At 38.7% G+C, this 61,291-nt stretch overlaps 1 protein-coding gene across 1 annotated transcript; it reads right to left on the minus strand.

The window, feature by feature from the left end:
* Positions 1-27,221: 27,221 nt before the first annotated feature.
* On the minus strand, positions 27,222-60,729 carry FASTKD2 (FAST kinase domains 2). The gene is made up of 13 exons (XM_027873793.1): positions 60,645-60,729; positions 56,303-56,349; positions 55,211-56,051; positions 53,451-53,554; positions 52,706-52,814; positions 51,962-52,085; positions 51,584-51,723; positions 45,261-45,433; positions 42,666-42,829; positions 34,961-35,179; positions 33,840-33,927; positions 29,699-29,813; positions 27,222-27,965 (listed from the first exon to the last, which is right to left on the minus strand). The coding sequence occupies exons 3-13, from the start codon at positions 55,964-55,966 to the stop codon at positions 27,855-27,857; spliced, it is 2,103 nt and encodes a 700-aa protein (XP_027729594.1). The 5' UTR covers positions 55,967-56,051; positions 56,303-56,349; positions 60,645-60,729; the 3' UTR covers positions 27,222-27,854.
* Positions 60,730-61,291: the final 562 nt, after the last annotated feature.

Raw genomic sequence — 61,291 nt, forward strand, 5'->3', positions numbered from 1 at the left:
GTATCAGCCAACCTGCCCATTCTGTTACTCTCTATCAGAATCTCAATCACTCTTGATTTTCATGGGTGTGAGAGATTCTGCTGCTCATGACTCTAGGGTCTGTTGGGGATAGGGGGTGAGGCTGAGACAGGATTTTGTGCTTCTACTAATCAGATCACTGGTATCTCTGCCTTCTCCACCTTCTTAGCCTACCCTTTCCATTTCTTAAATCCCTACTTTTAAGCCTCATGTATTAACTTCTCATAATGTCATTAATTTATAAAGCATTTAATCACAGTACTAAAACAAAGCATGGGAATTAATATCAATATACCCAGAATCCTCATTCTCAGGTCATGATTCTTCTAGTTTGCTATTCCCTCAAGTCTCTAGCAAGGCAAAAGCATTGGTGGAGGATAGCATTCACCCTGAAGAAAGTTGTTGAAAGGTTCCAATGAGATAATATGTGTAGAGTGCTTTGCAAACCTGAAAGCTATTATTATTATTGTTATTATTATTATTATTATTATTATCGCAGTAAGACATTTCCTAATTAGAGAACCACCTGCCTCTTTAAATGTGGGGAAGAGGAAACTGGAAGCTTTAGGCTTTGGTAAAGAGGCCTGGGCTTCTCCTTCATTTCCATTGGGATTATAGGCTCCAACTGTCTCCTGCCCTTTAATGTAAAAGCCCCCACTCCAGCTGCTAGCTATTATTCAGGCCTGCGCTTAAACCTGGGGAGAGCTGTCTAGAGCCTCTGTCAGGGACCCACACAATTATGCCGTGACAAGTCCTGAGGAAAGGTGCCCCAGCACCCTGGAAAAGGAACAAAGCCCTATGCCATTTCATGCATTATATGTGAAATGCACCCACAGATCCCCTGGGTAAGCATAAGCTTTGGGGGGGGCAGGGGAGGGGAAAGGGCAATGTTAAAGGAGACATCTTTAAAATTCAAATACAATTTTCATACCTTCATGTTCTCAGTTAAACCAGGCAGAAATTTTTGTATTCTGTGTGACCATGGACATTATCTATTATTTGGTAGCAAATCTTAGCTGCCAAACTCCAGTGACAGCAATTCCGTTAAGAATGATTTTGGGAAGGTGAACATCAGCTCTGCAGCATACAAATAAACCTGGCCTTTCTAGTAAACTGGATGGTCAGCAGTGTGCACCTGCTTGTTGCAAGAGTTATTAATGCAACATCCTATTTCTCTCATAAACCAAAATGCATAAAGCAAATATATATTTTGTACCGCTATTCACATCTCCTGTGTTTTTCCATTATCCATTGAAAGTTCCGCTAAATACTCCTTGAAATGCATTTTTCCCATAAAGTGGAAGCTCTTAGCTGATAAGCCGGTACAAAACATTTCCATTTTTCCTGGAGAGTTAGAGTGGACTGTTCATGATAGGCCTAATAAACAACCATTCCTTTATTGCTTCATTGGCCATTATACAAAATATTCTCCTTGTTACCTATTGAGGCTTGCGGAAAATATTTCAATAGAGGAGAGGCTTAGCATCCTAGGAGAAATTCCCATTTAGGCTTTAAGTACCTTAGCTTCATTAAGAACTCATTTTCCATAAATGTCTGGGCTTGATTTGCTCCTGTTTTATCAGGAGATAAATATCATGTAATGGCCTTCTATAGCAGGGGTTATATCTTTATTACACTCAGTGAAATGGATGTCAACAAATCAGATTGCAGCCAGATGGCTTACCTGACTTATCAATAAAACTTGGTCTTTATGAAACCCACCACCAGCTAGCTAATTTTGAAATAAAAGCTGTAGCTGTTTGGGTTTCTGACATAGTGTGTGAACTATCCCAGTCCAGAAGTGTCAGCCTTGTGCTAATGACTCCCAATTGGATGCCATGTTTTAATAGCAATCCAGGCGGTCTAGAGTACCTCTCTGAAGAGGGCAGGACTTTGTCTCCCAGGAGACCGTGCAGGGCATCGAGCAAATGTCCAAATAGAAATGACCCATCTCATCTGTTAAAAAGGATTTGCTGCTTTGAGGCATAAAAATGGAAAACATTGATCATGGCAAACCACAAGTCCCCAGAGACAGGCGGCAAGAATGAATAACCTGAGGATGCAATTCTCTCCATCTTTCTTGGAAGCGCAGCTGGGACACAGATGAACTCTGTAAGAGAACACGTCGGACAGAGAGGTATTACATGCAAACGCATTATCATTCCCAAGTGGAACAGTCTGGTGTCACTTTCCACAAAAAAAAAAAATCCAACTGGTAGGAGAGTAAAGATAAAATTGCTATAATAGTTCAAGGTCTGTAATCAATGTAGGCAGTGCAATGGCCAAAATTTGGAACGGGTGTCAGGAAGTCCCAGATTCAAATGCTGCCTAAGACAATTACTAGCTGGATGACCCTAGACAAGTTGATTAATCTCCTGGTCTCAGTTTCTGTACCTTTAAAATGATAATAGTAATAGCTCCTACCTCATAGGATGTTATGATGACCAAGAGAATTAACAAACCTGAAAACACTGCAGAAATGCTAGGCATTATTGTTGGTCAGCTTGTTAGGCATCATTCTTATGCCATGGGGTTGCAGCTCTCACTCTTGAGCCTGGTTCCATCATGCAAATGGTGAGAACAGTACAGGTGCACCCCTAGATTAAGAACAATTAAATAAGCAATAACAACTATTATTCACATTTAGATAGGAATTTCTGTTTTACAGAGTTTGTTCCTCACAGCAACCATTGAAAGTAGATAAGTGCAAATATTTCTCCAAGAGAGAAACCTGAAGCCCAGAGAGGTTAGTTACTTGACTGAGGTCACACAGCAAATAAGTGGTGGGGCAAAGAGTTGAACCCAGTGCTCTTTCCACCATACTACACTACTTCTTCCGCAATAAGGGCTATCTGGGGAGGAAGCAGAAATTATACAAATTTCCCATTTTATCCTAGGTAGAAGTGATATAAATATTGGAAAAGACGAGAAAAAATGGATGAACTAACTGAGGTACTGTTTGGATAAATAATGGATAAGCTATCGAGGTATAGTTGATACTAACTACAACAATAAAGCATATAGCAATCACCTTTGTTGTTGTTCAGTTGTGCCTTACTCTTTGTGACCCCATTTTGGGTTTTCTTGGCAAAGATATGGGAGTGCTTTGCCATTTACTTATCAAGGTCATTTTACAGATGAGGAAACTGAGGCAAACAGGGTGAAGTGACTTGGGTGGGGTCACACAGCTAGCAGAGTCTGAGGCCAGATTTGAACTCTAAAGCTAATTATGAAGATATTTCCTAGTCATTTCTGGAACTACATGTGGTAGGTAATGCAGAATAATTGTTGGTATTCCATATATTTAAGCTGTATAACACATTTAAAAGATCTGGAGAAGAATCATAGAAACAGAAGGAAAATATAAATCACAAAATTAATAATTGATTTTACTGCATCTGGTAGTCACCTCTTGGTCAATCCTTTGTTTTGAAGAGAACCAAGGAAATCGCAGGGTGATGTCTTGACTTATACATGAATTGGATTGGCAGGGTTGCACAAAGTCTCAGCCTCACTCTCTCTTCTGGAGTCACTGAAGTCCAGTAGCAAGACAAAAGTCAGAACAACTGACAATGGCTGGAGAGGCAGTGGCATCTTTGATGTCTGACCAACTTCTAAGAATTCCACAGTGCCTACTTCAGCCGCCTTCAGGGCCACTGGAATAAATTTTTCTCGTCTATCCATTCTGCTGGGGGAAATTTTCACATGCTTGGGGTAGAAATCCCCCTAACTTGCCAATGGGTTCAAGACCTGTCAATTCCACTCAACTTTGTTTAGCCTGTCTGCCAAAATGGTTTTACTGGGGTATGGCCACTGTGTGTGCTACAGCTTCTTGGAGCCATGGGTTCAAGTTGAATGAAAGGTAGATATCCAAGGTGGATGAGCAGCTCTGAAAAGGCCTTCGCAGCCCTCACACCGGAGGTGCTAGCCCTCTCTGAACCTTCCAGATTTCTTGAGATGAGAGAGAACTATACAAATTCTTCTTTGGTAACTTTCAAGATGAGAATGAAAGTATAACCCCACTTTAAGTAAACCTAATGTAGTAGATACATGGAAATTCAGATTAGCTGCATGGGTATACAAGGAGTCAAAATAAGATTCTTTTAAGATTCTTTTTCCAGGTCATGCTAGATAATCATAGGTGTCCCCCAAAACTTTGTCTGGGACTATCTTCTCCTCTCCCTCTATACTATTTCGGTGTCCCTCCCAGCCCCCATCATTCTATCCTGAGAAATTTCTTTTGCTCTTCACTTGGTGATCTCATCAGCTCCCATAGATTCACAGATGATTCTCAGATAAATTGATTTTATTATATTATTATATATTTATAGTTTAAGATGTCCACTATGGACCTTCAGTTTGAGATGTCCACTAGGTAGGTGGAGATGCAAGACTGGAGGTCAGGAGAGAGGCTTGGGCTGGATAAATACATCTGGGCATGGAGGAGCAGAGTCTGTGCAAAGGGATAGAGATAGAAGATGGAATGTCATGTGTTTTTTACTAGGGAAAAACAAACAAAAATTATAAACTATAAAGATGCTTTGTCCTCCCCTTTTCACCCTCCTATACCCTTCTTAATTCAGTCCCCTGATACCTGGTCACTACACAGTCCTTTGCTTACAGCTTTAAAAAAAAAACAAAAAACAAAAAACAAAAATTCATTAGTCTAGATAGTTGCAATAACTTCCTAACAGCTTTCCTCACTTATTTTATACCACAGCCAGGGCCAGATTTATCTTATTAATAATAATATTAATAGCAAACATTTATGTAGCATGTGAAGTTTTACAAAGCTATATATATATATGTATATATATGTGTGTGCCTGTATGCATGTGTGTATATTTATATATTTACATATAAACTTTCAAACGTGTTGTCTCCGCCATCAGACTTCAGGCTCCTCGAGAGTCTGGACTGTCTTACTTTCTTTTTGCATGCCCAGCACTTATTTTTTTTTTTTTTTGGTTTTTGGTGAGGCAATCAGGGCTAAGTGACTTGCCCAAGATGACACACCTAGTAAGTATCAAGTGTCTGAGGCCGCATTTGAACTCAGGTCCTCCTGATTCCAAGGCCAGAACTCTATCCATTGCGAGCACAGTACTTTCCACAAAGCAAACATTTAATAAATATTTTACTCATTCACATCATCTCATATGAGCCTCACAACAATCCTATAATATAGGTGCTATTATTATATCTATTTTATAGATGAGGAAACTGAGGCCATGAGAGGTTAAGTGACTTGCCCAGGATCATACAGCTAGTACGTGATTTAGGCAGGATGTGAACTCAGATCTGTCTGGCTCTAACACTCTATATTTCATGCCACCTAGGACTGTGCTAGAGAGCTAATTACTAAATTTTCTTCATATGCATTTATACCTCAGAAATAAGCAACTGTTATAAAACAGGATTTGATTTATTGTTTTGTTGATAAGTATTAATAAGGCAGATTGTTAAAAGTAAATAATGCAGATTTTTAAAAGAATATATGTGCATACATTTTTTCCTAGAGAGCCTGGTTGTTAAACAATATATACCCAGTATACCCCTATATTGCTTTATAAATAGTACTTGAGCTTAGCAAAAAGTGCAGTAGAGTGGGCAGCTAGGTGGCACAGTGGATACAGCACCGGCCCTGAAGTCAGGAGGACCTGAGTTCAAATCCAGCCTCAGACTGAACACTTGACACTTACAAGTCACTTAAACCCAATTACCTAAAAATTTTTTTTAAAAAAGTGCAGTAGAAGGCTTAGGGAATGACATCATCACCAGACTGGAGGCCTGGTAACTGGAGGGTAGTAGTAATAATAACAATAGCGATAATAACTGACATTTATATAGTGCTTTACAAGTGCTTCACCTCCGTTACTTCATTTGAGCTGCCTAATACCACTGATACCACCTACTCTTTTAATATCCTTCTCCTGTTCAAAATTCTTCAGTATTTCCCATTATATAGTAAACAAAGTACAAACTCCTTAACCTGGCATTCAAGGCTCTCTGTGCTTTAGGCCACGCCCTGCCTGTCCAGCCTTATTTTCTACTTCTTATCCCCCACCTGCATCCTGTGATTCAGTCAAACTGAACTCTTTTCAGTGCCCTGAATATACACTGCTTCCCAGATAGAATGTCTTGGTCTTACTGTTCCCAATCTATTAGTCAGAAAGCATTTAGTAAGTACCAACCAAGCATTGGGTTAAGTACTAGAGAGACAGTGCCAGGCACTGGACCAATCTTTTTTTTTTCCCACCAAATCTCTAACTTCTGAAATCCTGCCCATGATCTATCATAGGGCAGTAAAATGACGCCAATCCTGGGGACAGAAGACCTGAGCACAGCTGTTTGCCTCCTAACCATCCTAACCATCATCTCTCAGCCTCCTTATCTGGAAAAGGCAACCTTGCTTTTTTTTTTTTTTTTAATTAATTTATTTTAATTTATCAACAATCACTTCTATAAGCTTTTGAGTTTTAAATTTTTCTCCCCATCCCTCCCTGTGTCCCCCCCCATGGCTCGCAATCTGATATAGGCTATACATATACATTCCTATTAAACATATTTTCACATTAGTGATATTGTAAGGAAGAATTAGAACCAGTAGGAGAAATCACAAGAGAGAGAAAACAATACAAAACAGAAGGAAAAAATTGCAAATAGTATGTTTTGATCTGCATTCAAACTCCATAGTTCTTTCTTTGGATGTGGATAGCATTTTCTATCATGAGACTTTTGGAGACGTCTTAGATCTTTGCATTGCTGAGAGGGTTAAGTCTATCTTAGCTGGGTAGGCTGCGCTAGTATAATAAAAATGACAATTCTACCTAAACTAATTTACTTATTCAGTGCCATACCAATCAAACTACCAAAAAATTATTTTACAGAGCTAGAAAAAAACAAAATTCATTTAGAATAACAAAAGGTCCAGAATATCAATGGAACTAATGAAAAGAAATGCAGGGGAAGATGGCCAGCCTTTCCAGATCTTAAATTGTATTATAAAGCAGCAATCATCAAAATTGCTTGATACTGGCTAAGAAATATAGTGGTGAATCAGTGAAATAGGTTAGGCATGCAAGACACAGTAGTCAATGACTATAATCTACTATTTGATAAACCCAAAGACCCCAGCTTCTGGGATAAGAACTCACTATTTGACAAAAACTTCTGGGAAAACTAGAAAAGAGTATGGCAAAAATTAAGTATAGACCAAAATCTCACACCATCTACCAAAATAAAGTCAAAATGAGTTCATGATTTGATATAAAGGCTGATACTATAAGCAAACTGGGAGAGCAAGGAATAGTTCACCTATCAGATTTATGGAGAACAGAAGAATTCATGACCAAACAGGAGATAGAGAACATTATGAAATGCAAAATGGACAATTTTGATTACATTAAATTTAAGAAGTTTTTGCACAAACAAAGCCAATGTAACCAAGATTAGAAGGAAAGTAGAAAATTGGGAAAGAATTTGTATAACCAGTGTCTCTGATGAGGGCCTCATTTCTAAAATTATATATTTTAGAATTTTTAAACAGTTAGAATTAAGTCAAATTTATAAGAATACAAGTCATTCCCCAATTGATAAATGGTCAAAGGATATGAACAGGCAGTTCTCAGATGAAGAAATTAAAGCCATCTATAGTCATATGTAAAAATGCTCTAAATCACTCTTGATTAGAGAAATGCAAATCAAAACAACCTTGCCTTTCAATCCAGGAATTCAACAGACATAAAGTAAGTGTCCCTTTTACCACCTCCTTCACACAGTTCCTGTAAGGAAAGCTCATTACAAACCTTAAAAGTATTCAATAAATGTGAATTACCCTAATTATCATTCAGGGCCCAATTCAAATGCCACCTCTCCCATGATCTCCTCACTTCCACCCCCAGAGGGAAGGAACCACCGTCGTCATCGTCATCTTCTTGTTCTTGTTCTTCTTCTTCTTCTCCTTCTCCTCCTTCTCCTTCTTCTCCTGCTTCTCCTTCTCCTTCTTCTCCTTCTCCTCCTTCGCCTTCTTCTCCTTCTTCTCCTTCTCCTCCTTCTCCTTCTTCTCCTCCTCCTTCTCCTCCTCCTTCTCCTCCTCCTTCTTCTCTTTCTTCTCCTTCTTCTTCTTCTCCTTCTTCTTCTTCTTCTTCTTCTTCTTCTTCTTCTTCTTCTTCTTCTTCTTCTCCTTCTCCTTCTCCTTCTCCTTCTTCTCCTTCTTCTCCTTCTCCTTCTTCTTCTTCTTTTTCCACAACATGATGTTTGTACTTCTCCTAGAACAGTTCTCATCTCCTGGTTCATATTAATGTGTCAGTCATTTTCATTTGTGTCTGACTCTTCATGACCCCATATGGGATTTTCTTGGCAAAGATGCTGGAGTGTTATTTCTCCAGTTCATTGTACAGATAAAGCAACTGAGGCAAACAGGGTTAAGGGACTTGCTCAGGGTCATGCACAGCTTGTAAGTGTCTGAAGCTGGATTTGAACTCAGGAAGATGAGTCTTCCTGACTCCAAGCCCAGGGATCTATCTCCTGTACCACCTAGCTGCCCCAAATTTCCTATCATCTCAACTAGATTATAAGTACCATGGGGTAGTAACACTGTCATCTTTATCATTCTAGCCCTCACCAGTGCCCAGTGTAGCTCATAATAGAACAGGAGTGCAATAAATACTAGATTTAAAACCATAGCATATATATGTATATATATGTGTGTGTGTGTATACACATATACATAGATACAGATATATGATGTTGAGCTGAAAGAGACCTCAGAGCTGTTCTAGTCTCACCCCATCATCTTACAGATAAGGGAATTAAGAGACAGTGTTGCACCAGGGGCAGGTCCCAGAGTTCAAATCCTATCTCTGTTGTTTACCACATGTGTGACCTTAAGTAAGTCACATAACCATCCTGGGTCTCAGTTTCTTCATCAGTAAAGTGAGGGAGTAGGACTAGATGGCCTTTGGGTGTCCTCCCATCTCTCAATCTCTGATCCTAGGAGTACAAGACAGTAAAATGACTCAAAAAGAAAGAAACCTGAGAAAATAATTAGAAATAGTATAACAACTTTAAGAAATTGCTCCTGTAAACTAATACATAACCATGAGATAAACCCTAAGATATCAGTATTTCACAAAATTGGCATTTTTTGTGAGATAGTGGTTGTAGTTTTCCTTAATCTGGTACCCTAGAGAAACTATCATATTAGGGATGATAACACAACCCAGGAAGAAATTGCTCTGAACCATGGGAAAGTTATGGATGCCAAGGAATAAAGGGAAGGGAAGAAGGGAGGAGGCAGCTGCTGAATCATGAGGCTAGAAGAGACCTTGGGAGGCCATTGAGTCCATCTGCCTACCATTAGGCAGAGCCCCACCTAAGCCTCCCCCAAACAGATGAAACAATTAAAAGACCTCTGGAGAAGGAACACTCATGACATCTCTTATTAATAACTTTCGACCTTTATTGCCTACTCAGAAATTCTTCCTCTTGTCTAATGTAACGTTCCCTAAAATCTTCCTCTCTCTAGCACTGCAGAATTGCCTAGAAGTGACCCCTGGTTCTTGAAGATGAGGTCAGCAGAATGAAGCTCTGTCAGATTTTGCCAAGCCTTAAGGCTTGGCACCTTAAGGATGGGCCTTACTAAAGACTAGAGATTGGTTGACTGAGGAGCAGCTAAGCTGAGTTTAGAGAGTGTCCCAATCAGAAGGCTGGTCACTAGGTGAAGGGTTTTAAGTGTGGTGCCTAAAGTCATGGTGGATGATGGAGTCACCGATTCTTTAGGTACTAATGAATCTGATCTGCAGCCTCATGGGCAAGTCACTTTCCTTCTGGAAACTTCATCTCTACATGAGAGGCTGGGCTGGATTAGAGGTTCTGTGTCCTGGACCCTTTTGACAGTCTAGTGAAGCTTATGGAGCACTTCTTTAAAATTATTTTAAGTATACAAAATAAAATACATAGGATTACAAATTATATTGAAATGCTATTATCTGTCCACTTATATCTATCTTAGAGATGTAGGTAGGAGAGAAAGACAGAGACAGACAGAAACAGATACAGAGACAGAGAGATTTCATTGACCTCTGGACTCAGTGATCTCCGTGTTCCCTTCCAGTTCTAACATTCAATGGGTCTTTGAATATAGTATGACAACATTCCCTTTCATTCCGTCTGTCCTCATTGCAGCTAGAAAGCAATCAGATCTCCTGCCTCTGGATCACAATCTTTTCAGAGATAAGCCACCAAACTGATGAACTAGTTTCTGGCATGATTGCTGGATATTCAAATGGCATGTACATGAAGTACATGGTATTAAAGTCAAGCAGACCCTCACCCCTTCCAGGCAAAATAACTCCAATCCCTTGAATCTTTCCAAAAATGTGCTTTGATAGGATTCAGGGTCCTTAGGGATTAAAATGGGAAAAATAAATGCTAATAAAAAAAATTCTGTTATTAAAAGTACACTCAGAAATAAACCTCTGTCCCAGCAGAGGCAATCCAAGATTAGAATCTCAGTTGAAGCATTCTTACCATTCAAGTCATCCAAATCATTTGGGGACAAAGAATTTAGGGCTATTGTCAGCAATCACTGGCCTGGAGGCAAGAAGGGATACTGCCCGAAGGTCAGCAATTGATAGATGGTGCTGACCTTTGTCCATGAAGAAAATGCTTTGTTGTCAGGATTCTGATAGTGGGAATAGATTTGTTCTGACCCATCTGGACTCCTGCCTGGTCCTCTTTTTAATCAATAGCAATTTAGGCAGGGTGAGCAATGTATTCGTGATTAGGAGACTGACCCAGACAGGAATCAAACCCTGGCTCTGTGAAAGCTGAGTTCCCCGCTGCCACCACCCTAGTTTCAGTTCTCATTATCTCTCACCTAGATTATTGCAAAAAAAAAAAAAAATTCCTAAATAATCTGCATAGATTCATCCTTTCCCCCTTCCAATCAGCCTACATAGCACTGTCAGATTAGTCTTGAAATGAGTACCCCTGATTAAATCACATCCCACCCTGATGAAAAACTTCCAGTCATTTCCCCATTGCCTACCATATAGAGTCCCAAATCCATGGCTTGTGGGAGCTAGGGGGCATGGTAGATTGCAACCTAGACTTAGAGTCAAGAAGACCTGAGTTCAAATCCTTCCCCATATTCTTACTAGCTATATGACCATAGGCAAATAATTTGACCTTTCTCATCTGCAAAGTGGGAATTATAGCACCTCGCCCACTGGGCTACTGTAAGGTATAAATGAGATAACATAAGCAAAGTGCTTTACAAACTTTGAAACATGATATAAATGTTAACTATTAGCCTGATAATCTGAGTCTTCTATGTTTTAGGATTGATGTAACTTTCAACTTTATCTCACAATGTACTCTTTTGAGTACTCTGGCTAAACTAAACTCATAATTATTTTAGAACATTTTATTGATTTTGTTAACATTGTCAAGACTTCCAAATGACATCCTCCTCCCAAAAGCACATCCCCTTGTTATTAAAAAAAAAGGATAGCTGAGGAAACCAAATCAATACATTGCCTATATCTGACAATGAATCCTCAATTAGTGTCTACATTCCATCACCTCTCTAATGAGAGGTAGGTGGCATGTTTCACCATCAGTCCTCTCGAGGCATAATCATCTGTTATTGTTCAGTCATTTTGTCATGTCTGACTCTTTGTGACCTCATTTGGGGTTTTCTTGGCAAAGATATTAGAGTGGTTTGCCATTTCCTTCTCCAGCCCATTTTACAGATGAGGAAAATGAGGCAAACAGTTTGAAGTGACTTGCCCAAGGTCACACAGCTATTAAGTGTCTGAGAACAGATTTGAACTCAGGAAGATGAGTCTTCCTGACTCCAGTCCTGGCACTCTATGTACCACACCACCAGCTGCACTCTCTACACCTTAAAGTCTTAGAAACAGAAAATGCTAGAAAATTAAGCTCCTATTTTGCAGCTGAAGAAACTGATACCCAGAAAGGACTGAACTGGTTTCCAGTTAATGTAGTGCATGCTATTAGACAAATCTTTTCAGATCCCACTTCTGTCATTTAATATTACTTATGCCTCCTTACCTTGTGACACATGCCAATTTGAGAAGCATGTTATCTATGACTTCATCCAAGCTACTGATAAACATTTTGAAAAGTATAAAACCAAGACAGATTGGTGGGGTGGATGGGTCCTCCACTACCAGTTGAGGTTTACCCACTAAGGGCTGTTGGAATACAACTGTGTGCTAGCATTTGGTCTGCATCACTCCATTTTGTTGTTAAGGATAATATAAAAGTTTTTCTCAAATGCTTTGCTCCTCTAGTGCTAAAGCTTTCTCTCATTTTCATCACTAATTATTAGACATTGATGTTCACCTACTGTACCTCTTCATACCTTGCTCAGACTTCCTAAGAAATAAATTGCTACTCTCTCCCACCTCTGAATACATGTTTCTGGGTTACTAAAACGCTAACAAAAAAGGCCACACTCTAATTCCACAGAAAGATTACACGTGAAGAGTTGTAATCCACTGCACCCTCCCCTTCAGAAAAAACACTTTTACAGAACCTAAGTGCAGTTACCATGGCAACCATAATGCAAAATCGGCACCATCTTTATGAATTGCAAATTCCTCTAAAGGGTGTTAACTCCCCCCACACACGCTATTTTTTAACTGTCTCATGTATATTATTCCAACAATATGCTTAAACAAGTGTTTGTTAGGTTTTTTTGGGAAACCATGCATCACTAAGAAACAAGCTTTGTTTTAGAACCCTTAAATCCCATTGTTCCAGCTGAATGGGACTAGATTTAGGAAACTAGCATTATTGTTTTTTTAGCCTAATCACTGAGTTTTCATACAGCTCTTATTTCATTTCAGGGACACATCTTCCCCTCACAAGGCACAAATGTAGTGAAATAAAACATGATAAGTATTTGTTATAGACAGCCTTGGATGGCAATGGACAACGGGGCAGGGCACAGCTAAAGCTTAGGGAAAGGGAATCACTGAATCTTTTGGTGGGGTTGATATGGGAAACAACAGTTTCAACTTCCTCTACCACTAAGCTTTTGATGAAAACAAGAGTCAGATGGAGGAATCTCATGGTTTTCTATTTCTTTTTTCGTCTTTGGCTAGACCTATTACTGAATAGCAAAGGAGGGGGAAAAAATCCCTGAATACTTTGCAGTATTCACTCATCATCAATTATTTGGTATTGGCTAGTTCACACAAAGATAGCTTACTCAGCATCATTGTCCTTTGTGGTCTTCAAAGCTCTGAAATTTAGAGCTGAAGAGGCTTTACAGATCTAGTCAGAGTAACACCAAATCGTAGGACTGGAAGGGAATTCAGAGGTCAGTCAGTCCTGCCCATAACTAAGAAAAGACTCCCCTCTACCATGCCCAACTTCTACTTGGAGACTTTCAACTGGGGCCATACTCAACCTCAGGAGGTGACCCATCCCATTTTTGGATAGCTCCAATTATAAAGAAGCTCTTCATTGCCTGAAGCCTAAATGTGTCTCATGGCAATATCCACCCATTGCTTTTAGTTACGCCCTCCTCAATCTCTTTTCCACATGACAGCCCTCCAAAATACTTGAAAACAGCTCTCATATCCCCTCTATGTCTACCTAGTGATGCCTTTCCTTTTTGGAACTGTGAAAATTGTTTTTTTTTAATCCAAGTATAGGATGTTACATTTATCCCTAATAGATTTCTTATTGTTATATTTGCCTCAATGTTCTAAACCAGTGATGTCAAACTCAAAGTAGAAATAGGGGACACTAAACTATACAATAATGATCCCAGTGACTTAGAAACCACCCCTCCCCCCGTGTCTCTCTCTCTCTCTCTCTCTCTCTTTCTCTCTCTCTCTTTTTCTCTGTACATATATAGTATATATGTACATATAATATACATTTTTATTAATACTTCTACACATTAAAATTCAATAGGAACTACATTTTAATCTGGTTTGGGTCATACTTGGGAGTGTAATGGGCAACATGATGCCTAGAGATCACATGTTTTATACTCTGTTCTAAACTGTCAAGATCTTTCAGAATCCTGACTCTGCCATCCAAAGTTAGTGATCCCTATCACCTTTGTTTTTTCTGCATATTCAACAAGTAGATCATCTATTTCTTTACCCAAATGGGGTCGTCAGGGGGTACAATGGATAGAGTGCCCAGGACTGAAGTCCTGCCTCAGACACTATCTGTGTGACTCTGGGCAAGTCACTTAACCTCTGCCTCAGTTTCCTCATCTGTAAAATGAGGATGATAATAATAGCACCTACATCCCAGGGTTGTTTTGAGGATCAAGTGAAATAATAATTGTAAAGTGCTTAACACAGTGTCTTGTACATACTACATGTTATTAATCAGGGCTTCTTAAACTTTTTCAACTCGGGATCCCTTTTTGCCTTTTGGCAGCAGCTGTTGGCTTTGAGTGGTCTGAGGGTCATGTGCAGTATAAAGTGCACATGCTTTTGTTCAGAGCCAAGGCTGCAGTGAGGTTGCACAATGCAACAGGCAAGCACAGCCTGAAACACCTCGGATTCATTCCCCACTTGATTTTCAATTAGTTTTTGGTCATTTTGTGTTTAGAAGCCTTTTACTGTTGCCAAATTTTTCACAACCCCATGCAAGGGTGGGGGAACCTGCAGCCTTGAGGACACACCCCTCTAGATCCTCAAGTGCCACCCTTTGACTGAATCCAAACTTCACAGAACAATTCCCCTTAATAAAAGGATCTGTTTTATAAAACTTGGACTCAGTCAAAAGGCTGCACCTGAGGACCTAGAAGGCCTCATGTGGCCTCAAGGCTGTGGTTCTCTACCCCGTGTGGGGTCACAACCCACAGTTTAAGATGCGCTGTGCTTTATAAATGTTTATTATTATTATTAATTAAAACGTTAACTACCACAGGGCCAATCACAGATCTGTAGGGGCACTACACTAGAAATCTCCTTCCAAGTTGATATAGAAGCATTAACAGTTAAGTACTTCATGGGTCCAAATATTCAACCAATTCTAAATTCATCTAACTATATATGGTCAAATACCCTGCTAAAATCTAGGTAAATATCTAGATAAATTATGTCAGTCTAGTAATCCCAGATTACTAATCCTCTCTGGACATCAGTTTCTACCACTGTAAAATGAAGATGAAAATGACTATTCCATCTTAAAATGTGTGATACAAAAAGGAAAGAAAAGTTGGACATTCATCCTAGCAAAATATAATTACTAAACTGGTAGGTAGATCTTAACTGATCTCCCAGGCTAGCAATCCTGCCCCCACCTCCCAAAAAAGAGAGATTAGTCTGACACTGTCTATTTATAATTAAGCCATGCTGGAACATCCCATCAAAAATGTGTTCTGGAATTTTGCCAGGAAACAATGTCAAGTTCACTGGCCTTTAGTTTGTAGATTCCTCTTTTATTCCCCCCACTTTTAATTTTTTTTTTTTACTTTTGTTCCTCTTCCCCCCGTGGTACCTTTCTCCTCAACAATTTCTTTTAAACCTCTCCCAGTACAATGTAGGTTTCTCAATGGTAGGGACTATTTTAGTTTTGTCTTTTTAAACTTAGCACCTTGCACAGTGCCTTCCACACAATAGGTACTCAATAAATACTTACTGAATTGAATTGAATTGAATTCAGCTGCCAAAGTGATTTTCCTAAAGCAGAAATCTGACTCTGTCTCTTCCATCCCCACTCCATAAAGTCCAATGGCTCCCTATTACCTCCATGATCAAATACAAAATCCTCTGGCATTTAAAGCTCTTCACAATCTGGCTCCTTCCTACCTTTCCAGTCTCCACATTCTAACACTTGACTTCCCTCCATGCACTGCACAATCCCAGCCTAAGGGTGTTCACTGTACACAACAGCTCACCTCCCAACTCCAGGCATTTGCACCTGCTGTCCCGCATGCCTAGATGCTCTCCCTTCTCATTTCTGCTTCTTGGTTCTCTTGGCTTCCTTCAAGATCCAGCTTAAATCTCACCTTGTGCAGGAAGCCTTTTCTACTGACACACCTTCCCCAGCCCACCCCTAGTTCCTTCTTTCTGAAAATACTTTCTCTTTACATTGCATATGTTTTGGATGTACCTTTTCCCCCCCAGTTATCTCTCCCAATAGAAAATAAGCTCCTTGAGGTCAGGGACCACATTCTTGCTTTTCTTTGTATCTCCAAAGCATAGCACAGTGCCTGGCATAAAGCAACGTCTTTCCAAGTGCTTATTAACTGACTTATTGACAAGTCATCTTGATTACCACCCTGGGCCTTTGAGCCACCGGCTCGTGTTGCCTGCCTTATTTTTATTAGTATTCAGATGTATGAGAAGATTCTGAGCAGTGGGCAAGAAGCCAAAATCTGGTGGACTCCACATACAGCATATGATTGCTATCAACTAACAAGTGAGGAAAAGTTGGTGGGGGAAGCGAAATCTTCTCTCTGGGGAAAAGCATGCAGAAAATAGAGCAGTTCTACCTTTCCAACCTTGGAGTTGTAACAAGAACTGGTACGTTCCCTTCACCGAGTAACTCACACCAGAGGTTAGCAGCTTCTCAGACCCACTCGAGGGCTATGGAACCAAGCAACTCATTTACTTACGGATGTCAAGCCTATGGAGCTCATTAGGCTCTTTGCTCCAAAATGTTAACTGGTTGGCATTCATTTGGGGGTGCAGTGGAAGGTGCTGAGCTGCAGGTTCAACACATTGCCCCATCCAGGACCAGGTAAGGCAGTTAAGGTCTCTATTAGCTTGGACAGCGGTTTGCAACAATGAAGCAACTCAGAAGTTGGCATGTCATGTCCCAGAAGTGAGAGTCAAACACTGTCCTTGCCATTCAAATGAGAGCTGGATTGTCTTTAACATGTAGTTCAGAGGTGGGAAATGGCTCTCTTCTGTCCATCTGGCTGTTTACTATGGCTCCACAGCCAAACTGAGAAATTAGAGCTATTCAGGGCCAGGCAATGTTATATGCCTGTAAGTAATGAGATTGATTTGGAAAAGGAATGGCAGAATGGACACATTCAAATGTATGCTGCCCCCCAACACCTGGGGAAGAGCAGGGAAGGGAGGAAAGAGGGAAGGGAATAAGCATTTATATAACACCTACTATGTGCCAGGCTCAGTGAGAAGGGTTTTTTGCAAATATTATCTCATTTCTATCCTCACCACAATCCTGGGAGGTAGCTGCTATTATTATCCACATTTTAAAGTCGAGGAAACTGAGGTAGACAGAGGTTAAGCAATTTGCCCAGGGTCATACAGATAGTAAGTGTCTGAGGTGGAATTTGAACCCAGGTCTTCCTGATTCCAGGCCCAGCACTCTGTGCACTGTGGCACCACCTAGCTGCTCAGGGATACTGTACTTTGATTCTGTTGCTCAAAACAGCTTTTAGTATTCCTCTTTTGCAATTGCCTTTAGGGACCAGGGTGTGAGTCACCCAAGAAAATATTTTTTGTATTTCATTTTGGTTTTTTGCCAATGAAGGCATCATGATATAGTGGAAAATCTTACACACAGTGGGTACTCAATAAATAGTTGTTGGTTGACTGACTTACTGAATGGACTTGTAATAAAAAAAAAAAATCTAGGTTTAAATCCTGGGTGACCTTGGGCAAAAAACTTAATCTCTCAGGTAATCAGTTTCCACATCTGTGAAATGGGGATGATGATTTAATTATACTTTCTGCCTCAAGTGAAAGAAAGTAAACTTTAAAGTGGTACCTGGATGTGACATTACTACAAATAAATGTTAAATGGGATGCTGCTATTGTGATTATCCAGCTCCCAGGTGTGCAGGAGGTAGGAGTATGTACGAGCTGATGATCAAATTCTCCTCTTGTCAGTCAGAGGCACAGACTCTTAAATGGTAAAGGACAGTGGTTCTTAAAAGCAATGGCAAATGGACTCTGGAAAACAGTGAGAAGAGACATCTGGCATTAGGGACCGACCCAGGCATCATATGAGGACGAGAAAGAAAAGGAGATCCTTCAGAAATGTCTTCCTTTGTCTCAGAATGCAACATGGTCCTCATGAAAGGAGTTAGAAGAGTAATAGTGACAGACAGACCTCCTACTCTCATCCCTACCTCCCACAGAATGCCACATGGCCCCTACCTTCAACCCTCACCACTCCACCATACTTCCCCCTGACCTTCTTTCTGTCTCCCTCAACCCCCACATCCCCCCAGATTGACAGCACAAAGTCCCCCCCCAAAAAAAGTCTTAGAAGTCTCAAAAGCTGCAAGGAGGCAAATCCCCCCCAACATACACACACACACACACACACACACACACACACACACACACTCTCAGATATCTTTTCCTCCAACATTACCATTCTGTTGTCATCACAGCCCTCTCCCTGCATGAGTGTTTAATCATGACCAAACTACTAAACAAAGGAAAATCCTCTCCCCAGTAAGTACAAATGATCACAAATGAAGACAGTGTATAACACAGCACCATGTAACATTATATGCTATTATGTGTCATATTAGAAGATGCTTTATTTCGACAGAGACTTTTGCTAATGAGAATGTTTACCCTCCTCAGATCCAAAACCCATCACACAAGTCTAACGAGGTTACCTGGGGGGTGGGGGAGACGGGAAAGGAGGAGAGCAGCAGCAGACTATTGCCCGTAATTTGTGAAAGAAAGGAGCCTCCCTTCCCTTCCTTCCCTTCTGGTAACCAAAAGGGATTCAATCTGGAGAAGGAACAATGCTAGAATTTAGAGGAGTCTGACCAGCTGGGGAGATAGCAAGAAGGAATGGAGGAAGGAAGGTGTGTCTGGAGCCTCAAGCCAAGGAAAGAGACTTCCCTTGTACCAGGCTTATTTGCATTCTGCATCACTCCTAGCACCTAGTAGGGCTGGCTGCAAGTTACAAGGACCCATATTTAAGAATATTTTGAAGGATCACTTTACACAGTGCATTTTTTTAATCTATAGGTAAAGAAAAGAGATCGTGGAGTGACAATTTTATTTCAAAATAAAATTATAATACTTACCTTGTAATTATTTGTATTTAAAATGCACAGATAGGGATAATTATACCAAAGTTATTTTTTTTTATTCGTGTCAATTGACACACCTGGTTTTTCTCATGTTAGTAAATATTTGGTTTTTGTGGAAACATTTCTTCTCTCCCTTTTTCTTGTGGGATGAGACATAAGTTCTCTTATTGTCAATTTTCAAAATAGCGTAGAGGTTAGGGTACTGGATTTGAAACCAACAAGACCTGGGTTCAAATCCTGACTTTAGTGTTTACCTCCTGTGTGACTATGAGCAAGTGACTTCACCTCTCTGAGAATCAGTTTCCTTAGCTGTAAAATAGATAAAATGATGCCTGTGGCACCTACAGTCTTTTGCTGAAATGAGAATAACAATACTCTTTCAGTTTCCCTAGAGAAAATTCAGAGGATTAATCAAGTTCTAATTTTTTTTTCCTCTAGAATATGGGGTTAAGTGACTTGCCCAGGGTCACACAGCTAGTATTATGTGTCTGAGGCCGGATTTGAACTCAGGTCCTCCTGAATCCAGAGCCCGTACACTATCCACTGCGCCACCTAGCTGCCCCTAAGTTCTAAATTTTTCAAATGAAAAGTGTTATAGCTTGTGAGGCAATGTAATGCAATGGAAAGTACCTTGGGCTTTGAGACAGAAGTCGTGGGTTCAAGGCCCAGTTCTTTCACTTACTAGCTGGGCAACCTTCAACAAGTCAATTCTGTTTCAGTCATATTCAGTCATGTCCAATTATTCGCGATCCCATTTGGCAGAGATATTGGAGTGGTTTGCCATTTCCTTCTCCAGTTCATTTTACAGATAAGGAAACTGAGGCAAAGAGGGTTAAGTGACTTGCCCAGGGTCACACAGCTAGTAAGTGTCTGAGGCCAGATTTGAAGTCAGGAAGATGAGACCTCTTGACTCCAAGCCTGGTACTCTAGCCACTGAAGCCACCTAGCCATTTCCTCATCTGTACAAAGGGATAGATGATGCAAGGAGTGCCTGCCTCACAGGACTGTTTTCAGGAAATTGTTTTATAAGCCATAAAGCCCCACAAAAAGCTTGGATATTAGTACTGGAGTAGGAGTACTGGATTTGGAGAGAACTTGGGTTCAAGCTTCAGCTCGAACACTTTCTACTGGTCTGACCTTGGGCAAGCCACTCTGGGCTTTGGTTTCCTGCTCTGTAAAATAAAGAGGTTGGCCTAAATGACTTCCAAGGACACTTCTCAATCAAAAATCTAGAAACCCATTGTCAGATTGTCTATCGTTTAGATCTTTGTCCATTCCAAATTGTTTCCAAATCTGTGAGACTCCATAAACATAAGGTGGAGAGAGAGGAGGGGAGGGCAATTTTTAAAGTCGCTGTGAGTCCCTGTGAAGCTTTCAGAGGCTTTTTCAAATAGAACCTTTCCTTTTGGAGACAAATGCCAAAACATTAAATGAAGTAAAAAATTTGAGTTTCAGTATTAGGTACACACTTGGCCCAATATCTTCTCCCTGTCCTGACTCCCAGTAACTCAAGGGCAGGCCTAGCTGGCCCTTCCCCAGCCCTGAGCTGGGAACTGCCCAATGGCACACTGAGGACCTAGCCTTCCTGCATGAGGTTTGTTTCCAGTTAGTATCTGGGCAGTATATTGAATTAATTCAGGAACTTTCTTTGGTAAATGGAGGATAGGGTGCATAACATTGCAAGCTGACAAGCCCTATGTCTTTGAGGAGAAATACAAGGCAACACAGGAAACAAAGAAGCCTGCTGCTACTTATAGTGTGAAAATTTGCAAATTCATTTGTACGGTGAGTGCTGGTGCTGTGTCCTTCAATGCTAGTGAGTGACTTTTAGTGTATCTGAACAAATCCAATAAAATCCATGATTTGGGGAGGGGGAGTATTGAGGACCACCACCACCAACAACAACAAATCTAGCTTGATAGAGCTACAGCCTTTCTAGCTGAACTGAACCAGATGGACTCCCCACAATCATGAACCCTACAGAGGCTTTGCTAGCAAATTGGATTCTCAATCCCAACTCAGGACACTCTTTCTTTCCCCTGGTCACTCCTTATAATTAGGGATCAATGCTGGATTATTTAGAATTCAAACAGATCCAGCAGAAGTAAAGCCCTCTCTTAAAATAGATTTCCCACATGCACTTTCGCAATGATTCAGCACCACCTAGGGGATATTTCAGCCCACTTCTTGGTTTGTTGGCACTTTTGTTGTTTTTTGGGGGGTTTTGGGGGGTTTTTTTTTTGTTTGTTTGGTTTGGTTTTCCCCAGGGCATAACCTCCCTTTAAAATAACACAAAAGAAATTAAGACATCCTCTGCCTTCTCTTCACCAATCCATATATCTCTCTTCAAAACCTCAGCTGACAAGAAGTGTCCAATTCACCCACTGATCCCTCACCTGCTCTGTGTTTAATATCAGCTGTCTACACCTTTGTAAGTACTTGTACTTTATGATATCAAAGGCTCACTGGTGTAGTGGACGGAGAACTGGTCTTGGATTTGGAAAGACCTCTATTCCAGCTCAGCTCTCCGCCTCACGTCTTTCCCTACTCTAATCTGCCCTTCATGCAGCTGCCAAAGTTATTTTACTAAATTATGGGTCTAACCATGTCAACCTCCCACTCATTAGACTCCAGTGGCTCCCAATTACATCTATGATCAAATAGAAACTCCCCTGTTGGGCATTTAAAGCTTTTTAGAACTTGGCCCTTTCCCACTTTTCAATCTTCTAATCTATTATTCACCTTGACATACTCTACCTTGCAACCATTCTGGCCAGTTTTGCTGTTCCTCCCACACAATGTTACATCTGGTTTCTGCGCCTTTGTACCAGCTTTCTCTTTTTCAGCCTGAACATGTTCAGTTGCTCCAAATGATACACATAGACCCTGAACCTCAAACCCTTGAGAATATAAGAGTACCCTCCAGAGCTCTGGTTCTATTTCCAGCCCATGCCCTGTAACCACCATCGGGGTGAAAAGTCACCATACAGGAGGAGTCCACCTTTCTTGACACCAACTGTTACCAATGGGCAGCTAAGCCCAAAAGCCCTGGGACTGGCATCACTACTCAGATTCCACTTTCAGCCCAGTCCACAACAGTCATCAGATGTGGCCTGGCAATTGCTTCTGTGGATGCTAAAGCCAGAGTTACTGAAGTCCTAGAAAAGAGAGTTCTTACCACTGAGTCCTTTGGACTATTAAACGGCTCAACATCAGAAATTAATTTTAGTATCTGCTTTACCATTGCATCTAAGAATATATATATGCATATATATATATATATATAAGACCTTCATTTATGTTTTCTCTTCCCTCTCCCTATTAGAATGAGAACTCCTCAAGAGCATAGGCATAGGCCATCATGCATGACTTGGTGGTGAACCCAGTGCTCAGTGTATCATGGTGGGGCCCTCAGGTCCTTAAGCATCTTCCTCATAGCTGAATGTGATCACCATAGTTTTTTGGGGGGGGGCGGGGGGAGTCCTTTAGTCCTCATTTTGTGATATGTGTGGAGCCCTAGATAAGGTCTAACACCAGGAAGGTCCATAAATCAGATGCCAACCTGCCTAGGATGCTTCCTAGGATGCTAATCCACCAGCCCCATGTCAGATGTTTGCTTACAGTCTCTTGATTTATTTTTTGTATGACAGGTAATGGTAAATGACCAATTTTGGACAGACATGCCAAAATTTACACAACGAAATGAACATTGCCCTTCAAGACACCTTGAAAGAGTAAATGTTTGCTCGGTCTATGCTGCCATTGCTCAATCTATTTTTGATTCTCCTCTTCTGAATTACCTTATTGGTAATTTTCCAAGCCACACAAGAAATTCAGCCTCAATTATATACTGCTTTTGACCAAAAATAGTATTTTACAGTTTAATTATCCACCTTTTTTTCCCCAGACTCAGCTCTGAATGATTTTCGGCTCTTATATAAATCAAAATCCCCCTCAGAAGACAAAGACTTGTCACCATTAAGAATATTCAGAATGTACCAGTGGCTCTGAAGGCAATTCTAAAATAAAATTAGGGTCCCTGCCCTCAAGGAGCTTAGAATCTAGGTGAGCAGAGAAAATGAACAGCTGAGGTATTATGCGATGACACTCTAAGGCTAGAAGTGATGTGACAGATTTTTATATAAAAATACTTGAATGGATACATCTAAATCTGAGTTCTTAATCCCTTAGGGTTCCATGGATAGATTCCTGGGTGGGGAAAAAAAGTGCATCTTTATTTTCACTAAGCTTTAACTGAAAATTTCCTTTAATTATTTAAAACTATTATTCTGAACAGTATTGAGGTTTCACCAGACTGCTAAAGTGGGTCCATGACACAAACAAGGTGCAGAACCCTTGATCCACATAAATGATTTCCTGTCCCCATCCAAATTGTCATCTAGGAAGACTCTATAATTAGTCCAACTTTGCTGCCATTGCTTAAAAAATTTCTAGAGCCCCCCTTTCAAAGCCTGTGACACATTCTTTGAAATATCCTTATCGAGAACAAATCTTTGTCATTAAAAGGTGGATTTGATTAACTAGATTATAAAACTCTTTCTATGTATCATCTACAATACCTAACATGGTATTGTGCATACATTTGGCACTTAATCAATGTTTATCGAATTATGTCAGAAACTTCTATAAATGGATTATCTGTCTTCCCAAGGAGAAGTTGGCCCATACTTTTTCTGAGTACTAAGAAACCATGAGGATGATGAGTTATTTGTAAGTGTCTTGAGGTCCTCAAACAAATAGTACCACTGGATAAGTACTGAGCGTTTCTTTTGTGCAAGACATTACTATAGGCATAGGAAAGCAGTATGTCAAAGTTAATAGAATCTTGGGCTTGGAATCAGGAAGACCTAGATTCAAATCTGAACACTCACTAGATATGTGAGCCCGGGTAAGTCTCTTAATTTCTGTTAACCTCAGTCTCCCCTAAAATGAGGATAAAAACCATATAACATTTATTGCTTACTTTGTTGTTGTGAGGATGATATAAGATATATAAAGTGCCTCGGGAACTTTAAAGTGCTATATGGCAGTTATTAGTACTATTAATGTTGTTATTGTTATTTATGCTATCACTGTTACAGAGATGGACAAAACATCTTTAATGAAAGCATCAAAGAAAAAGACAACTTGGGCACAATGCCAACTAGAACTCCTAGAGGAAATGAAGCAAGAAGTGTTATTCTTTTTAAAAGGGGAAACTTAAAAATTATTTTATTAACAAAATGAGATCACTAAAGGAAAGTATCAGAAGAGAATTAAGAGCTAGGTTAGAAAGACTTGGGAGGGAATTAATAGCTTACCATGAGATACAAAAACCTTACCCAAGCAACAAACACCCTGAAAATTAGAATGTGCCAAATAATCTATTTAGTGACTCCATGAGACAAGAAATATTTTAAAACAAAATCAGGACTGAACAATGGAAGAAAATGTAAGGTATCATATAAAAACAAATGACTTGAAAATAGAACAAGGCGGGATAATTTACACATCACTGAATTATCTGAAAGCCATGACCAAAAAAAGCTATACATCCTATTTCAAGAAATCATGGAAGACTGCTCATATTTCTCAGAAATAGAAGGTAAAGTGAAAATAAAAATAATCCACTAGCCACCTTCTGAAAGAAATCTCAAAATGAAAAATCCTAGGAATATCATAGCAAAAACCGAGAGATTCCAGGTTAAGGAAAAAAAACTGTAAGCAGACAGAAAGAAAGGTTTTAAGCATGAGGAGTCCCAGTCAATATTAAACAAGATCCAGCAGCCACCTATAAAGGAGTGGAAAGCTTAGAATATATGATATATATAGATATCTCTCTCTCTCTATATATATATATAGAATATATGATATTATGTGGCTATTTGTGTGTGTGTATACACCTGCTTATAAGCAAGAATCTCTTATTTGGCCATATAGTATAACCTTATACAGGGAAAAATGAATCATCAAAATAGAGGACTTCTAAGTATCCTTGTCAGAGCTAAGTAGATACTTTGAAATATAAACACAGTAGTTAAGAAAAACATAAAAAAAAATTTTAGCAAGTAATCATAAGACTACACAAGGATGAAGTGTTTACAAGCGAATACAAAGATACTATGTAAATAGGTCCACTGAATATTATAATCATCAGAGGTCACAGAAGGAGGAAAATAAGAAAGAGGGCCTGAGAATAGTTTTATGTTTTGGTGATCTTAAAAGATGAGAGGAAAAACAAGGGGGAAGGAACACCCTGAGGGGCAGGGAGGAGCAGAAGAGGATGGATAGGGGAAATTATTTTACATAATTGGAATGTGCAAGTGGCGGAAGAGGGGGGACACTTGAACCTCGCTTTCATCTTAACTCGTCAAAGGAGGGAACACACACACACACACACAAACTATGGGACAGCCCTTCCCTACAATATGGTCAGATAATATTTAATGTGGAAAAGACACTGGTAGGGACCACAGCTGAGCTCTGGGCCCTTTCAAGAGTGTAAGAAATTGGAAGCACTGGTTCTTTACTATCTAACTGTGATTTGAAACTTTTAACAGTTTTACTTTCTTGTCCCCTCCCCCTACCATGTTTACATAATTTTTTTTAATGTTGAAAACCTGTGTTATATTTTCCAGAACTGATAAATTCACAGCTCCAATAATGGCACATTAGGGCAAGACTCCAAACCTTTTTGATCATGCATCCACGATCAATTAAAAAAAAAATATGGGCATGTACCTTCTAATATGCACATATTTACTTATTTGTAAATACCTATGCAACATTCTACTAAAAAACACACATTATAAAACTTACAAAAATAGAAATTAAGGATAAAAATCACAATAGCTAACATTTATACAGTTTTAGTTAGGGCTTGCAAAGTGCCTGACATGTATTATCTCATTTCACCCTCACAAACGTCCTGCGAAAATAGGTATTATTCCCATTTTACAGAGGAGGAAACTGAGGCTGAGAGGTTAGGGGTCTTGTTTCTGGTTGTGTAGACTGAGATTGCCCAAGATAAGATTTGATGAGAAAAGATAAAATAACGATTGATCTTAAACCAGTAAGTCACTGCAATTTACTGAGGGTTAGTGACATGGTCAAATCTGTGTTAGGAAAATCATTTTGGTGGCTGCAGGTAGAGTGGAGAGGGGAGATTTAAGGAAGAACAATTATGAGGCTCTTGCAACAATCCAAGCAAAAGGCAGTCGGGGCTTGACCTTGGGAAGTGGCTGTGTGAGTAAGGAGATGGGGAAGATGGAAGAGAAATTGTTCAAGTTGAAGTGACGAGATTTAGCAAGTTTGGATATGTGGGTGAGAGACGGTAACGAGCTAAAGATGACAGTTGGGTTTGTGAACCGTGGTGGCTGAAATGATGATGGTGGTATGGACAAAACAGGGAAATTTAAAAGAGGGGGATCTTTTTTGGGGAAAGATATCAGATCGTTAATCTTCTGATTAAAAAAATAAATCCCAGCCTATTCATCCTGTGTGACTCACTGTGTCCCTACCAAATTGTCATTGCCCTGGGGTGCAGAGCCCACTTAACTCTAACATTTGGTGGTTGTGCTTCCATTTTTAGGCATATATTTTTCCGAGTCACAATGATGTAGGGGACAGGGTTGGACTTGAAGTCAGGAAAACTTCAGTTTAAATGCTGCTTTAGATGCTTACCTCATGACCCAGACAAGTCACTTAACCTTCTACCTCTTAAAAACTGTTTGTATTCATGATGTTTTTCTTCTTTTTTTACCCAAAAAACTGAGGCAAGAGTTGGCAACTCCTATTCCATCGACCTAGAAGCCATCAGGAAAATTCTTTAAAAAGCAGCCTAAATAATTTTTTTTTTATTATTTACTCTTGTTTTTAAGCTATACTGTGCATGCACAAATATAGATCATACTCAACTAGGCAAAGAATTTGTTTTCATCAGTGAGAGGCAGCCCTGGTGTCCCACTTCCTCCACTATAGCAGATTACAACCCTTTTGTGACTTAGTAGTGCAACGTTAAATACTTCATAGGGGAAAAAAACCAAGCAGGCAGCTAGGTGCTGTGGATAGAGCTAAGAACAGCCCCTCTGCCAGTGTTGTTGTGAGGCTCAAATGAGAGAATATTTGTTGTAAAGCACTTGGCACTGTGTTTGGCATATACTGGGTACTATATAAATGTTAGCTATTCTTGTTATCATCATCATCATCATCATCATCATCATCATCCTCATCCTCCATCGTTATTATTACTCCTCCTTAAAGCATATACTGGCAAGTTGAGCAGTAGCTTCCATTAGGAAGCAGACTGGGGAAAGCTCTGTTTTTAATGTGTTATACTCGTGGAGAAGAACAATGCAAGTAATAGATCAAATCTGAATTTTTATACAAAAACGCTATACAACCTTTAGACCAGGTCTAGTCATGCCCCACAATAGAGTAATTTAACATAACTGAAATAGAGCAAGGCATAACTATAACTTGCTGTATACATCTTAGCATTTTTATGGCACATTAAATATAAAACATTTTTAATGATGTTTTATCTGCTTTGAAATTTTTATTTCAATTAATTAAAAGAAAACTCCTTAAGTAAAATTCTTCCAGTCTGATCTGGTAATTTTTAGCAGTGCACAATTCTAATTACATCATCTGTTTCAATGAGCTACCCAGAAACCCCTCCTTTGGCAGTAGATTCAGGAACAGAAATCAGCCTTTAGTAAATACTACAATCCATCCATGTGTTCCTTCTCATAATGGAAACTCATTCCCCATGAAATCTTCCTTTTATTTTAACATCTTATGCTGCAAATTCAGGAGCAGTGGGGAAAGCTTCTGGTGAGAAGATTTTGTTCTTCAGAAATGTGACTGCAGAGTTCATATCCAATTTATTAATCTCCCAGGTATTGACCTTCAAGAAAAATGCGGCAAAAGTCAGTTTTTACCAAAAACAATAAGACAACACAAACCAGCTGGCTTAGAGAAAAAAGACACGCATGTGAGGACATGACTATAGACACAACTGCTGCTTTCTAAGAACTTATATTAGATCATCAAGAACAATATATTTTTAAAGTGACACAAGCTCACAGTGCCAGGTTTGTGGGAATATCCCTTCTACAAAACAGCAAATTCAAAGTATCTTTTAGGTAGCAAAAGTGGGAGAACATGAAGCATGAATAAAATCTAAAGCATAGACACCAAACCACAAACATTTCGATTCTTTCTGGCCATGCCTTCGTATCTTAACAACAGACTCGGGGTTCCTTCAGGCTCTCTCCAAACCTCAACAATGCTCAAGTGCACTGTAGCACGTGATGTGGATCATTTTTTAAATGTTCTCTAAGGCTACATTTTCAGGTTCAGTTTCATTCTAGGTGCATGACCAACAAAGAGGCTAGAATTCAATTGGGGACCAACATGAAACATAAACCTTCCTTACAAACTTTTTGGCAAATTAAAAGGAATCTAGAGAGTTAATGTAACTCTCATGCTCAGAATGAAGCAACTAAAGGGTAGCCTGTATAAAGAATATAAAGAAGGACCAGTTCAAGTGTGGATACCCTTCCCAAAATGTTTTGATGGCTATGATGGTGAAGGCAGAAGGGTGTCCTAAGAGAGGAGGAATGTGTACCAGACAAGTCACACCATCCTGATCACCATTCCCCCTCAATTTGTAAACTACTCAGCCCAATGACTGGCATATAGTAGGTGCTTAATAAATGTCTGTTCCCTTCCCTTCCCCTCAGACCTCAACGGAGACAGCTCAGGACCTTGAACACAAAAGCCTTAGGAAAGGCACAGCTTCCAGCCCAGTGTCCACAGCCATCGTTCTGTGGAGATGCTACCTGGTAAGTACCACTGCACCTACTACAACCACACCTCCTAAAGATGCAAAAAAGGAAGTTCCTGCCAGCAAGGTCCTTAGCGCTGTCAAGTGGCTCAACGTCAGAAACTGATACTATTTTATCAATGGAAATGACATGAAAGAAGAGGCATTACCACCAGTACCATTACCACTGTACCCTAAGGATCGTGAAACCTTCCCATGTGACTTACAGCTGAAACATTCCATGTGTGTTCTCTTTCCCAATAGAAGGCAAACCCCTCGAGAGCAAGGACTGCCTTGTTTTCTGTGTCTACCAAGCACTTTGCACAGGGTTCTGTAAGTACTAGGCACTCAATAAATGCTTCATTCATTCATAGCTATCACGCTTTCTCTAGAGAAATGTACTTATAACTGATGCCCATTTTGTCACATGAAACAAAACTTCAACATCATCAATGCCAGTAGTCGTACACTTGTTTATAATGTTTAACAAAATAAAAAAGGTATTCAGCTGAAGGGCTACTTTACTACTGTTAAAAATAGCACAGGAAGTCAATCCAATACAGGGATTCTTAACCTTTTCTGTTCTGGAGAACCCTTTGGTAGTCTAGTGAAGCCTATGGAGCCCTTCTCCAAATAATGTTTGCAAATACAGAAGAATCCAATTGTCCTGAAATACCATTATCAAGAAACAAGTTAACTCCAGATGCAACAGTCCCTACCCAAGCTCTCTACAATCCCAGTAACATTTTTTCTCTAGTTTTATTAGCAGTTGTTATTTTTAAGTAATGAGCATTTGCATTTTATCTTCTTACCAAGATCACATGAAAACCCAGGGCTTTTAAGTGACGTATCTTCATTCCCAGCCCTCCTCTGGGGTGAGTGGTGCCAAAACAGAAAGCCGATCGAGGAACACAGAGTAAAGCCACTCTGCAAACCAAATAAACAAAATGAGAAAACAGTCACTGTAAAGCCCCAAGGGTCACAGATGTAGAGCCTGAAGGAAACTCTGAGGTTATCTAGTCCAATCCCTCATAAAGGTGAAGAAACTGAGGCCCAGAAGGGAAGTGACTTGTCCAAGGTTATACAGCTAGTAATTATGAGGGGTGGGATTTGAACTCAGGTCCTTTGACTTCCAAGTCATTGGCCACTCAATTGTGCTCTACTGTCTCCAAAAGATAGTATCATTTTAACTGTCAACATAATAAAAACTATATTTTGACAACAACTTGAAAAACAAAATATCAGATTAGTAGTAGTAGAGTGGTACAGAAGAGGACTAGGAATCAAAAGATCACACACAGCCCTACTTCTAGTCTTGCTTCAAATATCAACTCACTGTGTAATCCTGAGCAAGTCACTTAAACTACCCAAGCCTCTGCTTCCTGAGATTTAAAATGATATAGGAACAGATGACTACTAAGATCTCTTCTGGGTGTAAAAAGTTACTCAGACACTGCTATTTTTTTCATATAAGAAGTTCACTTTAGAGTGTTCATAATACTACTATACATACAATAGTTACTCCATAAGCATTCCTGAGACATTATAGTTAAAAAGACAAAAAGCTGAGTATATCTATTCATAACTTTTAAAGACCTCACTTCCTTTGTTCTACTGTCTTTCCTCAAGTAGTCTTTTATTCTACAGATGTTTCCACCTTTAGAAACATACATATTTTATACACTGTTCCAAATGTTCAAAACAGAGAATTAAATCAGTTAAGTTAGGGGGTAGTTATTATAAAAAGGATTCTTCCATTTAGAAAAAGGATTCATGACCCCTCTGAAATATATATCATGCTTTCTTTTGTTAACTACATGAGAGGTCTGAAGAAACTACAAATAACTGCCAACTGAAGATGAATTAGAAATGAAAACAAAGCATCTCTGAAATTATAGTGTACATCATTAGGAAAATAGGATTAGATATAAAAACTCCCCTTACAACTTTGCAAAAGGTGTTCAACCAGTAAGAGGCAAACTTTCAAAGGAAGCTAAAAAGGTGGGGTGAGCATGGCTGTGCCAGTGTGTCACTGAAATCTGGCCTGAATACCAGCTTTGGCAAGTGCAGCAAATAAAGCCGAGTAATCCCCAAATAGACCACAATGATCTGCACCATGAGTGGGAAATATGAGCATGGACAACGCTGAACAGTCCTCAACGTCACCTCCTTTCTCCCCAGAAGGATCATCTGTGTCTCAAATACAAGGGGACAAAATGGTAAAAGCTTCGAGGAATATCCCAGGGGAAGGTCTAAATGATCCCCCTTTTAATTCCTTATCATGAACTAGCAGACAGCAGTGAAGAGTTTGGAAAAGGCACATTTGTTTGCTTGGCCAAGAAAAAAAAAACAAAAGATGGGCTCATTTGGCCTCGCTTTTCATCACTAATCTCCATGCAGTGCATTCTGAAACGTGCAGCTCAGTGACAAAATAAAAGCAGTCATCACTGCTCTCATCTGCTAGAACTGAATTGCAACTAACCTTGAAGATTATAGAAGGACTTTTTTTGCCCCCAAAGAAAGGTCAGCTCAATCCCAAATCTATCTCCTCTTCTGCCTAACCTTTATTGCTGACAGCTGATTTTTCTATTAATCCAGTAATTACCATATCACTATGGCAGCCAGGTGGCAAAGTGTACAGAGCACTGGACCTAGAGTCAGGAGGTCTGAGTTCAAACTTGACCTCAGACAGGTGCTCACTGTGTGAGCCTGGGAAAACCACTTTATCTCTGTCTGCCTTGGTTTCTTCAACTGTAAAATGGGGATAATAATAGCCTATACCTCCCAAGATTACTGTGAGGATAAAATAAAATAATATTTGTAAAGTGCTCTGCAAACCTCAAAGCACTATATAAATGCCAGTTTATTATCGTTAATAGTCCACAGTAACGCAGTGAAGAAAGCCAACAAATCTGTGTGAGAATGCAGGAAGAAAGATTTCCTTGAGAAAAGAGAAAGCCCATTCAAGGAAAAGAGGCAGTAACTGGAAAAAACAGCAAAACATCTTGCTAGGTTTTAATGTCTACATATGCCTCAAAGGGAAAAGTTGTCTGACAACTTTTCTCCCAAAACAAATGTCCTCTATGTTCTAGAAGGACGTTATAAATACCAAGGGACAAAGACCTAAGTTGTGGTTTCCCAACTCCCACAATTGATACAATGTTACTTCATTTATAAAAACTAAAGTCCATTTATCTTTCACTACTCCTCAGTAAAGTCAAATACATAGTGTACACATGACCAGACATTTCTGAAGATGCTTTAATTCTTTAAGGTCGATAAGAAATTATGGGTGCCACATATTAGAAGGGTTATGACAGATGGGACATGTACAGGATGGCAAACAGGAGAATGAGGGCTCTTGAAATCATATTATCCAAGGAGAAGTTGAAGAAAAGTTGGAATGTTTAAACTAGAACAAATTTTTAAAAAATACAAGGAGACATTTTAGCTCAATTTAAGGCAGAACTTGCTAACCATTAAAGTTATCCAAAAATGCAGCATGGGCTCCCTGAGGAGGCAGGCGTCTTCTCTGTACTGGTCTTAATATGGAGACTTCATGGTCACTTGTTGGGGAAGCCATACAGGAAATTCCTAACTCCAGTAAGGGCTGGCCTCCAAAGGTCCCTTTAGTCTGTGGATTTATTGTGTCAAAAGCTTTCTGAGCTAGTTTAAATTAATATTAAATTACTATGCTGCTTCACCCCAAAGCCTTGTAGAATAATATCATCTAATTTGGTGTTTTTTGAAATACAAAAAGCAGCTCAAATGCCACCACTTGGAGATAAAATGAAAAATCCTTCTCCTGACTGGGCATACTGTGCGAAGTTAAATTTCATAGTAACTGCAACAGTCCAAAAATGGGATGGGTTAGCGTGAGGAGTAGTTCCCTGGCACTAAAGGTCTTCAACCAGAGGCTAGATGACTTCACCTAGGATGCTCTAAATAGGATTCTTGTTGTGAGCAGGGCTTGGGCTAGAGGATCTCGAAGGTTCCTCTCAATTTTTCCCTGCTATGAATTCCACGGTGACGCAGTACCTCTCTTACGGTGCACTCATATTATATTTTGTGTTACAGTGGTTTGTCTATGGTTCAATTTTCCCATCTTGCAAAACTGAAAATGCTTCAGCACTCACATCTCATTAGTACTCTCTGCCTCCCTGACTGGACCTTCTGACTGCAGTGTCAGGCTACACTGCTTTCAGATCTCTTCATCCTACCCCTGTGCCAGGTACCTTCTCTCTCGTCTCTTTTTTTCTATACCAGCCCTTTCTTCAGCTTCCTTTTGTGCGCTGTCTTCCTCTAGGACAGGGGTGGGGAACCTGCAGTCTCGAGGCCACGTGGCCTTCTAGGTCCTTGGGTGCAGCCTTTTGACTGAATCCAAGTTTTACAGAACAAATCCTTTTATTAAGGGAATTTGTTCTGTGAAGTGTGGATTCAGTCAAAGGGCCGCACTTGAGGACCTAAGGGGCCATATGTGGCCTTGAGGCCACAGGTTCCCCACCTCTGCCCTAGGAGATTGTAAGTTCCTTGAGGGCAGCGACTTTGTTTTTATTTGTATCTTAAGCATGTAGCAAAGTGCCTGGCACAAAGTAGTGGCTTAATAAATGTTGACTAACTGGTTGACCTTGGCTATTTTACAAGCTCAAAGAGCTTAGAGTGTTTCTCACAGAAGTTAGCACAATTCCTATTCACAGCGGTCTCTCAATTACTATTTATGGAAAGAAATGGAAAGAACATTGGCAACCTGGGTTCTAGTCCTGGCTCTGCTATCAACCATATAACCTACCGGTATCTTGGTCAAATATGGAAACTGGGCTAGATCAAGCCCCTTTCTACTCTAAAATTCTACAAACTGATGAATTACCATTATTACTGCTAGTAACATGGAACATTCTGGAATTAGACTAAGAATACAGAGAGTATAGCAAATAAAGAGCATAATCCAGTGACCTAAGAATATCTGGTTCAGCCGTGAACACATCTGCTTCAGAAACCGGAAATACTTTGCTTCTCTTAGAATCCATTCTCAATTCAAAATCTGAAAGAAAAGCATTCACATATTAAATTGTCAAGCATTAACCAAAATGAAAACCTAATCTACTTCAAAAATCAATGTTAGAGAAAATCCATAAATCTGTTATTTGTGATCTGTCTCAGTTCTGAGAAGGTGGTAGTTGTTGGGATCTGGAGCCAGGATGGACAGAGGGATGTTAAATACAAAAGGAGAAAGAACGAAAACAGTAAAAACATGGGTAGCTTATTCTAAGCACTACATGAAAAGCTAACATGTTGCCCAACAGTGAAAATTAAGCACAGATTTGTTATGCTCCTATTTAACGTTAAGCTTTGGTAAAATAAATAAATAAATAAAAAGACTTTAAATAACAAATGAATCCCCACCTCACAGACTAGTTTTCAGATGTGTTTGAAAAACCTCAAGCAGAATGACCAAGAACAGAGCGTTTGATACTCCGTTTCCTACTTTGCCTCTCAGCATTTTCCAGTAACTGATACTGAATCAAGTACTTTTACACTATGGAGTGCTTTATTTCACATGAAAATTACAGGACAAGCCCTGTTAATACAGGCTACCATTTCACATGTGTATATATGTAGATGCTTTTAAAAAACTCATCACTGCTGCTACTTTAGATGTCAGTGACAGAAGGCAAGAATTCCTTTGTATTAGTGAGGTGTGAAAGCACTCCATTAAACTTTAAAGTACTAAGAGGCTGTAAAGATAAGTTATTGTTAGTCCACCATAAATTTGGTATGGGATTGTTTCATTTTCTTGCATTATAAGTATCCCTACCATTTTAAAGGCTAATTGTTTGTTACATTTTACATTGTTACATAATACATTTTAAATCCGAAGTGAAAGAGTAGGTGTGTATATCTTCTGCTATGTTGTGCCTTGTATAGCCAAGAAAAAATAAAATTCACTGAGTGAACAAAATTAATTAGGAAGATCGTAAGACCACTGACTAACAGAGGCTATTAGTTTAACAGTACAAGTTAACAAGCTCTTCTTTAACTGAGAAAAATATTAAAGAAGTAAATAATTCTCTTACCAACAAAATAATTATGTGCCAGCTGTACATTTTTTAAAAACAGTCTCTCATTTTCCAAAAGGTTTAACAACATGTTTTCAACCTCTACATTTGAACGAAATTGAGCTGAGGAGCATTCCTTCAACGTTACAGCTGTGGACTTGAGGACTGAGGTGTCTTCAAGTTCCAAGCAAGTATTCACCTGATGTAGCATATACTCAGTCTTTTCACTTTCACTGCCTAGAAAACATAGGGGAAATAATTTGAAAATATGAAAAGTCTAGAATTTCAAGGGAAATGTGAAAAAAAAAAAAGCAGGAACAAGAGAGAAAAACATTTATAGACCTCAAATTATACTAAATAGCAATAACCACTACAACTATTGGGTACTGGCTCCAAAACAGAATTAGAGATCAGTGAAACGAACCAGGTAATAAAGAATCAGATGCAACTGAACTCATCCGAAGAACAAATTATTTGGGAAAGAATTCCTTATTTGACGAGAACTACCAGGAAAACTGTATAGCAGCTGCCTTCCCTTTCTCAAACTCCTTGAAAATATGGTCTGTCCTCATGGCCTGAAATCTGGTTTCTGACTTCAACACTAAAAGCACCTTCTCTAAGATACTAAAAGAGGAAATAGTTCCAAATACATGAATTTGAAATTTTTTTGCGCAAACAAAATTGATTAATGAGAAGAAAAAGGAAAACTCTTGACTGGGAAAAAAATTTGCACCAAGCATCTGATACATCACCCAACCACTCTGGAAAGCAATTTGTAATCATGCTAAGAAAATATCTAAAAATTTCCAAGAGATATAATAAATATATACACCTCAGGGATGTCAAAGAGAGAAAGAAAGGTGGGGTCCACCCCAACTCTACATTCACCTATTTCGGGACCCTCGGACATAAATGGCCCACTCAGCTGGCCTCATCACTGTTCTCCTTGATTGTGATTCAAAATCAATGTCTGCTAAGGAGAAAAGGCTCATCCTTCTACGCCTCACTGCACTCTCATTCCCATCCACAACAGCCCTTCTTTAGTGCATTGTACCCTCTGGCCCTGTGCAGAATTTTCAAAAATTGCAATTTATCAATCTCTTTGCAATTTTTTCATCTTCCTAAACAGAAACCTGGCTCATCCTGGTGGACACCACATCCCTAGCCATTGTTTCTAGTAACGGCGCTCATTTTCTTATGCCCCTGGAAGCACCAGACCAGGTAGAAGAGGAGGCATATTCCCACTCTGGCTTATCCCCAGCACTTAACAACCTCTCCTCCTTTGAGGTTCATTCCATTCATCTTTATCATTCAGTTCAAATTCTTGGGGCAGTTATCTACCATCCTCAAAGTATTTTCTCCTCTTTTCTCAGAATTCTGTACTTAGTTCAGCCTTCCTTTCTACCTAACTCCCTGTTATCACACTCGGGGCCTTCAATATTCACACCAGTGTCCCCTCAGACACCCTGGCTTCCTAATTTATCAATGTTCCCAACTCCCATAACCTCCACCTTAATTTCACATCTGCCACAAAAACATATGGTCATAGCCTTGATGTAACCACTACCTAATAAAAGATTCATCCCCTTTATCCAGAACTCTGAAATTCCTCTCCAACCTCATCCTCCTATCTTTCAATCTCTTTCTCTGCCTCTGTGGTAGGAACATTGATCTTCTAAGGCCCTGCCACATAGGCTGGCCTAGCTTTTCCTCCATCCCTACCCCCATGCAACTAGGCTAGTTTTTCGTTACAAGGTACTGAAACTGTCTTCTAGACTTAACCAGCCCAGGGGCCTAATGCTTCCAAGTAGACAGTATATAAAGCCAGCTCATTAGGAGTCAGGTACTCCCTCAAGCTTCTGACTGCCTCCAGAATGATCAACACAGAGGCAAGGAAGCTGGGTCTAACTGAATCAATGCCATGTCCTTGCCAAGTATCTCTTCCATGCTATGATTAAATAAATTTCTGTTAACTGCCAGATAGTATACGAACATCACATCTTGTTCAAACCAAAAAACCAATCCATCAGACTGGCCTGGGCCACAATAACCTCAGCGCTTTTAAACCTATTCTTATGATCTTCACCTTGATCTACAATCTCTCCATTCATTGCAACTCTTCCATCTCACCACCACTGGGGCCTGGTCTTACCTCTCTCCCTTCATAATCTTGTCCATATTCAACCTATTCATTCAAATACTATCTATCAGCTACTCTTGAATCCCTTGCCCCCTTGTTCTATACCCAGTCACATAGTGCTAGTCCCAATTTGGGATATTTCCAACCTCCTCCTTCTCCACTCCTACACACATGCTCCCGAAAGCTATTAGAAAAAGAGATGCAACCATGCCAACCAGATTCACTACAAATCTACATGAATTTGTAATAATATTACCTGGGCCTCCAATACTACATAGTAATTTAGTTCCTCCCTAACTGACCACATACTCTCCACATAGGCTATTCCAAACCTTCTCCCAAACCTATTACTCTCCCCTCTTTTCAGCAGAGAGGATAACTTCCTACTTTACCTAAAAAAAATTCCATAAAGGGGAAGTCTAGGATGAATAGGTAACCCTTCTCCTTGGTGAGACCCTTTCACTTGTTTTCTTGATTCTATGCACTCTCCTCGCCTCTAGGAGCTTGCTTATCTAGAGCTCCTTATCCATTGGTTCCTTTATTTCTGCCAATAAATATGCCCATTCTCTGCCATTCACTAGAGCAAACCATCTCCTCAAACTATTGTCTATCCTTCTACCCTTTTATATTCCAACTCCTAGCACAGATTATCTGCAGTACTTTCCTGTACTACTTCATCTCTCTCGCTCTTCTCAATCTCTTCCAATCTGGGCTTCCAAAACAACTACCAGACTTAAATTGCTCTCTCCAAGATTACCAATGATCTCTTAACTTCCAGTCTGAAGTCTTTTCTCAGTCCTCATTCTACTTGACCTCTGTGTAGCTGTGGATACCACTGCTAACCTTGCTCCTAGATACTCTTCCCCCTTGCCCTCTGTTGTACTGCTCCATCTTGGTTTTCTTCCTACCTGTGTGACTGTTTCTTTTCAGTCTCAACTGATCCCACCAAAAGTGGGCATCTCATATAGCTCGTTCCTGGCCCTTTTCTTTCAATATTTTCCTCTCTCAGTGATCTTAACAGTTCCTATGCAATGAATTATCATCTATGTAAATGACTCTCAGATTTATATGTCTAGAACTAATCTTCCTCCCAAACTCCATTACCAAATGCTTTGTGGACAATGCCACCTGGATGTCCTACAGGTGTTTCAAACTCAACATGTCCAAAATGGAGTTTATTATCATCTCTTTCAAACTTCCCTACTTCTGTAGAGGGAAACACAATCCTTCCAGTCACTGACGTTCACCACATTGCTATCATCCTTGACTCTTTCCTTTTTCTTAGCCAATCACTAATGTCAATTCCACCTCTACCATAGCACATGTCCCTTCCCTTCATTCACACCACCTCTGCACTAATTTACACCCCTATCTCCTCATACTCTGAACTTATAAGGCACAAGCCTCCTAGGTTTCCGTTTCTTCTCTCTCCAAACCTTCCTTCACAACACTGTCCAAATGAAGTTCCTAAAACACAGTATTGACCATGTCACCCTCCTACTCAAAAATGCTCAATATCACTTCCTACTGACTCTCAGATAAAATACAAAATCGTCAGTTTGACCTATTTTTTATTCTGAACTTAAACACCAAAAAAAGAACATTTCTATATACTCAACAAAACAGAAAAAGAGAATGAAGCTGTGAATCTCCAGGTCATTTCATTGGAATAAAAAAGTATATATTAAATTCTACACGTTACTTTCAAAATGTTACAATGACTCCCCCTCCTCCCCTTTGGGCATCGCTATTGCAATACTCCTTCACCTAACTCCTTTCCTCATATGAAAAACTGAGAAAAAGAAAAAGTATGATAAGTATAGTCAAGCAAAATAATTCCAGTGGCTATATCTAAAAGTGCATGTCTCTATACCTTGTGTCTGTCATCTCTGTCAGGAGATGGCTTACACGCTTATCACAGGTCTTACAGAAACACAGTTGGTCACTGCATTGATCAGAGTTCTTATATCTTTCTAAGTTATTATTCTTTGCAATGTTGATGTTCTTGTGTTAATTTTTTTCCTGATTCTGTTCACTTCTCTTTCTCTCAGTTCATTCTACCCAGGATTCTGTGAAACTGTCTATTTTATTTTTAACTGAGCAATAATATCCCATTACATTCATATGCCACAGTTTGTTCAGTCAATCTCCAACTAAGAGCTATTCTAAGCCACCCCCTTAGAGTGTAGTTCTTTGCATTTCTTTTTCCTCCCTTTTGATCACCCCTTCAGGATTAGTGAATTTGCTTTCGTTTTTGACCATTCCTTCCTCAATATTATTATCCTCCACCTTATCCACTTCCTACCACCCATCCCTGAGTGATTCTCTGAGCTTGATGTGCCCCCACACTGCACTCTTGGTGTGTATGTGCTTATCTCTCCTTTGCCCGCTCCAGAGAAACGTGAGGTTCATCTGAGGAGCAATCCCCCTGGCCTCCTCCTTGCTTTTTATACTCTTCTCTGTACCTCGTGAGAAAAATGAAGTCCTACTTCCTTCTCCCTCTGTTCATCCTCCCTTCTCTTTCTCCTCTTCAAACCCTCAGAACAGAACCAACCCACCCCAGGCCAATTTTTCTTATTTAACCTCTCAATCCCCTCTGAAGATATGAAGGTTCTGAATTCTGACTTACTTTCCTCCTTATTAGAATGTTACCTTTCTAGGTTTCTCTGGACTGTTCTTTTGTTCGTATTTCAAATTTGTTACTCAGCGCTGGGCTTTTCATCAGAAATACTTCAAAGTTCTCTATTCTATTAAATCTCCATTTTCCTCATAGCATGATACTCAGCTTTACAGGATAAACGGTTCTTGATTGTAAGCCTCTATCTTCTGCCTTTTGGAATATTACATTCTAAGGATGTCCTCTGTGTCGAGCAGAACTGCCAGGCCTTGTGTGATCCTAACTGTAGTCCCTTTTGTAACTGCATTGTTGAACTATTTCTTTCTGGATTCTTTCAGAACTTTTTTCTTATGTGAAAGCTCTGAATTTTGGTTATGACATTCCTAGTTGGGGTTCCTTTTAGGATATGATTGATGAATTCTTTCCTTATTTATTTTGCCCTCAGGTTTCAACAGAACTGGGAATTTTTGCTTATGACTTCCTGAAATGTAGTGTCCCAGGTTTTTTGCTATCATTGCTTTCAGGGAATCCAATCATTCTTAATTATCTTTCCTTGAGCTGATTTCCATGTTAAATGTTTTGATATTAGTCACTGTTTTTTTTTTACTTTCTAGTCTTTTAATTGTTTTAATATTTCTTGCTCTTTCATTGAATCACTCATTTCTTTTTCTGTTGGCTTTAGTTCTCTGGGATTCCATTTCTGGGTAAGGTCTGCCACTTTTTTTTTTCTTTTCTGGTGAGGCAATTGGGGTTAAGTGACTTGCCCAGGGTCACACAGCTAGTAACTGTCAAGTGTCTGAAGCCAAATTTGAATTCAGGTCCTCCTAACACCAAGGCTGGAGCTCTATCCACTGCACCAGCTACATGTCCCTGTCTGCCACTTTCTTAACTAAGCTACTTAATTTGTTTTTTCCAATTCTTTCCTCAAGCTATTATTTAATTTTTAATCTTTTACTTTATTTCTTCCAGGTATTCATATATTCCTTGTAGAAAATCTGTTTTTTCCTTTGTGTCTCTGCTTCACATTGTTATGGAGTTACAATTTTTTCTTACAGGGGAACTCTAGATTTGCAGTAACTTTTGACACTGGGTAACGTTCTTTATTTTTCTTTGATTTTACTTCGCAGCTTTAGTGCTCGCCTTGAGGCTTTGCTTCAGGGTACTTTTGGGTGCAGTGGTTGAGTCTTGCTAGGCTTCACCCTGGGTCCTCTGGGTTTGGGGGCAGACCTCTACTTCCTCAGGTTGGCCCTCTCTGGATCTTTGAGGTTCAAATCACTTAGTCCTCAGGACCCTCTCTGGACTTTGAGGACACAGTGTTAGGGACCACAAAGCCCCAGGCCTTGATTTTATCCCAGTCTGAGCATTGCAGCTCCACACTGGTTACTGCCAGCTGCCGCTCCCTGGCTTTTTCAAGGGAGCACTGCGCTCTCCCTGCCTCCAAATACAGAATCCTGCTCCGTCTCCAGACATGCTTTGTTGGAAGGACCCCTTTTACTATGTCTGTGGGCTCACACCACTTTGCATTTGCTGCCCTACCTGGTTTCAACTCCATGGAACAACACACCCTTCCGAGGAAAAGGTTGTCACTTCTAACACCTTACCACCATGCTTAGTCTCAAGTCTTGATTGACTCCACCTCCCCCAATCTCCTCTGCCCTCTGAGGGGAGGGCTGGAAGGTGGAATATCAAACTCCTCCCGATGTCCTCCTTTATACAGGGCAGAAACTGGTCTCAGCTGACTCCACTCTGCATGCACTGTCTTGTCTGGTTTCACACAGAACAAGATGCCCGCACACCTGGTACCTGGTGGTGCACTGTTCCTACCCAACCCCCACCACCTTTTCCTGCTTCCTGTCGTGTGTTGTCTCCCCTTTCAGATCATGAGCTTCTTGAAGGCAGGAACCGTTTGGTTTCTTTTTTTTTAACTATATTCTCAGGGCTTAGCACAATGCCAGGCACAACTATGCACTTACTAAATGTTTGTTGGATTGGATTGGATTGGCTTATGGTTGACTTTTCATACAGTTCTGGGGTAGAAGATGTCACTTACTGGTTCTCATGGGATTTCTTGATCATTACTTGGTCTAGCAGAAACTTCGTGATTTTGCTGGGGGTAGATATGTGGGAACTGTGTCATCTGTCTCCTGTTCAGGCAGTCCTTTTGGCATGATATCCCTCGGCTTCACTTTTAAAGCCCTTCATACTTATGGCTCCCTCCTACCTCTCCAGTCTTACATCACATTAGCAAAATTCTAAATTCCCAAAGTGGAAATCTAGTCAGCAAAACTCACAGTTTTGTAAATGATTAAATGAAGTTTCTGAGAGGTATCCAAATTTTTGATGTATAAATGGGAAACAAGAATTTTTTAAAGTTTTTTTTGCCCTTACTTTGTATACCAATAGAAGGCTTAAAAACCATGTGATTTAACCACTGTCAATTAGTCAATACCAAATTCATAACTGCTGTTTTATTTAAGATTAAAGATATGTGTTTGTTTTATTTTTCTAACTGGATGTATTTTAATAATACGCCATGAGAAGTCATTAATAAATGAATCTCTCTAATTTTTTAACTCTTACAATATGCATTACACAATTAAAAGCTTAAAGTCAACACTTTGATATAGAAACTTCTTGTACAAAATACACATAAATTAATGTTTAGTTTTTTGTAGTTTTAAGTATAAATAAAAGAATAAATGATGATTGTGCTCATAATACTCTGCTGGTGAAATCTTAACATAATTACCAAATTTATCATTAAAGGCTTTTCAGCAAGTTAGTAGTGAACTTACTGGTCAATACTTCAAGACCAACTCACGAATTTTATTAGCATCTCTGAATTAAACTAGCTTAACCATTCTGTAATGAAAATTGAGGATACTGAGAGAGTTATGATCCCTTTAGAGGTGTAAGTAGATTACTATTATGTGTACATCTTACAGTAACAAATAGTAATTTCATACCTGACATCAGCAACTCATTGATAATATTCTCTTGGAAAAGTTGATTAAAAGGCTCCTGGGGGAAATGTTTCAACACACAAAAGCAGTACACTGCCTTCAATAGGTTTAAAGATGAAATTTTTGGAAGATAAGTATTCAAAGCACTTGTGATGACCTCTAAGAACCTTTAAAGAAAGGAAAAACTATAATCAGAAATAAGAAGTAAAATCACCAAAACAAAGTCAAAGGTACTGCACAGTCACCATTTTTAAGTTCAAAGCAAAGGCAAAATAGAAATCATGAATGCAAGTAGGTATATCTCCCTCTCTCTCTCTGGGGTGGGTATACTGATGTGGCCAAGAACACCTGTGGTGTTTTAAAACACAACATACCCACCATTTCCCAGTTATTATCCTTCATATCCACTGGATCTACTTACAATGGCTGGTTCCTAATGTTGGACAGGGAATTACAGGCATGCTCCAGTCACCCAGAGATGGGAGTTATGCTCCTCCCTATAGGTATTTAAGTGAGCATAGAGGTGGTTAAGAGCTAGAGAAGGTGGTTGAATAGGAAGTGAGAGTGAAAGGCAAAGATGAAAATTGAGGTCTATTAAAAATCTGTGGGCAAGTGAAACTTTTATTTATGTAAGACTATTTTTTTTTTTTGATTTTCAGAAATGGCAAGGTGGACATCTGAATCTTTTATGGATTAAAACAAAAGAAGTAAAAACTTTGTGTGTGAGTGTGTGTGTGTGTTCAAAAATTATTGAGTATTACCTCTTCTCCTTCCCTATTTGTGCCATTTATTCCATCCAAATTATGATGTTCACAGTCCTTGAAAATAACCTGTGTTATACCACCTTGGTGTCGTTTGATTCAATTCAATTTAACAAGCATTTATTAAGTATTTACTTTCTGTGAGGCCTTGAAGTACTGGGCAAAAAGGAAACAAAGATAAAATGGAAAGCAGCCCCTGCCCTCAAGCTTGTTCTACCTAGCATTTACACAGGGACATATAAGGTAAGGAAGCAGTGAGCATCAACAATAGAGAGATTAGAAAAGGTTTTCCATAGTAAGGAGTGCCAGGGCTGAGCCCTGAAGGAAGCTAAGGATTCTAAGAAATGAAGGCAAGGAGAGAATGTATACCAAGAAAGCAGTACAGTCTGTGCAAGGCAGAGACAGAATACTGACTTTAAAGAACAGAACCTAGGCCAGTTTGGCTAAAATGTAGAGTATGTAAAAAAAGTATGGAAGAGTAGGGCTGAAAGTAAGGCTGAAAAGAGTTTAGATTTTAGTACTAGGGGCAATAAGGAACCACTGAAGCTTCTTAAGCAATTACATGATTTAAGGTAATACATTTAGAGATGGGAAGGACCTTGGAAATTGTTTAGTTCAACCCCTCTCATTTTACAGATGAGGAGAATGAGACCCAGAAAGGGTAAGTGATTTGCCCAAGGTCATACAGTAACACAGGTGAGATTCAAACACAGGTATTCTGATTCCAAATCCTAGGCCATTACTACTATACCATCCTGCCTTCCCTCATGGTCAGACCCGAATTTGAAGAAGTTTATTTTGACAGCAGTGTAGAGGATGACTCAAAGAAGGGACAAAACAGAAATGAGACCAATTAAGAGGCTATTATAATAGTCCAAGTAAGAGGTGATAAGGGCCTGGCAGCTGAGTGAGTGAAGAAAAGGGGACAGATGCTCAAATTGTTACTCCAGTCCAGAATTCCCATCAGGATGATTCTTTCACATCCTCACTCACTACTGCTATTCATCCTAGATGCCCAACTTACTAGATTGGTCTGTATCCAAACCATTAGGAACAGATTTGACTACTACCTTAATTCCCTTCTGTCATGAGCCGAACCAGCTCAATGACCGCACAGCTCCCATTTCACCTTCTGCTCTCTAGATATTAGGAAAGCCCACAGACCCGGCTGCCAAGTTTCAATCGGACCTGAAGTTAGGTAGGCAGGTAAAACAAAGCCAGCATGCAGCAGATATGCTGCTAAGCCTCATGGACTCGGGGCACAAGAACAGAATGCAAAAGGCAGAGAAGCAAAACTATGAATAGGAATGTAGAGGGAAATCAAGGTGTAGAGGCAAAGAGGGCTCATGTTTGCAGAATTCAACTACAGTGTGGGTCCAAGATCAGCAATTACAGTTAATACTCACCCTTTGAACTGAAAAGCATAATGAATCGGCTGGTATTACATGAATAAGAACTAAATGGCATTTAGATTGCACTTTACAATTTGTAATCCACTTTACCTAAATTATTTCATCTGAGCCTCAAAAGAACCCAATGAGGTATGTAATACTGGTTTTTTACAGATGAGGAAGATAAAGTTCAAAAAGGTTAAAACGTCCACAGTCACGCAACTAACAACCACCTGACACAGAATTAGAACCCTACTCGTCCTGACTTCAAGTGTAGCAACCCATTCACAATGTCATGGCACTTCTCATAATCCTGAAGATTCGAAAAAGTAAAAACCTACCTTCAAATTCAAAAGTATATTATTGGATACCACAAGTCAAAATAAAGAATATTGTAGAAATACCTAAATTAAATTCATTAAATTAAAAAAAAAAACAGTACTTACTGTTGATTCTCACATTCATGGAAGTGGTTAAGAGAGGAATATATATGAAGAATACGTAAAATTTCTTTCTGATTCAGAGACTGAGATTCGTCCAACACTCTCTTAAGAAACAAGTTCATCAAACCAATATGTCTAAATCTCAAGGACTCAAACACAAAGAGAAGAGCAAGAACCTAAGGAGAGATATGAGAAACACTGATAAAAATCTCAAAGGATTTAGTCAACAGGGTTTTGTTTTGTTTTTTGCTTTTTTAGTGAGGCAATTGGGATTAAGTGACTTGCCCAGGGTCACACGGGTGGTAAGTATCAAATGTCTGAAGCTGGATTTGAATTCAGGTCCTCCTGACTCCAAAGCCAGAACCCGATCCACTGTGATATGTGAACATTATAAAGGCAAACTTGGAAAGACCTGAGAACTCTGATCAATGCAATGACTATCCACAATCTCAAAAGATAAGTGATGATAAGGACGATTAAGAGGCTAAAATGAAATATACATTTTTGGACACAACAAATGGGGTTCCTGATTATCTAAGGGTTTCATTACTCTTTCTTTCAATTGAAGAAAAGAAGAGGAGGATGTGTTATTAAAATGAAAAAACAAAGGTATATAAAGCATCTTTAGAAATGTCTGGAAGAAAACAGGACAGTCAGAAGGAATCACAAACAAGCAGGACTGCTCTGAAAGTTACAGTTTCATGGTTTCTAAATTAACAAATCATAAAAAAGAAAAAAAAATGCTTTTGTTATGTGTCCCCTTCTAGGCCTAAGCAATACTTTATTACCTTTGGCTTTGTCTTCTTTCCTTTTTTTCCCATTCTTTTTAAATACTTATAGTGCCTTATAGTTCTGCCTTTTCTGATTTCCCTCCATATTATCAGTTTTTTTTTTTCCTATTTCCTTTTATATTTTATAATAATTTTTTCAGGACCATAACATCCCATTATAATTCCACAATTTATTCAGCTATTCTCCAATTTTTTGGAGAAAAACTGGAAAACAGTATGGCAGAAACTAGGTATAGACCAATATCTCATACCATATACCAAGATAAGGTCAAAATGGGTACATGTTTTAGACATAAAGAGTGATACCACTAGCAAATTAGGAGTGTGTGGAATAGGTTAGCTGTCAAATCTATTTCTTTGCTTTTAATTGCTATTACAAATAGAACACCTAGAAATTTTTTTATAATTAGGTTCTCATTTCCTTTTTATGAAAATGTTTCTGGGGTGGTCTTAGCAATAGAATAATTAACATAATTTTCTGACTTGTAAATTGCCATATGGTTCTACAAAATGGTATTCTAGTGGGTAGAAGGTAATATAAGAAGGTAATTTTGATTTGCTCTTCTCTGATTATAAAGGAGTTTGAGCTTCTTTTCCATTGGTTACTGTTTATATTTCTTCCTTCATAAAACTGCCTGTGCACAATCTGTGACCTCAGGTCCACTGGAGGGTGTATACAAATATTATAGATGTGATTTATTTCCTTACACATTTTCTTTTAATGACTTAAGTTTGCAAATAATATGATGGTATACTTTGAGAATCCTAGAGAATCAACCAAAAAACTAGTTGAAATAATTAACAATTTCAGCAAATGCAGGATACAAAAATAAATCCACATTCATCATCAGCATTTTCAACATACTGCCAACAAAGTCCTGCAGCAAGAGATAGAAAGAGAAATTCCATTTAAAATAACTGTAGACAATACAAAATACTTGGGAATCTACCTTCCAAGACAAACCCAGGAATTATATGAATACAATTAGAAAACACTTTTCACACAAATAAAGTCAGATCTAAACTGGAAAAATATTAATTGCTCATAGGTAAGGCAAGCCAATATAATAAAACTGACAGTGCCATACCAATCAAACTACCAAAAAATTATTTTATAGAGCTAGAAAAAAAATCACAACAAAATTCATCTGGAAAAACAAAAAAGTCAAGAATATCAAGGGAATGGGTGAACAAAAAATGTGAAGGAAGGTCACCTTGCCTTACCAAATCTCACACTGTATTATAAAGTGGTAATTATCAAAACAATCTAGTACTGGCTAAGAAATAGAGTGGTGGATCAGTGGAATAGACTAGGTACACAATACAATCCAGTAAATGACCATAGTAATTTAGTGTTTGATAAACTCAAAGATCTGAGCTTTGGGGACAAAAACTCATAGTTTGAGAAAAACTGGGGGAAAAACTGGAAAACAGTATGGCAGAAACTAGGTATAGACCAACATCTCACACCATATACCAAGATAAGGTCAAAATGGGTACATGTTTTAGACATAAAGAGTGATACCACAAGCAAATTAGGAGTGTGTGGAATAGGTTAGCTGTCAGATCTATGGATAAGGGAAGAATTTAAGACAAAACAAGACACAGAGTATTACAAAATGTAAAATCGAGCATTTTGATTATATAAAAAGTTTCTGCACAAACAAAACCAATGCAACCAAAATTAGAAGGAGAGCAGAAAATCTAGAAAAAAAAATTTATAGCAAGTATCTGATAAAGGCCTCATTTCTCAAATATATATAGAAATGAGTCAAATTTGTAAGAATACAAGTCATTCCCCAACTGATACATGGTCAAAGAATATGAACAGGCAGTTTTCAGAGGAAGAAATCAAAGCTATCTACAGTCATATGAAAAAATGCTCTAAATCACTATTGATTAGAGAAATGCAAATTAAAACAACTCTGAGGTACCACCTCATACCTATCAGACTGACTAATATGACAGAAAAGGAAAATGACAAATGTTGGAGGGGATATGGGAAAACTAAGATACTAATGCACTGTTGGTGGAGTTGTGAACTGATCCAACCATTCTGGCGAGCAATTTGGAACTATGCCCAAAGGGCTATAAAACTGGGTATACCCTTTGGTCCAGAAATACCACTACTAGGTCTATATGCTAAAGATATCAAAAAAAAAAAGGGGGTGGGGGGGATCTAATTGTACAAAAATATTTTTAGCAGCTCTTTTTGCAGTGGCTGAGAATAGGAAAGGGATACCCATCAACTGAGGAATGGCTAAACAAGCTATGGTACATGACTGTAATGGTGTTATTGTGCTATAAGAAATGATAAGCAGGATGATTTCAGAAAAACCTGGAAAGACTTACATGAACTGATGCTGAGTGAAGTTCTTCATCGAATAGTAATGTTGTTACTATGTATAACATTTTCCCGATTCTACTCACTTCACTCAGTAATACAATGATCCAAGACAATCCCAAATGACTGATGACGAAGCATACTATGTGCCTCCAGAGAAAGAAGTGATAGTGTTTGAAAAGAGACTGAAGCATGCTATTTTTTTCACTTGCTTTCTTTCATTCTTTTTCTTCTTTTATTTGAGTCTTTTTGTACAAAATGACTAATATGGAAATGTTTTACATGATTGCACATGTATAACCTGTACCTGATTACTTACCATCCCAGGGAGGGATAGAATTTGGAACTCAAAATGTTTTTTAAAAAAGTTTAAAAAATTGTTGTAATATGTAATTGAGGGGAAAAATGAAATATATTTTTAAAATATAGGAATAAAAAGATTTTTCCATAATTAAAATAAATAAATAAATACTTGCTGACTTGTCTCTTCTTTTAATGAGTTTTCTGACTTTCTTAGTATTTCCAATTTTGGCTAAATTTCTTTGGTCATTTATTCTCTCAGGGTATCTTAAAGGTTTCATTTTCTCTGGCTTCCTTTTTTCATCTTTACTGATTCTAGTATTTTGGTTGATTCAATAGTCTATAAGATTGTTAATCACTCAGCACTGTCCTTTGCTTATTTGAAACTTTTAGTTGGTTCACCTTCTTTTGATTCTCGCTTGATTTTTATTTCCTCTCCCTCATATTTAATCAGCTGCAAACTCATGCTGACTCTTTCTCTGCACTGTTTCTCTTGTAAATCCTTTTTTTTTTGTATTTACATAGTCACTGACCTAAAAAAGGCCATCATTGCTTCCATTAGATTACTACATACCAACCTCAAAATCAATCACCCAGATTTCAGGTTCACTCCTTTCTTATGTTCTCTCCACAAAGCTGCTACACTCATATTCCTAAAACCCAGATTTCATCATATCACTTACTTTATTAAAAAATCTTCAATGGCTCCCTATTGCCTCTAGGATAAAAATATAAAATCCTCAGCCTGATCTTTTCTTCTATTTCTATTATTCTATTAAAACAAATTTTGTTGGGTATGGGGTTCTAGTGTCCAAAAAGTAACTGGGAAATATTTAACAAAATAAATAAAAGTACAACACGAATTACGTTAATTTGAGGTTTGCTAAGTCAATATATTTCCCACAGGATCCAGTTTGACATCACTGATCTACACTTCTGAATGCCATGTCTACCAAGGGTCATCCTTTATAACAAAGAAAAGAGGGGAAAGAAATAGTTCTGCAAAATAAACAACACAGGGAAAAAGTCTGACATATTCAGTGTTCTGCACCCATAATCCCCTACCACTGCAAAGAACAAGGGGAGGTGCCTTTCATACCTCTTCTTTTGGGTTAAATCTAGTATAATTTCATGGCATTCACTTTCATTTTTCAAAATTGTTGTTCTATCCATTTATATTATTGTATTCACTGTGTCCATTATTTTCCTGCTTCTAATTACTTTACTATTAATCTATTCTTCCCATGCTTCTCTGCATTTATCACATTCATCATTTCTTATAGCTAAGTAAAATTTTGTTACATGTATGTACCACAACTTGTTTAGCATTTCTCTAAGCTATGGATATCTACTTTGTTTCATTTTGCCAGTATGAGAAGTATTACGATAGATATTTTGGTGTATCCAGCCTCGGACACTTACTAGCTACATGAACCTGGCCCAGACATCTAACCTCTGCATACTTCAGTTTCCTCAACAGTGAAATGGGGATAATACCAGCACCTACCTCACAGCACTGTAGTGACTCTCAAATGAGATAATATTTGAGTGCACGGCACACAGCAGACACTTAATAAATGCTTATTTCCTCCCCCCTCTTCCTTCATTTTCTGAGTCAAAGAGTATTACTATTTTAGTAACCTTCTTTCCATATTAGGAATGATTTTTAAAGCTCCTAACAATGGGAATTCTGTTTCCAAAACTATTCCACAGTGAGCAGTTTGGTTTTTTTTTTTTTGGCTGCTTCTATTCTTTTTGGTGTTTCTCTTTAGTATGGTTTTTGTTTTTGTGGGATGAGTAAGGATCCTGGTTCTCTCAAATCTTCTCAACTCAAAACATCTTAGGTCCACTCATTCTTGAAACATAACCCCCCTACAGACTTAAGGGAAGTAGACAACTTTTTACTGATGGAAAATAAAGGTATAAAGTAGTTACTGTATCAGTGAAAATATAAATCACCTTAGAATAAAGATCTCTCTCTCTCTCTTGCTTTCCAGTATATATAAATATATAAAATATATGTAAAAAATACAGTTGTGGAAAATGTTTCAACAATAAACAAAGTCAACCCTAGCTTCTGTCTGAACCCTTACACATGAGGGAATGTCTCACCCAATTTCCTTTTTCTGAGATTCCTTTTCTCCAAGAATTTAAGGGGTATATGCTCTGGGAATGGCATAAATCTCTAAAAGTGAGAGCAGAGTTAAATTCCTATGATGAAAACACATTTCCCAATGTATTCACATTTCTTTCTTTACCCCTCTTCTTTATTATATTAATTTTTTAAAGATTCAATCTCAATGTAGAATATGTTTCATCACTTGCTTTCTTCCCACATAGGCCATTGGAAGAAAAAAAAAACAGAAAAGTTTTTAGAAAAAACTATAACATTTACCTACTGCTGTATTTTAAAGTGAAATTCTTACTACATTAATTAATGTCCTTAAAGTAAGATTTTAAAAAACTCCAGAACTTTGGAGGTTGAATCAAGTTTTGAGTAACAGAAACTATATTTCTCCTCAGTTATCTGATTACCAAGTAATATTCAAATTACATTTTGCAAAATGAACTTATTATAGTTATCTTAATTAAGCTAAATTTGACCAAAATAAGTAGAATCACACCTATCGCATTAAATATCTATGCAAGCTATCAAAGACCACTTAAAAAAAAATAAACAGAATCATAAACACCTCTGTATGATGTTATTTTGAATTTTTTTAGACTCAAACATTGTAAAAGACAGATGGCACATCAAGAACTACTCGAAGTCATTCTGTGCAGCATTTTAAGCTTTGTGGTATCGTAACTTTAAAAATTCAAGAAGCACAATACAAAGAATGAGTCACTGTTACCAGATTTATCTTGTAAAGTCAGTTATAAACACTCACTTGTTTAATTTTCCACATGTCAAAAGTTGTAGTTACATAGTCAGCAATTGCTGTAAAGAGATCTAAGTTTTGGTACTGGAGCTCCTTGCAGGACTGTAGTATGCTCATTAACATCCAAAAAGGACATCCATGGATATTAGCTGTCAGAAAGAGAGAAAACGATTCATGATTATAGAATTCAAGTGTCAGTGAAATCCACACACTTGAAATAAAAAGCCCTCCAAACCAGCGAAATCTGCCATCAACACTGAAACTATTTACAACTACAAAGGACACATCCAAACATTCCTCAGTTAGGAGTTAAAACAAAAGGCCCTGAACTTGGACCAGACATCATTTAAGGGATACTGGTACAGTGAATGGGAAAACATCACTTACCAGCAACGTTTTTACTACATTCATTCAGGAGTATGAGAGAACGGTGGTTCAGGGCAGCCAGGGCACCAAACATGTGCTGGCTATTGACAGGAGAAAATTTTTTTAATTCTTTCAAGGCTTTTATCTGAAAGAAAGTAAAGTTGAATTCCTATATTTACATCAAATAAAAGTAATAACAAAAACTTTAACTCTCTTAGCCCAAGAAATGGTGAAAAAGGAGTCTGAATAAGATTACAGCAATCCAAAAGCAATACAAACTGACTGTTGTGTCAATGATGACACCAGCAAGTACTGGAGCAAAGGGTTAATCCCACAAGATTTCATTACTCTAGTGAAGTCTTTTCTATTCATTTACTGTAAATTGATATAAAAGGAATAACACCACCCTCTGAAGGACCACTGAGCAGAAACAGCCCCCAACTTCTGCTACACACGTGTTCACATATGTTTGGAGTCTTTAACTAGCCACCCAGAACTCTAGCAAAGTGTGATCTTAGCAGTCTGGACAGGGAGTAAAGCAAGCATTGCAAGAAAGTCATTTCTTTAGAAGAGCAGAGAAAGGGTCTTATTAGTCCTTACTCCATTTATCAACATTCCTTGTGGGAAAAATAATATCTGATTTAATCATTTACCCAGTTAGTTACTTACTGTTCAGAAAGGAATTGAGTAAGTTAGTCACAAGCACCTTTCTTTCCAAACACCCAATAGAAACAAGTAAAATTTAGCTTCTTTGTCTTCCTTTACCTCTATTTTCTTTTTAAGAGGATATGGGGCATCTTTTCCAATACATTTCATCACTGTTTGTAGAGTAAAGATGTGTTCTAGTGTCCAAATTTCCTTATCAACTAACAGCCTATTACGAAAGAAAATAAATCTTAGAATTACAAAATTTTAGATCTGGTAATCATCCTTAGAAATTATAATGTCTCCTCTCATCCCTCATTTTACAGATAAGAGGCACTCAGAGGTAAGTTAAATAATGCTTGCACCACCGCAAGTGACAGACATGGAATAAGAACCAATGTCTCCTGACTCATACATTGACCACGTTCTACTACACCAGCATCAATGGGATTCACCCAGATAAAGACTTTAGAAGAATAAAGAAATGGAACATTACTGTGATTAGCCTAACAGTGGCTCAGTAAAGTTTATCCTCAATAAAAGGATATCATACTTTATATATACACATATACATATTAGTAGAATATTTAGAATTTGAGTCTTAACATTACCACTTCCTTTCAACAGTGATCCTAATGTAAATAATGATTATGTAAGGATTTCTTTTTCAATCCAGGGTCAAGATGTTAAACTGGGTTGAAAATTGTATTTATGAATTAATGCACTACAGATACAATAGGCTTCCTAATGGCACAGTGCCTGGTACACAGTGTCTATTTAATAAGTATGCGTTGAACTAAATTAATTAAATTGCAAAAAATAAAGAAAATTCCTTGAAGAGAAAACTCCAGAGATATCTCCTTACCTCAATCCTGCACGAAGGGCATCCACATTTTTGCTTTCCTCCATGACTTCTAAGGTACGTGATAAAACTGAAAGACACGTCTCATCACATTCATTGATACGTTCCTATTGAAATATATTTACATAAAAGATTTTGGCTAAACATTCTATTTTAGTTCATCTAACCCCAACTTATGCACTGAATCAGTATTTTCACATAAAAGTTTACACAAAAATGCATCTATCATCTTCAGAGAATGACATATTTCTCATAAATCTCAAAAAAGAATTTTCTAGGTAAGTGAAGCTTACCCGTTTTAACTGACAAAACTTTTTAAAAATATTCATTTTTATTTTGTGAATTTATTTCATACTTCTTTTCCTTCTTATATAGATTAGACTTAACATCTTTTAACCATTCCTTAATAATTCAGATCACATCATAAAGATTAGTAACTAAAAGAGATCAGAACACAGATATACGATACACAGAGACAGAGACAGACACAGACACAGACACACACACACACACATTACTGCTAAAGTATTAGGCTTCCATTAATTCCAGTTTGCAAAGATAAATTTTAAGCTGGAGTTGATGGAAGCCTGATGATCTAATAGTGAGAGTGTTAGATTAATGGACATATTTCTATGTTCACACACAATTTAAAAATCTTTTAGCTTTAGTATGCCTTTGTAGAATGTACCTAACAACTTATATTCACTGTTCATCAAAATGATAATTAGCTCAATTAGATAACTGCTTGACATTAGTAACTTAATAGCTTCTAACAGTAAATCACACGCACATATCAATCAGGCAGAAAAGATACATATGCAGAAGGAAGATGGAAAGGGCTAAGGCTCACAAGAGGGAGAAGACATATACAAACATCAACAGAATACTGTGGTGGGAGTGGAGGTTGCAAATTGCACTACAAGTACCTCAGGGAAGATTAAGACAGAGCAATAATTATATTTTTCCAAAGGGCCTAATGGACCAATCTTGTTGGAGTCTATCTGGGGGTCCTGGTAAGGTATAAGATGAAAGAGGAGTTTTTTTTTAAAAGACTTAACTCTTCAGGAAGAGAGTGAGAACAAGAGAACCTGAGATGAGAAAATACATGGTTGGGGTGGGGGATCTGCCAAGGCGTGGAGGAAGAACCTTAGGAGCTCCTCTCTACTCCACAAAGGAAAAATATTGAACATAAAATCCCCCACCCCAAAACAAGCAGCAGGAGGAACATGGGGAAAAAAAAAACAACTAAAAAACAAAACAAAAAACCTAACAATAACTCATTGGAATATGTGTCTGTATGTATATGTATTTCTTTTTTCAAACTGAAAAATACATGGATCTCACTGGCAATCCCTACTTTCCCATATAAAGAAGACAATCTCAAAATGCAATGGGACCTTAGTGGCCAAAGTAGACTACAATAGCTTTAAAACCAGTCAGAATTTATTATTTGTAGCTAGAAAGCAAACACAAATGCTTTCTGTATTGCTACTTAAAACTGGATAAGAAAAATCAACCTGTTATGGGGTTTCAGCAGTAGAGATAGGCATGTTTAATAGTCAAGATAAGATTTCATTTAAAAAAAAAAAGTTCTATACCACTGGATCAGAGGCCATCATTGCATCATACATTATCTGTGTAAGTGTAAAAGACAGTAATATTCCATTGTCCAGAGAGCCTTTCCCAAAAGTACTGATGGGGGAAAAAAAGATGTGTTTGCTAGGCTACACATATAAGGATTTCATTTCTTCTGTTTGTCTTACCTGTACTATCCTCAGCAAGACCTGAACTAGATAGGTGTTCTGAGGGATTCCGATCTTGATCAAAGCATACAGCGTGAATGCCAATTGTTGAAGCTTTACAGTCTTGGCTTCTTTCATTACTTGGTCACTGAGCTGATTAAAAGCAGGATGTTCATAAAGCAACTGCCTTTCAAAGCGCTTCTGGTCTTCGGACATATTTTTAGCAATTTTCCACATAGTTATGAAATAGTTACAGCTGGAAAACCTAGGAAACTTTGAAAACACATCCAATACATCACTCATGGAATTACAATGCTGAATGAGGTTCCTGTGTGTGACAAAGTCTAACTGCTTTTCCTTTTGGGAGAGATCATGTTCAGTAGGGACCATCATCTTCTTCAGCCCATCAACAGCAAGTTGAGGTATTGTGTCTGATACGAGAAAGCACTGTGAATCAAAAGACAGTTGTCTAGGGCATAGGAGTTTGACACCTGAAGTTGATGTTAATGTGTTCAGTCTTCTTTTTTGGATTTCATTGCCTTCCAAATGAAAAACTAACATATCTTGACAGAAAAATCTAACAGATGACTGAAGTTTTTGGAGAGAGTCAAGGAAAAGAAAATTTTTTAATGTGCTATTTTGGTAGGTCATTTTTGGTTCATGAAGCTCCAAAGCATCTAGCTTCATTGTTCTTCTACTGCTTGAGGAACCAAATGGACAAATGTTTAGATTCAATTGTCTGAGGTTCCATAAAAAGGAACTTGTTTTTTTATTCATTTTGCTATTGCTGTAAGATTTCTCAAAAATCACCAACAGTCATAACTTCTACCAGCCAAACCAGAAGAGGTCTATTATTTTCCCTCTAAAAATAAAACAAGATAGATTAGCAAAGTTGTCAAAGAAATACACAGACAAAAAATACATTGTTAAATCAGGCTGAGAGAAACCTAGAATATCCTCTTCAATCATTAAAGACTTTCATTAAAAGAATCCAGACAATTCAATCCTTTATCTAGGCACTTGTACATTTCTTGAATATAAGCATTCTTCTCTTTTAAAATATTTCAGTATTATTTCAAGAAACCTGCTATTCCATCAGTTTAGATACTTTACCTATAGGGACAGCAACTTCTCCTGTAGTAGGCCATCCTCAGGGGTTGCTGTGGTTAAAAAAAAAAAAGTGTTCACAAGTAGCCAGCCTTCTGGTAATGAGCTTTTCTCAACTTTATTATAAGAAGCATCCCTTCACCACTAGGTTTTTATTTGACATATTTCTAGCTTGGTAAGACAGCCTAAAGCTTTGTTGGCAGCACAGTCTTCATGAACATAAGGTCATTTCCATGCCAACATAAGGAATGAGAACAGGACTTCAATGTATGATGCTTGTATTATTAATTTATATGCTTGCTGAAAAGTAACAAAGTACTACGGTAGTCAAGATATCAAAATCAATCTTTTAATATTCTCTTGAATATAAAAATGCTTAAAATACCACCCCCCAAACCAACTAAGGAAAAACTGGACTTTTAACAGAATCTGTGTTCAGTGAGAATTCCTGAGAAATAAACATTTTTAACAGTAAATTGAACTGTTTTCTTTAATGAAAACAAAGTACAAAGACAACTAGCTAGTTCAAGCATAGCAGGATCTACATGGCAACCTTATAATTATTGAAAGAAATTCATCAAAGACTAGGATCATAAGATTTAGAGCTAATAGAGACCTTTGGATCATCTTGTCCAACCCCTTCATTCCACAGATGAAGAAGCTGCAGCTCAAAAGGTTAAATCATTTGCTCAAGTTCATATAATAAGTAGCAAAAACAGTATTTGAACTCAGGTCTTCTGTCTCCAAATTCATTCCTCTGGTACATCACATGCTTGAAATTACTTCCTTCATTCAGAATACAATGAGTGTCTATAGCATTTAATGCACTTGCAAGTATGGAAATAGATAAAAACATAAATAAGATACAGTCCCTATCCACAAGGGACTATCTAAGAAGGAAAAATGATGGGACCAAAAAAAAAGAATACGGTTAAAACCTTTGAAGAGTAACCTAGGAGAGGTAGAATAACTCCATAATTAAAGCAAACACTAAATGTGACAATGCATTTGAGTTGTTAATCTGGTTAATTACTAAATATTTCAGCAGCAACAACCAACACATTGCCTTCATTGCCAGGTTGATCCACCCCAACTAGATTGTAAGGTCTTTGAGGGCAATGTTCACCTATCAAACTTTTCTGAATCCTTCACAAAATCTAGTACAGTTCATAGTAGGTCTCAAGTTTTACCAAATAAAATCAAGAAATAAGGATTTCAAATTCTGGTTTAGCCATCTACAACCCTGTTCACATAAGCTATGACAGAATTTCAACACTTTCAAATACACAGACTTGCTTTTCAAACCTTTTTTGGTGATCTTTGGATTTCCTTCAAGTAGGAAATATAAAATGCTTCCAAGTAAACTATGTATATGACAGAACCACAGAATATTAGACCCTCAAGGGATTTTAGAGATTTTAAGTCCATAGATTCCAATCCAATCATTTTATAGATGAGGACAATGAAGCACAAAGATGTTAAGTAACTGCCCAGGGTTATATAGCGAGAGTGTGACATAGGTATCACCTCTGAGATGTGTTGTGAACTCACATCTTCCTGACTTCAGGTCTAAAGTCCTAGTCCCACCACCACACCAATGATCATCTCATCCAAGTCCTCTAATTTTAGATTTAAGTAAAATGTAATCCAGAAATGAAGCAGCTTACCCAATGTCACAAAACATTAGTATAAGCGTTAGCATGATCAGTAGTAGTAGTAGTAGCACTACCAGCTGAGTATTGAGATCAAATGAAGAATAAAACTGAGAAATACATGTTTGCCAAATATTTTAACCAATATCACAAAAGATGCCATGTTTAAGATCCACAGAAAATTTAAAATGCATTTATTAAGTGACTACTATATAGCACAAGGTTTCTTAACCTTTTTTGTATTATGAATCCCACTGACAGTCTGGTGAAGTTTACGGACCCTTTCTCAGAAAAATGTATGCAACTGCATTAAAAAAAAAACCAATTATATTGAAATATAGTTATCAAAACATTTTTCTTCCAAAATAACAAATTCACAAACCCTAAATTAAGAATTCCTGTTATAGAGGAACCTTTGCAAGATTTTCTCATGATGGCAAGGTTTTACAAATACTCTTAATTGCGGATGACATGATATTAATTGCATCATGTCACAGAACAAGTACAAAGCCTCTTCACTGAATTCCATAGCAGCTCAAAAGAGACTGGTTTAATTATCTGCACTGAAGAAAAAATGTTTACCAAAAATGCTTATTTCCCAGATTATGACAAGCAGTTGGCTGGTCAGCACATCCTGGACATTAGATAATTAAATCATAATCCACCCAAAAAAGTAACAGAAAGTAGATAATGGGAATATGTATGCCCTAATCATTATTAACGATGTCTCAAAATAGGCAGTGTTTCTTAAGCTGTGAGTTTATGGGGTTGCAACCAACAGTTTAAGAAGTGCTAAAGGGGTAGGAAGTGAAAAAAGTTTAAGAAGAAAAGTTTAAGGTATGTGTTATGACTGGAAAAGAAAGAAGGCTGGACAGGTTATGTAACAAAAATGAGTTAATAAATGGACAGCTCAATTGGTATTTTGGAATAAATAGGCATTTATTCAGCATCTACCATGCACCTGAAAATGTGCTAGATACATGAAATTGTCCCTGCCCTCAAGGAACTTACATTCTATAGCAAAAGACAAAATATACATGTTATTAAAATACACACACGCATATACACTCATATATAAGGTAATTTGGGGAGGACTATCACCTTGGGTGATCATGAAAGGTTTCATGTAGGAAGTGGCTCTTTAACTGAACTTTGAAGAAAATAAGGGAGTCTTAAGAGTCAGAAATGACAGGGTATACATTTCTGGTATGGGGAGAATACCTATCAAAGGCATGGACATGAGAGATGGCAGGTCACGTGTAGTGTGATGAAGAGCAAGAGGACTAGTTTGGCTTGTACCACTGACTGGGTAAAAGTGAGTAATATGTAGTAAGTCCAGAAGGTAGGTTGGAACCAAGGGCCTTAGAATGATAAACAAGAGTCTGTTGGTACTTGGTACATGACCAGACCTATGTTTTAGGAATATCACTTTGGCAAGCATGTAAAACATGGACTAGAGAACGGGGATATGAGGCAAAAAGAACAAGTAGGAGGCAAGTCAATTATTCACGTGGGAGGAACCAGGACTTAAACTAGTAGTTAGACAAGGAAATGGAGAAGGGATAGAAATTGTGGACACAGAATCTACAACTGATTGTATACATAGGGTGAGAGTGGGTGACAAGTGAGGATGACTCAGAGGGTGTGAATCTGTTGACTGGAAGGATCCTGCTGACAGAGAGAGGCAAGCTTAGAAGAAGGGTGGATTTTGGCCCGGTTTCTATTGTGGGCCTACTAACTTTAAGATGCCTATGGGACATATAGTTCAGAATGTCCAACAAGAAACTGGTGATACCAAACTGGAGCTTATAAAAGGGACTAGGGTTAAATGCAAAGATCTGGAAATCATCTGCATAGAGACCATAAAAACAGGAGAGCTGATGGGGTGACCAAGAGAGAGTGTAGAGAGAAAAAAGGGCTCCTGACAGAACTTCAGTTAAGAGACTGAACATGAATGCTGTTCCAGCAAGAGATTAAAGGAACACTGTTAAGAAGAAAACTAAAAGAGAATGATGCTGTGAAAGCTGACAGGGGGAAACAGTATCTAGGAGGAAAGACTGGTTAAGAGTATCAAATGTTTCAAAACGGTCAAGAAGGATGAAGCCTGAGAACAGGTTACTGTATGCCATTTGGTACCCCAGAAATACTAAGAATAATGAGTAGGATAGTAATTGGGGGAGGGGGGGAACTGTTTCATGTTGTGGTTGAAAGGGGAAACAATGATTCCTAAGCTCTGTTCGGAGAAAAGCCTTGGGTCAGAGTGGCGACAGGCAAAGTAGACGAGAAAGGCTCAGGAGGTGCGGAGGAAGCACCCGCGAGGGCGGGAGTAAGGAGCCCGCCGAAGGTCCCCCGGGGCGGCCCAGAGCATTAAAAAGCCCCGCTTCTCGCGTTAGGTGGAGGGAAGCACCAGGGTCCCCCGCCTCCCGCCCCCCTTGGTGAGGGGTGGGGGAATGTCAGCTCCGCAGGCCCCCTCGGGGCGCGAGTTCAGGCTGGGCCCGGCAGCCCCCAGGCAGTTCTCCCCAGGGGGGAGGCTCCAGCTTTGCCCGCCGGGGCCGGAGAAAGCCCGACGCGAAACCCCGACCGGTCACCCCGCTCTCTCCACTCCAGAATGAACCGAGAACCTCACATCGCCCAAGAGAACCCGGTCATCGTTCGCGGAAGGGAACCCCAAGCGTAACCGCTCGTCTTGCACTCACCTTAGCGTGTCACGCGAAGAAATCCTGGAGACAACCGCGACACTTCCTCTTGCTGCATGGCGAGTATCGCGAGACTTACGGGCTCCTCCGAGGGTCAAAAAACGTCAGCGACCAGAAAATCAGCCGAAACGGACATTGACTTGGAAATTCGCGCTGGAAAGGATTTCGGTGGTTGTGTGATCCAGCTCCTACATTTTACAGCAAAAGTAACTGAGGTCCATCGAGGTTGTGTTGTGACTTGTCCAAAGTTACCCAAGAAGCAATTATCGCCCCCTCTTCTTCAAATTACTTTGTATCCACTTTGTATTTACTGTTCTGTCATGATTTCCTCTTCTCTCTCCCTGCCTCCTCCAATAGTATGTAAGCTCCTCCAGGACAGAGACTGCTTCATTTTTGCCTTTATATCCCAGGCATCTACCACAGTGCCCGGGAGCTTAATAGGCGCTTAGTAAATTGCTTGTTGAATGAAGTGGCAGAATCAAGATTCGATCCTAGGTTTATTGTATCTAAATCATTTCAAGAAGGAGTTTGATTGATGGGAAAGACGCCATCTCAACAATAATGAACAGGGCAAGGAAGACCAGGGACCTCGGATAGGGGGTGTGTGTGTGTGTGTGTGTGTGTGTGTGTGTGTGTGTGTGTGTGTG

This window comes from Vombatus ursinus, unplaced genomic scaffold, assembly GCF_900497805.2.
Source record: "Vombatus ursinus unplaced genomic scaffold, bare-nosed wombat genome assembly UNPS02014802.1, whole genome shotgun sequence".
NCBI lineage: Eukaryota > Metazoa > Chordata > Mammalia > Diprotodontia > Vombatidae > Vombatus > Vombatus ursinus.

What these genes read in the sequence shown, in the direction of transcription:
- FASTKD2 (XM_027873793.1), bottom strand. Translation starts at nt 55,966, where the DNA reads ATGAATAAAAAAACAAGTTCCTTTTTATGGAACCTCAGACAATTGAAT. An exon ending in CTCTTAAAAAGAAAATAGAG is followed by an intron (nt 52,086 to 52,705) that starts GTAAAGGAAGAC and finishes ACTTTCTTTCAG; the next exon opens with ATAAAAGCCTTGAAAGAATT. An exon ending in ATGTAGTAAAAACGTTGCTG is followed by an intron (nt 51,724 to 51,961) that starts GTAAGTGATGTT and finishes TCTTTCTGACAG; the next exon opens with CTAATATCCATGGATGTCCT.